Genomic DNA, 72,089 nt, shown 5'->3' with positions numbered 1-72,089 from the left:
TGTCCATAATCAGAGTAGAAAGATGGACACAACAACGGTTGTGACAATAGACTACTTAATATATATAATGATATGAGCCGCAATATATTATTCCTCCAGCAGAGGGAGTTCAGTGAATCCAGTGAGATGCTATGTGAATAGAAATCAGTTTCCCCAGGGAGCTAATATAAGGGGGTAAAGGAATATTTTGAAGGGGTTATAAGAGCCCAGGTCCCAGTTAGCAGATTTCAATCTGGCCAGGAAGAACAGCCAGCAAAGATCATGGGCCTGCCAGTGACCACAGCAGGCTGCCTGCAGCAGGAATCCCCAGCCTGCCAGTTTCCAAGATGGCCGCCGTGTGTATGGGGAGCTTTAATGCAGCCTGGTCAAAGCTCCCAGCCAGCTGCCCAGTGTCTTGGTGGGCTCTAGGAGGCTCAGGACAGGTCAGTGGCCACACTCCGGGGGTCAGGGTGAGGGGGGCGAAACAGCCGCGGACGAAGCGGGCACTTCCGCTTCGCCGCCCTGGATGTCCACGGCAGATCGCGGGAGTACGCGAGGTCCCGGCTTGCAGAGGTGTAGTAGGCGGCGAGGCTACGGAGCTCCGTCAGCGGCCGCCAGCTCCCGGAAAGGTGCCCCCCAATAGCGGACCCAGCGAGCAGGCTTGCAGGATGCCAAAGAGGGGGAGATACAAGGGCCAGCAGCAGTGGGAAACTTTACAATAGTGGACGCCGTGCAGAGCTCTTCCAGGGCACGTCCTCTTCCCCTGCTGGCCACCAGAGACCCCATGGCACATTTCCTAAACTGGGGTCTGGAGGAGGGGCATAGAGGGAAGAGCCAGTTCACACTGTTGAAAAGTCTTAAAGCGCCGAGGGCTCCTGCGGGACCATCTATACCCCATGGTACTAAAATGGACCCCAGCATCCTCTAGGACGTAAGATAAATGTTATTTAGCAGAGATATTCTATAGCCCCTCTGCTCTCCCCATTCACAAAGCTATTGGCGCACTGGTAGCATTAATGGTATTTGGTAATTGCTAAGCTCAGCTGTTAATAACTCCAGCATTATATAAGCATAAAGCGGGGCCCCAGCTAGACAGGCTGCCGGGGCCACTGTTAAAGGGAGAGGGAGAAGGGACCACCATGCAGCAGGTCACATTGTGTATATTGTGCTTTGTGTACACCTTCTCAGATCCAGCAGTGCAAGTGGGCGGGTATGTGTGGGTACGGCGTACCCATAAGAATTCAGCTGCTGGGCCGCCACTGTTCACCGCGCCGCTGCTGCATGAGGGGAGGAGAGCGCAGCGTGCGCCTCTCCTGCCCCTCAGTGTCTACCTTCAATTCACCGCTGGCCTGTGAGCCAATCAGAGCTCGCAGACCGGCAGCCAAGGCTCCCGATTGGCTGCCGGGCCGCGAGCTTTGATTGGCTCATGGATCAGCGCCTAATTGAAGGTAGTGACACCGACACCGCCGCTGGAGACTGATAGGCAGGAGAGGTGCACGCTGCGCTCTCCTCCCCTCACACACAGGTACAGAACAGCAGCAGCGGAAAAGTGGGGGGGGGGGGTAGGCATGTGTATCTGGCACTGTGGGGGCATTTCTGTATCTGGCACTGGGGGCATCTCTGGCACTGTGGGGATATTATTGTATCTGGCACTGGGGGACATGTGTATCTGGCACTAGGAGCATATATGTATCTGGCACTGGGGGCATATCTGGCACTGTGGGGGCATTTCTGTATCTGGCACTGTTAGGCATTTGTATATCTGGCACTGTGAGGCATTTGTATATCTGGCACTGTGGGGCAATGTGTATCTGGCACTATTGGGGGTCATATGTGTATCTGCCCCCCCCCCCCCCAAATGTGTATCACGCCCCCATTTTCATTGGCCATGCCCCATGTGGCATTTGGCCACACCCATTTTTGGTGCACACACAGAACCCGTAAGACATTTTTTAAACTTGCACCACTGCTCAGATCCTTGGTGTACTGTTGGTGTTTAATACAAAATAGCAGAACACACAATTGGCGTGAGAAATTTTATTTTACTAATAAAATATCTTCAGCTTTTTACAAATTATTATTACAACCGGAGTGTTACATTAAATAAAAATCATTGGAAATCAACTTACCATGAGATTTGCAAGACCCAAAGCACCGATATAAAATGAATGTCATACTCCAATTCCCCACCCCCCCCAATCCCCTTCCAGCCAATCACTCACCCCCATAAACAGCATGTCTGAAACTTCTAGAATGCGGTTAGATTCTCAAATATTCAAAAAGTATAAAGAACTGTACATAAAATGTACACAGGAGATAATCTACATATGTACATCATATATACAGAGGGTAAACACTGAAATGCTTCGGGTGTTTTATTGTACTTCCTGCTATAAGATCCTGATTCTCCTGCTCAGTGCGGAGTGGATCTCTGTATACAGAGGATATTGCTGCCTTAAACTTGTATCTTTCATACAGAATGATGAAGTAACAACATGCGCGTGGAAACTACAAGGAGCCTAAAATACTGATAAGTCTAACATTGAAACGGATTTGCCTGTTATTTAAATAGAATGTGTAATAATTCCGCTGTCGCACTGCGCTACAGCGCATAATGCTTTCCGGCGGAGAACGCACCGCCTTCCTCCCCTCACATTTACCTGTGTATACTTCCATAGGGGAGATATATGTTCCTAGCCACTGAGAGACAGATGGGAGACTGTCAAGTTCCTATATAATTATATTAACACACAAAGTGTCTTATGCGGTGCCACGTAATCAATACAAAAAATAAAAATTAACATTCAGAAAACATTGCTACAGTACATACAAGGTAAAATATACTCTCCACTCTGTGCAAGTGAAGCTACAAAAGGACTCTAATCACCAACTCACAAGTACATAAGTTGGAAAACTAACATGCACACATTTTATACACCAGAAAACGGGCAAAGAAAAAACATGTATTAATTTACAAATTATCTTACCAACTTGCACATATGAATTTTCAAAAGAAAAATAAAACTAAATAGTGAGGCGTTCCCTTTGGAGACTAAGTGGCTCAATCACAGCATTCCTTCGAATATCTTTACTTTCCCATGTTCCTAGGAGCTTTGTATTCAGATGTTACCTTACAGTTCTTCACTCATCATCAAATTATAGCTGGTGCGAAGATTCTGGTGACGGCGGATATTCCTGCGGATTTACCTTTAGACAGTCCTGCCTAAAGGTAAATCCGCAGGAATCGCCGACGTCAGCAGTATAAGTTAATGCAATACTGGTTACACGCAGATCTCTGGTTGAACAATTTGGTAATCTTTTTCATAACTGCGCAGACGGAGGTCAGACAACTAGGCGGCCTTAGGTTTATGCGCACACATATTAACACTACAGTCCGGTCATTTGTCCAAGTGACTGAGGGTCTGGATCTGCAAAGTTGGCCAAGCACACAGTCGGCCAAGCTTGCTTACAAATCCAGCCGTTCTGCAATCTGGCTCAGCGGCCGGATGCCAGTCTGTGGGCACATGAATAGGTCACTCTGAAGGGTAAATACTGAGTAATCCTGTACCTTGAGGGAAACAGGTAATGAAGCAGGTGCCACGGCTGTCCCTGACACGAGCACTGAGACAGTGCTGTGGCTGGAGGAGAAAGACTGGAACAGACTGATCTGCAAACAGTGAAACATACAGTATTCGGGTCTTATTACAGTAAAGAGAATGCAGCTAGAGCTGCAGATCGCACTGTAAAAGGGCAAATTCCAATGTGTGGGATAAAAGTCGAGGGGATTTAGAGTGTGAGATTTGGAGCAGAGTTGTTTGCATTGGAACATCCGAACTTGTAACTCTCAGTGTAAAAATAAAGCAAAATGCAAAAGCAACCAGTGATTTTATTCAGGAACGATTGCGTTTCCACTTTGTGCATTGCACAATGTTTGTCCAGGTGCAATTGTACACCCCTTATATATTTGGCCCTAACGCTAAATGAAGCCCATTGGGTTTTGCTTTTAAGATTTTATTCCATTAGATTTAAAAAACAAACAAAAAAATAACCTTTATATATTTGGTTTTATATTTTCTGGTAATACTCATGTAAATTAAAAACTTTCTCAAACTGACTAGGAACCCCTCTTCCAAGGCGATCTCTACTCATTATTCATTCTTACACACGCCCTTACAATATGCTGACGTAACGACGGGGATGGCGCAATGGATAGGCCATTTTCCGTCTCTTACTATGAAAAATTTGTTGAAGTATCTCGAACTATCCATCAGGCTGATACCTGCTGCATCCTACACTGAACTCTTTTTAAATGTGTGGCATAGAACATATCTATCGCCACACCGTAGACATCTAATGGGCTTGCTAGAAGACCCTTCATGCCCTAGATGTGGTATGCAACGAGCTGAGATATTTCATTGCCTCTGGGAGTGCCCTATAGTCCGGATATTCTGGGTCCAGATATGGAGATATGTTACCCAACACCTAGTTAATTATTTACCGCTTACCCCTGAATGGGCAATATTTGGTATGATGCCGGAAGGTACTAGGGTGGCACAGGGCGTTAAAAAATTGTTGACGATAATCTCCGCAGCTGCCAAAAAATTTATTTTACAGATGTGGATACAGCCCACTGCCCCGCCAATGTCACTTTTCCTAGGGAAGATCTTTCACATTTTCAGAATGGAATGGCTGGAGGCTTCCTTACAAAAGGAAAAGTTTACTAAATTTTTTTTCGAAACATGGGAAAGCTATATAGAAACCCTGTCCCACCCTTTGAGGGAACAGGTGTGGAAATGTTTCCACAACACTTTATGGTACGAAACTAGAGTTTATGAACAGGACCCCCCAATCTCACTTGTGGCCGGTTAGTTTATTATCATGCTTAATTCAGGGGGAAACATAAAACCTTGCCCTGGAAGAGAGTGGGTGTGGATGTGGGTGAGGGCACGGATCCGGGCTCATTTTGTCTGTTTTTTTTTTTTTATTATTTGAAAGACACCCTGTTGTGACTCATATATATGCATACTGGTCCTAACAGTGAATCACAATGCTACTTTGTATTTATTGTGTGATAAACCAATGTCTACGCTATAGATCTTTCTAAAGATATATTTTATTGTACTTTGATATACATCTTTGTTATGCTTCAATTGAAATAAAAAAGAATTTGAAAAAAAAAAACTTTCTCATAATAATCCCTTGTAGTTCCAAGGGGAAGTATACGGAGAGATATAACTGCAATTACAGCCATCACATATGCGGGCTAAGAGAACGCACGGCCATCTATTAAATGCAGTGTAATAATAAATAATAATAATAATAATAAAGCATTTTTGTCTAAAGGAATAAACTAGAGATAATGCTTATTCAATTTCAATCAACACATTCAAAACTCATTTCTTTTCATAGGCTCAATACTCATCCTATTGTCACCATTAAGACACTGCACAGATACGGTTTCAGGAGCCTGCAATGCCCCAGTTATGAAAGCTGATAAGATATGAGCCATTACTGGAACAACACAAACTGGTTGGACTGAAAAAATAGGAACCAACAGCAATATTATGTAAATAATAATGATGAGATGGGAAGACAATTAATTTCATCTTTATATATATATATATATATATATATATATATATATATATATATATATATATATATATATATATATTTTAACAAATGTCCTGACTGACCGACTTATCCACGTCTGGCCCAAATCCCTGGACCGAGAAACATGAAATTCGGGGAGTATATTCCTTCCATGACGCAAGCACCCGCTAAGTAGGGATTTTTCAAAATTTTACCCCTTTTCACCTCCTTAGGGGTCACATGTGTTTTTACAATTCCTCAGTATCTCTTAGGCCCGATTAGCGATCGCCTTGGTTTGGCTTACAAAAGGTTTCCCACACAAACAACTAAAAACGAATTCAGGATTTTGTCCTAATTAATCCCACAAAGGCAAATCTGGATTGGGGGGTGCCATTCCTACCCCCAAAAACGACAAGGCTACGGTCACTCTCACTCTCTAATTCAGTCATTCAAAGGGGCAGCAATGGGGCATAGGTCTGTGGACTCAGTGGTGCAAAAATAAGATTTTACTTACCGATAAATCTATTTCTCGGAGTCCGTAGTGGATGCTGGGGTTCCTGAAAGGACCATGGGGAATAGCGGCTCCGCAGGAGACAGGGCACAAAAAGTAAAGCTTTTCCAGATCAGGTGGTGTGCACTGGCTCCTCCCCCTATGACCCTCCTCCAGACTCCAGTTAGGTACTGTGCCCGGACGAGCGTACACAATAAGGGAGGATTTTTAATCCCGGGTAAGACTCATACCAGCCACACCAATCACACCGTACAACTTGTGATCTAAACCCAGTTAACAGTATGATAACAGCGGAGCCTCTGAAAGATGGCTTCCTTCAACAATAACCCGAATTAGTTAACAATAACTATGTACAATTATTGCAGATAATCCGCACTTGGGATGGGCGCCCAGCATCCACTACGGACTCCGAGAAATAGATTTATCGGTAAGTAAAATCTTATTTTCTCTATCGTCCTAGTGGATGCTGGGGTTCCTGAAAGGACCATGGGGATTATACCAAAGCTCCCAAACGGGCGGGAGAGTGCGGATGACTCTGCAGCACCGAATGAGAGAACTCCAGGTCCTCCTTAGCCAGAGTATCAAATTTGTAAAATTTTACAAACGTGTTCTCCCCTGACCACGTAGCTGCTCGGCAAAGTTGTAATGCCGAGACCCCTCGGGCAGCCGCCCAAGATGAGCCCACCTTCCTTGTGGAGTGGGCCTTTACAGATTTAGGCTGTGGCAGGCCTGCCACAGAATGTGCAAGTTGGATTGTGCTACAGATCCAACGAGCAATCGTCTGCTTAGACGCAGGAGCACCCATCTTGTTGGGTGCATACAATATAAACAACGAGTCAGATTTTCTGACTCCAGCTGTCCTTGCAATATATATTTTTAATGCTCTGACAACGTCCAGTAACTTGGAGTCCTCCAAGTCACTTGTAGCCGCAGGCACTACAATAGGCTGGTTCAGATGAAATGCTGACACCACCTTAGGGAGAAAATGCGGACGAGTCCGCAGTTCTGCCCTGTCCGAATGGAAAATCAGATATGGGCTTTTGTAAGATAAAGCTGCCAGTTCTGACACTCTCCTGGCCGAAGCCAGGGCTAGAAGCATGGTCACTTTCCATGTGAGATATTTCAAATCCACCTTCTTTAGTGGTTCAAACCAATGAGATTTTAGAAAGTCCAAAACCACATTGAGATCCCACGGTGCCACTGGAGGCACCACAGGAGGCTGTATATGTAGCACTCCCTTAACAAAGGTCTGGACTTCAGGGACTGAAGCCAATTCTTTTTGAAAGAAAATCGACAGGGCCGAAATTTGAACCTTAATAGATCCCAATTTGAGACCCATAGACAATCCTGATTGCAGGAAATGTAGGAATCGACCCAGTTGAAATTCCTCCGTCGGAGCACTCCGATCTTCGCACCACGCAACATATTTTCGCCAAATTCGGTGATAATGTTGCACGGTTACTTCCTTCCTTGCTTTAATCAAAGTAGGAATGACTTCTTCCGGCATGCCTTTTTCCTTTAGGATCCGGCGTTCAACCGCCATGCCGTCAAACGCAGCCGCGGTAAGTCTTGAAACAGACAGGGACCCTGCTGAAGCAAGTCCCTCCTTAGAGGTAGAGGCCACGGATCTTCCGTGATCATCTCTTGAAGTTCCGGGTACCAAGTCCTTCTTGGCCAATCCGGAACCACTAGTATCGTCCTTACGCCTCTTTGCCGTATAAATAAGAATTTACTTACCGATAATTCTATTTCTCGGAGTCCGTAGTGGATGCTGGGGTTCCTGAAAGGACCATGGGGAATAGCGGCTCCGCAGGAGACAGGGCACAAAAAAGTAAAGCTTTACTAGGTCAGGTGGTGTGCACTGGCTCCTCCCCCTATGACCCTCCTCCAGACTCCAGTTAGGTACTGTGCCCGGACGAGCATACACAATAAGGGAGGCATTTTGAATCCCGGGTAAGACTCATACCAGCCACACCAATCACACCGTACAACTTGTGATCTAAACCCAGTTAACAGTATGACAACAGAAAGGGCCTCTTAAAGATGGCTCCTTAACAATAACCCGAATTAGTTAACAATAACTATGTACAAGTATTGCAGATAATCCGCACTTGGGATGGGCGCCCAGCATCCACTACGGACTCCGAGAAATAGAATTATCGGTAAGTAAATTCTTATTTTCTCTATCGTCCTAAGTGGATGCTGGGGTTCCTGAAAGGACCATGGGGATTATACCAAAGCTCCCAAACGGGCGGGAGAGTGCGGATGACTCTGCAGCACCGAATGAGAGAACTCCAGGTCCTCCTTTGCCAGGGTATCAAATTTGTAAAATTTTACAAACGTGTTCTCCCCCGACCACGTAGCTGCTCGGCAGAGTTGTAATGCCGAGACCCCTCGGGCAGCCGCCCAAGATGAGCCCACCTTCCTTGTGGAGTGGGCTTTTACAGTTTTAGGCTGTGGCAGGCCTGCCACAGAATGTGCAAGTTGAATTGTGTTACAAATCCAACGAGCAATCGACTGCTTAGAAGCAGGTGCGCCCAACTTGTTGGGTGCATACAATATAAACAGCGAGTCAGATTTTCTGACTCCAGCCGTCCTTGCAATGTATATTTTTAAGGCTCTGACAACGTCCAACAACTTGGAGTCCTCCAAGTCGCTAGTGGCCGCAGGCACCACAATAGGTTGGTTCAGATGAAATGCTGATACCACTTTAGGGAGAAAATGCGGACGAGTCCGCAGTTCTGCCCTATCCGAATGGAAGATTAGATAAGGACTTTTATAAGATAAAGCCGCCAATTCAGATACTCTCCTGGCAGAGGCCAGGGCTAGTAACATAGTCACTTTCAATGTGAGATATTTCAAATCCACCTTTTTCAATGGTTCAAACCAATGGGATTTGAGGAAATCTAAAACTACATTTAGATCCCACGGTGCCACCGGAGGCACCACAGGAGGCTGTATATGCAGTACTCCCTTGACAAAAGTCTGGACCTCAGGGACAGAGGCCAATTCTTTTTGGAAGAATATTGACAGGGCCGAAATTTGAACCTTAATGGATCCCAATTTGAGACCCATAGATAATCCTGATTGCAGGAAATGTAGGAAACGACCCAGTTGGAATTCCTCCGTCGGAACCCTCCGATCCTCGCACCACGCTACATATTTTCGCCAAATGCGGTGATAATGTTTCACGGTGACTTCCTTCCGTGCCTTAATCAAGGTAGGAATGACTTCTTCTGGAATGCCTTTCCCTTTTAGGATCTGGCGTTCAACCGCCATGCCGTCAAACGCAGCCGCGGTAAGTCTTGAAAAAGACAGGGACCCTGCTGTAGCAGGTCCCTTCTCAGAGGTAGAGGCCACGGTTCGTTCGTGAGCATCTCTTGAAGTTCCGGATACCAAGTCCTTCTCGGCCAATCCGGAACCACTAGTATTGTTCTTACTCTTCTTTGCCGTATGATCTTCAATACCTTTGGTATGAGCGGCAGAGGAGGAAACACATACACTGACTGGTACACCCAAGGAGTTACCAGTGCGTCCACAGCTATTGCCTGTGGATCTCTTGACCTGGCGCAATATTTGTCCAGTTTCTTGTTGAGGCGAGACGCCATCATGTCTACAATTGGTCTTTCCCAACGGTCTATTAACATGTTGAAGACTTCTGGATGTAGACCCCACTCTCCCGGATGAAGATCGTGTCTGCTGAGGAAGTCTGCTTCCCAGTTGTCCACGCCCGGGATGAACACTGCTGACAGTGCTATCACGTGATTCTCCGCCCAGCGAAGAATCTTGGCAGCTTCTGCCATTGCACTCCTGCTTCTTGTGCCGCCCTGCCTGTTTACATGGGCGACCGCCGTGATGTTGTCCGACTGAATCAACACCGGCTTTCCTTGCAGGAGAAGTTCCGCCTGGCTTAGAGCATTGTAGATTGCTCTTAGTTCCAGAATGTTTATGTGAAGAGACTTTTCCAGACTCGTCCATACTCCCTGGAAGTTTCTTCCTTGTGTGACTGCTCCCCAGCCTCTCAGGCTGGCGTCCGTGGTCACCAGGATCCAATCCTGAATGCCGAATCTGCGGCCTTCTAATAGGTGAGCCTTCTGCAACCACCACAGAAGTGACACCCTTGTCTTTGGTGACAGGGTTATTCGCAGGTGCATCTGCAGATGCGACCCTGACCATTTGTCCAACAGATCCCTTTGGAATATTCTTGCATGGAATCTGCCGAATGGAATTGCTTCGTAAGAAGCCACCATTTTTCCCAGGACTCTTGTGCATTGATGTACTGACACTTTTCCTGGTTTTAGGAGGTTCCTGACCAGATCGGATAACTCCTTGGCTTTTTCCTCTGGAAGGAAAACCTTTTTCTGAACCGTGTCCAGAATCATTCCTAGGAACAGCAGACGAGTTGTCGGGATTAAATGGGATTTTGGAATATTCAGAATCCACCCGTGTTGTCTTAGCACCTCTTGAGATAGTGCTAAAGCTGTCTCCAGCTGTTCTCTGGACCTTGCCCTTATTAGGAGATCGTCCAAGTATGGGATAACTAATACGCCTTTTCTTCGAAGAAGAATCATCATCTCGGCCATTACCTTGGTAAAGAACCGAGGCGCCGTGGACAATCCGAACGGCAGCGTCTGAAACTGATAGTGACAGTTTTGAACAATGAACCTGAGGTACCCCTGGTGTGCGGGGTAAATCGGAACGTGTAGATACGCATCCTTGATGTCCAAGGATACCATAAAGTCCCCTTCTTCCAGGTTCGCTATCACTGCTCTGAGTGACTCCATCTTGAACTTGAACTTTTTTATGTAGAGGTTCAAGGACTTCAGATTTAGAATAGGCCTTACCGAGCCATCCGGCTTCGGTACCACAAATAGAGTGGAATAATACCCCTTTCCTTGTTGTAATAGGGGTACTTTGACTATCACCTGCTGAGCGTACAGCTTGTGAATGGCTTCCAACACCCTCTCCCTTTCGGAAGAGACGGTTGGTAAGGCAGACTTCAGGAAACGATGAGGAGGATCCGTCTCTAATTCCAACCTGTACCCCTGAGATATTATCTGCAGGATCCAGGGGTCTACCTGCGAGTGAGCCCACTGCGCGCTGTAATTTTTGAGACGGCCCCCCACTGTCCCCGAGTCCGCTTGAGAGGCCCCAGCGTCATGCTGAGGTTTTTGCAGGAGCCGGGGAGGGCTTCTGTTCCTGGGAAGGAGCTGCCTGTTGGTGTCTCTTCCCTCTTCCTCTGCCTCGTGGCAGGTACGACAAGCCCTTTGCTCTCTTATTTTTGTAGGAGCGAAAAGGCTGCGGTTGAAAGGTCGGTGCCTTTCTCTGTTGGGGAGTGACTTGAGGTAAAAAAGTGGATTTCCCGGCAGTAGCCGTGGCCACCAAGTCTGATAGACCAACTCCAAATAACTCCTCCCCTTTATACGGCAAAACCTCCATGTGACGTTTTGAATCCGCATCGCCTGTCCACTGTCGTGTCCATAAGGCTCTTCTGGCTGAAATGGACATAGCACTCACCCGAGATGCCAGTGTGCAAATATCCCTCTGTGCATCACGCATATAGATAAATGCATCCTTTATTTGTTCTAACGACAGTAAAACATTGTCCCTATCTAGGGTATCAATATTTTCAATCAGGGATTCTGACCAAACTACTCCAGCACTGCACATCCAGGCAGTTGCTATAGCTGGTCGTAGTATAACACCTGCATGTGTGTATATATTCTTTTGAATAACTTCCATCTTTCTATCTGATGGATCCTTAAGTGCGGCCGTCTCAGGAGAGGGTAACGCCACTTGTTTGGATAAGCGTGTGAGCGCCTTGTCCACCTTAGGGGGTGTTTCCCAGCGCGCCCTAACCTCTGGCGGGAAAGGGTATAATGCCAATAACTTTTTTGAAATTATCAACTTTTTATCAGGAGCAACCCACGCTTCATCACACACGTCATTTAATTCTTCTGATTCAGGAAAAACTGTTTGTAGTTTTTTCACACCATACATAATACCCTGTTTTACGGTATCTGTAGTATCAGCTAAATGTAACGTCTCCTTCATTGCCAAAATCATATAACGTGTGGCCCTACTGGAAAATACGTTTGAATTTCTACCGTCGTCACTGGAATCAGTGCCCGTGTCTGGGTCTGTGTCGACCGACTGAGGCAAAGGGCGTTTTACAGCCCCTGACGGTGTTTGAGGCGCCTGGACAGGCATTAATTGATTGTCCGGCCGCCTCATGTCCTCAACTGACTGTTTAAGGGAAGATAAACCATCACGTAATTCCACAAATAAAGGCATCCATTCTGGTGTCGACCCCCTGGGGGGTGACATCTGCATATTTGGCAATTGCTCCGCCTCCACACCAATATCGTCCTCATACATGTCGACACCACGTACCGACACACACCGCAAACTCACAGGGAATGCTCTAATGAAGACAGGACCCACTAGCCCTTTTGGGGAGACAGAGGGAGAGTCTGCCAGCACACACCACAAAGCGCTATATATACAAGGGATATCCTTATATTAAGTGCTCCCTTATAGCTGCTTTAATATATATATATATAGCCATTAATGTGCCCCCCCTCTCTGTTTTACCCTGTTTCTGTAGTGCAGTGCAGGGGAGAGACCTGGGAGCCGTTCTGACCAGCGGAGCTGTGACAGAAAATGGCGCCGTGTGCTGAGGAGATAGGCCCCGCCCCTTTTTCGGCGGGTTCTTCTCCCGCTATTTTTCCAGTCAGGCAGGGGTTAAATATCTCCATATAGCCCCTATGGGCTATATGTGAGGTATTTTTAGCCTTGTATAAGGTTTATATTTGCCTCTCAGAGCGCCCCCCCCCAGCGCTCTGCACCCTCAGTGACTGCCCAGTGAAGTGTGCTGAGAGGAAAATGGCGCACAGCTGCAGTGCTGTGCGCTACCTTATGAAGACTGAGGAGTCTTCAGCCGCCGGTTTCCGGACCTCTTCACGCTTCAGCATCTGCAAGGGGGTCGGCGGCGCGGCTCCGGGACCGGACTCCACGGCTGGGCCTGTGTTCGATCCCTCTGGAGCTAATGGTGTCCAGTAGCCAAGCAGCAAATCCACTCTGCATGCAGGTGAGTTTACTACTTTCCCCCTAAGTCCCACGTTGCAGTGATCCTGTTGCCAGCAGGACTCACTGTAAAGAAAAAAACCTAAACTAAACTTTCTCTAAGCAGCTCTTTAGGAGAGCCACCTAGATTGCACCCTTCTCGTTCGGGCACAAAATCTAACTGGAGTCTGGAGGAGGGTCATAGGGGGAGGAGCCAGTGCACACCACCTGACCTAGTAAAGCTTTACTTTTTTGTGCCCTGTCTCCTGCGGAGCCGCTATTCCCCATGGTCCTTTCAGGAACCCCAGCATCCACTTAGGACGATAGAGAAATTCTCAATACTTTTGGTATGAGAGGCAGAGGAGGAAACACATACACCGACTGGTACACCCAAGGCGTTACCAGCGCGTCCACAGCTATTGCCTGCGGATCTCTTGACCTGGCGCAATACCTGTCCAGTTTTTTGTTGAGGCGAGACGCCATCATGTCCACCATTGGTCTTTCCCAACGGGTTACCAGCAAGTGGAAGACTTCTGGATGAAGTCCCCACTCTCCCGGGTGAAGATCGTGTCTGCTGAGGAAGTCTGCTTCCCAGTTGTCCACTCCCGGGATGAACACTGCTGACAGTGCTATCACATGATTCTCTGCCCAGCGAAGAATCCTTGCAGCTTCTGCCATTGCACTCCTGCTTCTTGTGCCGCCCTGTCTGTTCACATGGGCGACTGCCGTGATGTTGTCCGACTGGATCAACACCGGTTTTCCCTGAAGCAGAGGTTCTGCCTGGCTTAGAGCATTGTATATTGCTCTTAGTTCCAGAATGTTTATGTGAAGAGACGTTTCCAGGCTCGTCCATACTCCCTGGAAGTTTCTTCCTTGTGTGACTGCTCCCCAGCCTCTCAGGCTGGCGTCCGTGGTCACCAGGATCCAATCCTGTATGCCGAATCTGCGGCCCTCCAATAGATGAGCACTCTGCAACCACCACAGAAGAGACACCCTTGTCCTTGGAGACAGGGTTATCCGCAGGTGCATCTGAAGATGCGACCCTGACCATTTGTCCAACAGATCCCTTTGGAAAATTCTTGCGTGGAATCTGCCGAATGGAATTGCTTCGTAAGAAGCCACCATTTTTCCCAGGACTCTTGTGCATTGATGTACAGACACCTTTCCTGGTTTTAGGAGGTTCCTGACAAGCTCGGATAACTCCTTGGCTTTTTCCTCCGGGAGAAAAACCTTTTTCTGAACCGTGTCCAGAATCATCCCTAGGAACAGCAGACGAGTTGTCGGCATTAACTGGGATTTTGGAATATTCAGAATCCACCCGTGCTGTTTTAGCACTTCTTGCGACAGTGCTAATCCCATCTCTAGCTGTTCTCCGGACCTTGCCCTTATTAGGAGATCGTCCAAGTATGGGATAATTAATATGCCTTTTCTTCGAAGAAGAATCATCATCTCGGCCATTACCTTTGTAAAGACCCGAGGTGCCGTGGACAATCCGAACGGCAGCGTCTGAAACGGATAGTGACAGTTTTGTACAACGAACCTGAGGTACCCCTGGTGTGAGGGGTAAATTGGAACGTGGAGATACGCATCCTTGATGTCCAAGGATACCATAAAGTCCCCCTCTTCCAGGTTCGCTATCACTGCTCTGAGTGACTCCATCTTGAACTTGAACTTCTTTATGTACAGGTTCAAGGACTTCAGATTTAGAATAGGCCTTACCGAGCCATCCGGCTTCGGTACCACAAAAAGAGTGGAATAATACCCCTTCCCTTGTTGTAGAAGAGGTACCTTGACTATCACCTGCTGAGAGTACAGCTTGTGAATGGCTTCCAAAACCGTCTCCCTTTCGGAGGGGGACGTTGGTAAAGCAGACTTCAGGAAACGGCGAGGTGGATCTGTCTCTAATTCCAACCTGTACCCCTGAGATATTATCTGCAGGATCCAGGGATCTACCTGCGAGTGAGCCCACTGCGCGCTGTAATTTTTGAGACGACCACCCACCGTCCCCGAGTCCGCTTGAGAAGCCCCAGCGTCATGCTGAGGCTTTTGTAGAAGCCGGGGAAGGCTTCTGTTCCTGGGAAGGAGCTGCCTGTTGCTGTCTCTTCCCTCGACCTCTGCCTCGTGGCAGATATGAATAGCCCTTTGCTCTCTTATTTTTAAAGGAACGAAAGGGCTGCGGTTGAAAAGTCGGTGCCTTTTTCTGTTGGGGAGTGACTTGAGGTAGAAAGGTGGATTTCCCGGCTGTAGCCGTGGCCACCAAATCTGATAGACCGACTCCAAATAACTCCTCCCCTTTATACGGCAAAACTTCCATATGTCGTTTTGAATCCGCATCGCCTGTCCACTGTCGCGTCCATAAAGCTCTTCTGGCCGAAATGGACATAGCACTTACCCGTGATGCCAGTGTGCAGATATCCCTCTGTGCATCACGCATATAAAGAAATGCATCCTTTATTTGTTCTAACGACAGTAAAATATTGTCCCTGTCCAGGGTATCAATATTTTCAATCAGGGACTCTGACCAAACTACCCCAGCACTGCACATCCAGGCAGTCGCTATAGCTGGTCGTAGTATAACACCTGCATGTGTGTATATACTTTTTTGGATATTTTCCATCCTCCTATCTGATGGATCTTTAAGTGCGGCCGTCTCAGGAGAGGGTAACGCCACTTGTTTAGATAAGCGTGTTAGCGCCTTGTCCACCCTAGGAGGTGTTTCCCAGCGCTCCCTAACCTCTGGCGGGAAAGGGTATAATGCCAATAATTTCTTTGAAATTATCAGCTTTTTATCAGGGGCAACCCACGCTTCATTACACACGTCATTTAATTCTTCTGATTCAGGAAAAACTATAGGTAGTTTTTTCACACCCCACATAATACCCTGTTTAGTGGTACCTGTAGTATCAGCTAAATGTAACGCCTCCTTCATTGCCAAAATCATATAACGTGTGGCCCTACTGGAAAATACGGTTGATTCGTCACCGTCACCACTGGAGTCAGTGCCTGCGTCTGGGTCTGTGTCGACCGACTGAGGCAAAGGGCGTTTCACAGCCCCTGACGGTGTTTGAGTCGCCTGGACAGGCACTAATTGATTGTCCGGCCGTCTCATGTCGTCAAACGACTGCTTTAGCGTGTTGACACTATCCCGTAGTTCCATAAATAAAGGCATCCATTCTGGTGTCGACTCCCTAGGGGGTGACATCCTCATATTTGGCAATTGCTCCGCCTCCACACCAATATCGTCCTCATACATGTCGACACACACGTACCGACACAGCAGACACACAGGGAATGCTCCTAACGAAGACAGGACCCACTAGCCCTTTGGGGAGACAGAGGGAGAGTTTGCCAGCACACACCAAAAGCGCTATATATAACAGGGATAGCCTTATAATAAGTGCTCCCTTATAGCTGCTTTATATATATCAAAATATCGCCATAAATTTGCCCCCCCTCTCTGTTTTACCCTGTTTCTGTAGTGCAGTGCAGGAGAGAGACCTGGGAGCCGTCCTGACCAGCGGAGCTGTGAGAGGAAATGGCGCCGTGTGCTGAGGAGATAGGCCCCGCCCCTTTTCCGGCGGGCTCGTCTCCCGCTATTTAGTGAATCCAGGCAGGGGTTAAATATCTCCATATAGCCTCTGGGGGCTATATGTGAGGTATTTTTAGCCTTTATATAGGTTACATTTGCCTCCCAGGGCGCCCACCCCCAGCGCCCTGCACCCTCAGTGACTGCGTGTGAAGTGTGCTGAGAGGAAAATGGCGCACAGCTGCAGTGCTGTGCGCTACCTTTAGAAGACTGCAGGAGTCTTCAGCCGCCGATTCTGGACCTCTTCTGACTTCAGCATCTGCAAGGGGGCCGGCGGCGCGGCTCCGGTGACCATCCAGGCTGTACCTGTGATCGTCCCTCTGGAGCTGATGTCCAGTAGCCAAGAAGCCAATCCATCCTGCACGCAGGTGAGTTCACTTCTTCTCCCCTCAGTCCCTCGTTGCAGTGATCCTGTTGCCAGCAGGACTCACTGTAAAATAAAAAACCTAAGCTAAACTTTTTCTAAGCAGCTCTTTAGGAGAGCCACCTAGATTGCACCCTTCTCGGCCGGGCACAAAAATCTAACTGGAGTCTGGAGGAGGGTCATAGGGGGAGGAGCCAGTGCACACCACCTGATCTGGAAAAGCTTTACTTTTTGTGCCCTGTCTCGTGCGGAGCCGCTATTCCCCATGGTCCTTTCAGGAACCCCAGCATCCACTAGGACGATAGAGAAAGGATGAAAGGGTTACTCAACACCCTCAACTCTCCTGGCCTTCCAGCCCACAAGCTTCTCTTCAAGTGGGGGTTCCAATGATGTTGCAGAACCTCAACCCGCCCAGTTACACCAGGCAGGGAGTGAAGGCCCTCCACAGGAACATCCTCCAGGCCACAGTGTTCACCAGTTGTGTTCGGGGGGAGTATGTGTTCATAACCCGCATACCACTCATATCAAAGCACCCTTTCGAGTTCAAGAGTCTACAGTCCCTTCAATGACCATCAGGTCCCAGGGAACGGACTTGATGGTTATTGAAGGTGGCAAGGATTGACTTGACGGAGGACTGCTTCTTGCATGGACAGTTCTATGTGGCCTGCTCTAGAGTGAGCTCATCCAGCACCCTGGTGATCCTAGCGGCATCCGGTTGATAGGTCCACACTTAACCGATAGTCAGCAGGTACTAAAAGGTTAACATGTAAAAGGTAGACACTGCTTAAGGTCGACAGGTTCAAAAGGTTGACACATAGTCATCAAGTTTTTGTTTTGTTTTTCAACCTTTACCATCAACGTGGCCTACGATTGGGAATAGTAACCTGTGCAGCGTGCAGCTGAGCGAGGCACCTTGCACAAAGAGTGGCAAGCAAAGGCAGTACACTAATTGGGGTCACGTGGTTAAACACAGAAAATGACACCAACAAAAGTTTCAACCAATGACATGTCGACCTACTGACTGTCTAGGAGTTTCCTGTAGATCTAATGAAACATACCACTTCTAGCACCTGGAGGTAGAACCACCAATGTGGTTTAAAGAGACCCTTAAGCAGAAAAAAAAAAAAAAAAAAAAGTTTACATATGTGTCTTATAACCCACCTTCAATTCATTCATTAAAAAAATATCTTACATTTATTTAATCTTGACACTACCATGCTCCTGTACCCCAGGCATAAAATGAACTAAGCATATAAGTTAAGATGGGATGAAGGAAATGGACACTGTAAATATTGAAGGTCTACCCTGGTGAGACCGGGCAACGTCATCTAGTGTTTTCATAAACATGTCCATTATAAAAGGTAATTATTATAGAATTTTCAAATCTCCAACTTTAAAAAAACCTTCAGGAAATATACATTATATGTACAGTATTACATAAGTGACGGGGCTACATTCCACAGAAAGTCACCCAGGGGCAACGTTACACTGCCGAACTGGAGTCATGCCCCAATATATGGCTTATGTTGTGTGCCGGACGATTTGACGTCTTAGAAGAGTCTGAAGCTGCTGAGTGAGATATGGAGAGGAGGGGTGACATGGCTGAGCCATCGGCGGGGAGAGCCGTGGCAATCTCCGGAAAGAGGGACGTTAAGTTGAAGTTTGAGAGGTGAGAGGGGTTAGCCATGTGCATTGGAGGCATTTCAGGGAGAAGAGGGAAGGTGGTTTGGGAAAAGCCTACAGGCCGTGGCGGAGACAGTATGGAGCCAAACCTGTTGTTCAGTCCGGAGCTGTTGGGCTTTTCTGTGCTGGGGTTAGGGAAGATCTGGTTGGGAAAATAGGGTATGGCGAGATCGTTGGACAGACTCGGGTGAGCTGGTGAGTACGGTGGGTAAAAAGAGGGCAATGTGTTCTGTGGATCTACAGGGATAAGTGCGGCTGTCCGTGTGGCAGGCGTCTGTGTGACTGGGGGAATGAAAGATGCGTTCGCATTAATGGGTGGGTTCATCGGACCCTCGGGTATGAACGGAAAGCCAAAATTCTGGGCCAGCGTGTGCTGGTCAGGGGCTGTATTGTCAGTGGCCACTTGAGGGCTGTCCGGCATGAAGCGAACAAGACCGGCCCTTTTCTCAGCACCTGGCTGCTGGCGGCCAAGTATCATGCTACTAGGACCAGCTAGAGGAAGGTGAGGCAAAGCAGAGTCAAACATATTGCCATGTCTTTGGTTCCCAGATCTGTTCCTTTCCGGCTGGCGGGCTTTGGAATCAGGATCCTCCTGCAAAGGATGCCGTGAGCGCTGGGCTACCGGGGGATTGGCATGCCTCATGGTTTGACGCTGATCAATATTTACATGGGGAACAGACTGATGAGGAAGAGGCGGATGGACCACGCCATGCATGTTAATGGAGACTTGTATGTTCAGTTGGTTCTTTGCACCTTGACCATCAGCTGGCCGCACAGAATTGGACTTCTGCATGGAACTGTGAGGGCTGGTGTTCCGTCCCTGGATGTCTGCAGAGGAAGAGCTGGAGAAGGGAATATTTAAAGAATTATTCCTTGATGTCACTTGTCCCATGACCAAGTCGCAGCTTTCCCTGTTCTGTCCTTCGTTCTCTCGCCGGAGGTGCAGGGTATCGCGCGCTGGCGGGCAGCTAAACTCCAGGCTGGAGGAAGAATTAAACTGTGGCCTCTGGTGACCAGATATGGACCTCTGATTTGCCTGCTCTCCGATATGTGGGGCAAATAAGCTCTGCATAAAGCTCTGGTGGCATGAATTCTCATCTCGAATCGGAAGCGTATTTGCCAGGGGCACTTCCTGCGCCACCTGGTATTGCAGGTGCTTCTGCCGATCCATGGCAGAGTTCGGATTCTGGCTAATCCTGTAGCTTTGGGACTGCAACCCCCTCATGCTGGATGTAGCACCCCCATCGTTGTTTCTCGACGTCTGGATGTCAAAGTTAGATGGCTGCTGCTGATTCAAGCCACCTAACTTAAAGGTTTGGCAGTCCGGGAGCCTCTGTGGGTCCATATTGACTACATGTTCTACAGACATGCGCCCCTGAATGTTATGAGCTGGTATCACTTTATTCCTAGAAATGTCCAAATACTTTCTCATTTCCAGTTGCTCAGACACCCTTGAAGTCTGGATGGACACGCCCAGCCTCTGCTCGGAGTTGGAAGTACTCTTACCTATAAGTGCCTCTGCGGAGTAACTGGAAACTCTGTTTCTCTCCTGCCTGTGTGGCGCACAAGTCATGTTCGCCGGCCGAGGAACAATGCTGGCCTGGGAAACCATCTGCTGCTCTAAACTCCTGGAGGTCATAAGCCTTTGGATTTGGTTGTGGCTCGGCAAGTGCTCCGAAGACACAACAGGCCCTTGGGACCGGCTGCCGATTTCCTGCTGATGTTGATGACGGATATCTTGACTCACGTGGCTTTGCGAGTGGGCACCGTGAAGGCCGCGGGAAGGTGTATTGTTCTCGCATGTCTTTTCTGGCTGGCCAGACCCAAAATGAGGAGGAAGCTGCTGCTGTTGCTGCATTTGCTGGCGGTGGGGCTGGGCACTCTTCTGGCGGTTTTGCTCAGAAAGGTGCTTCTGTTGCAGAGACAACCTTGCCGCCTGGGACCCTTGCACATTGGTGCGCTTCTTTTGCATTTGAACCTCTTGCTGCATCATTCTTTGCTGCTGAATGTTGTGGGACTGAGCGCGAAGAGAGCTGTCAACTAGCGGCAGCTGTTGTTGCTGCTGATACATGAGATGCTGGTCACGCATGTGCCCGGCCTGCTGCGGCGGCTTTAGATAGGGGTTGCTGTTATGAAGCTGTTGCTGCTGATGCAAAGACTGAAGGTGCTGGTTTCCCATCTGACCGTGCTCGGAGATGGAAGGCTGAGAACTGCAGCGAATGTCCGTCTGTCTCATATTTGAATTTACAAAGTTGTTTGAGGGGAACAGATTGGAAATTCCTTCCCTGTGGCCTTGGATACTCCCAGACACAGACGAAGAGTCGGAAGAGACGTGACCGCCTAAAATGTCATTCTGCTCTGCAACGTTGTCCGAAGGCTGCAACCTTTCAAGCCGGACTGGTGCGTGACACTGCTTTTGCCTCTTGGCTGTGGATAGTAGCCCGTCCACGTGAGCGGTGCGTTTGTTGGACTCTTTCCTTCCTTCCACTTGTTGTTTTAGAAGGGAATCTGCGGCCTGGGTCACCTGCATATCAGCGGAGTTCATAGAATGTAGGTGCTCGTGAGTGTATTCAGATAAGGCAGATGTCACATCTGTTTGGCTTTCATAAGTGCTGGAGGTCACGGAAGGATTCGTGGACATAGGGAGAGGTATGTGCTCAGACGTCTGACACATGCTTGCACAGTTCAAAACGGAGTGAGTAATTCCGCCTTGGTGTAATAAGTTATTTATACTCAAACTGGTCACACTCTGGGACTGAGACGCCGAAATCTGTAGAGAGAGACTGGTGGGATTTACTCCTAAGGGGCAAGTAGATTTGTCTACCAAGCGATCAGCACAAGCGTGAGCCTTCGTACCCAGAGTATTGAAAGAAGCGGACGTAGGAGGAACATGAGAAATATTTTCCTTGGCTGAATGTGGCTTTAACGGCAATGGACAGTTGGTAGGTGATGCTTCTGCTTCTACATTCCTGGGAACAGCATCTCCAACGTTCGCCTGCGTCCTTGATCTTCCCTTTGAAAGACTTTCCTGGTCGAACAGAGCTTTTGCAGCCACTGCAACAATATCATTCTGCTCGGAAAACCCACACGCATTTAATGGTGGCACCAATGAAACACCACTGGCCATGTCCGCTCTGCTGGTGTCTGGCAACATTGAGGCCACAGAGAAATTACGGCTACTTACTGAACTATTGGACAGGGGAGAGTCTGTCTGACGACTGGCGGCACATGAGCCACTTTCTTGCTCAGAGATACTGCTCGGATTTTGGGCAGCTTGGACAATTGAGGAGCTTGGCTTGGTCGGTTCAGAAGAGGCAGACTCCTTTGACTTGATGTCTCTGTATGACATCCCATGACTGTCGAGATCCTTGGTGGTGGCTTTTCCAGGTGGGTATTTCCCATTTGGATCTTCAGTTAAAATCTGTACGTCCAATAAGTCGGTGGCAGTCAAACTTGCAGTGTCTCCTTCGGTGAGGCAAGATCTGGAAGCCGTGGCAGTTTCGGAATTTCCATCTGTGGTTAATCCAATCTCATCTTGAGGAACCACAACAACCAGAGACTCTTCAACAGACTGGTGGTTGAAATGAGCAGTGCCGGATCCAATATTAGCTTTAAAACATTCTGGGGCCACTGTTGGCGGTCTCTGCTCATCATGTGCTATAGAGACTTCATCGGTAACAAGATCTCTAGAACCGTCTGAGGGTAATGGCTCCTCATGCACGGACTCCAGCAAAACATTGGCTTCTAAGCTTGCTGATGAAGTGCTCGCTTCTTGAGTTTTGTCTCGCTCTACAACTGCTTGCGAACAACCGGCTGATGCATCAGATTCTTCCTGTACTGGAACGAGAGAGGTTGGTAATATAGATGCACTTTCCACAGGTCTTTGATTTGTATTGCTGGATTGCTCTTTCGGAACTTCTAGGCACGGCAAATCTGATTTAGTTGCGGCAGTGGAATCTTTCTTTACAGAAGCTCCTTTCTTAACTGCCGCCTTCTTGACTGCCTTTTTTGGCTTTGTGCTGGGTGCTGTCCCACCAATAGGTTTCACAGATGAAGGCTTTGCCAGGAGAGAAGGAACGGGCAAAACGGATGGCGTCTCAGCGGTGGCGGGTGGCACACTGGGACCAGCCACTGAAACACAGCTCACAGGTATGTTGCTAGTGGTTAAAGCAGATGCAGCAGGGGGATTAAGCGTAAACTGCAGGCAACTTTGTCCAGCAATATGAGATATGTTCTGGCTCAGATTGGCCAACGCGCCAAAAGTGTTGAGGGCTACATTTGTGTTGGGATCTTCGCTGGTAGTCGGCTGGATAATTTGCATAGGCATGGCGTTTGAGGCGCCGGCTGCAGGGGTCATGGGTTGTAGTGCGAACAACTGTCCATTTAACGAAATTGTTGGTGGCTGTTGGTTTGATATGGCTGTAGACACGGGCACCTGTTGGGCTGTGCTCGCAAGCTGTACAGTTGTAGGTCTGGGCAAGATGTGAACAAGGTGTTTTCCGCCGTGCGTCTGTTGGACCATCGCACTTTGCACAGGGTTTGTTGGGCAAGCTGCAGGGTTGGCGGCATTAATCGGCATCACCACTGACGGAGAAGGCTGAGCAGACACAAGAGGGACAGGGTTCTGGTTAGTTGCTGCTTGGATGAAAACAATTTGCTGCCCCATTGCTGGTTTAGGAACAGGAGGGCAGGGAGCAGGTGCAGGAGGTTGGAGGAATATAATGTTCTGATTGGCTGGGGCTGAATTTATTGCAGCCCCGAAAGGCTGACCCACTTGAATGACTTGCACAGGAGGATTGAGCGGAAGAATACTGGTTGTGCTTTGCAGCTGTGGCTGGGTAATGAGTGACTGGACTGGAACGGGCTGGTAAGAAGACATTTTCACAATTACCTTTTCCACAGGATTGACTTGCGTTATCGTGCTGGTCACGTTAACGCAAGCGGTTACCTGCCGGTTACTCAAGATATCTTTGGAGACCGCCGGCTGCTCAGTCGATGGTGTAGGAATAATGGTGGATGATATCCGACTTAACGGCTGCACAGTGTTCCCTGCCAGTTGCAGAGTCGTCCATGTGGTTTGAGTATTTTCATCTGATGGAATTCCTGTTAAGCTGACGCCACTTTTCAGTTTATTTAACCTACTAGGAACGGACCACCTGGTCTCCAGAGAAAGGGCAGACGGCAGCGGCCCAGCAGAACCCGCCTCATCTGCTACAGAGGAACTGGTTTCTCTAGAATTGACAGGAACTCTTGGGCTTGTATCAACGTCAACACCAGGAAAAACTCCCTTGACTACATCTTTCACCGTTTCAACACAACCAGCAGCTCCAGGCATCTTCTCCTGAACCAAATTAGGAGGACTGTTCAGATTTATCGCTGGTGCGTTGGGCTGGGTTACAGGCAATGGAAGATTGTTGCAGGTGGAAGCAGCAGATTTGGTCAAAACGTCCAGGAGTTTCCTACCGGAACAATCCACATTATTTTCTTGCGTTACATGGTTGGAAGGAGAGTTGGGTGGGCCAGCTGAGGCAGCCAGAGAAGAAAGAGGAGACGTAGAGCTAGGTGGTAAGTGGATGGTCTGTTGGTTGGTGGGGGCTACTGTGGTCACAGGAAGACTCAGTTCTATGTGCTGACTTGACGTGGATGCAGACGCCGAGTTTTGCTGCAAAGCTTTGTCCAGTGGAATCACACCAGAAATTGTGATCGGCGTAACCAGGTTACAAGTCCTCTGAACTGGCACAACATTGGCCGTTTGCTTCTGAAGGTTATGACCCACGTTGAACGTGATTCCGTGCACAGCGGTACCCTGGTTAGCAGAGCTCAGCTGGTTGCCGTTAAGGCAGAGAGGAAGCTTCTGGACCTGGTCATTGGGGACTATTAGCGAAGCCTTCGTGCTCCTGGCATTTCCTTTCCAATGCAGCGTTGGATCGTCGTAAAGGCAGATGCCGTTGCTCTTCAGAAGCTCGATGTAACGGCCATTTTCCCTCTGGATCTCGGACAACTCTCTTCTCAGCTTCTTAATCTCACAGGCTGTAAAACAACATAAACGGGAAAGGAAAATTAAGTCATCAAAGAACACAAAAACTCATTCAGCGCTGCGCTCGGAGCAGGGGGAATAAGTTGTAAACTTTGGACACGCAAGAACTTGCAGAGTCCACAAAAACTAAGGGATTGAGCAAAGCCTGGGGTCTCTTGTACAGGCACGTCTAGTACAGCAACCAATCATATATATGAAATGAACTGAACGCAGGAGGCTAGGAACTGGTGACATTACCGAGTGCCTCGCGCCTCAGTGAGGACACTACTTCCCAGCCAAAAGATAAGCTACCCATCAGCTTGGCTTACAGAACGGCTGCCAGAATACTGGTTCCTGCTCACAAAACTGGAAAATGACCACCAGCTATATACGGCTAACAGAATTGGGTGTGACAAGTTGGAAGAAAAGGGTATTGGGGGTTATGTAAAAACTCAATTAACTTGTGTCAATGTATTCAGATATAGGGGGAAGTGTATCAAATCTTCTATAGTAACCAATCGGATTCTAGTTATTTTATACAATGTACTAGATAAAGGACAGCTGGAATTCAACTGGTTGCTGTGGGCTACACCTTGCCCCTTCCTCTTTAAAATATTTGATGGACCTCCCCCTCGGTAGCAATGGGCTGTGCTTCATGGGAAGCAGTCTTTACAGTTGGGAAGTTACTTAGTGTGGGCACATAAGATCAAATGTATAGATCTCTAAAAACACAAGGAAAACCAAGAATGGAAACGTTTACGTTGCTAATCCCCGGTGAGCTATATTTCAATTGTACCGGTGTACGGAGACTCTTTACAAATAAGGTAATAAAGTATACGTCTCTGTATCACAAGACACAAGGTCGGAGCTGGAAAACTCCGAGCACCCAGGAAGTCCAGGCGTCTGAAACGTTCTACAGTAAATGGATGCGCATTTTCCCTGGCTCGTAAGCAGATCCCTCCTGGCGCTTGAGTTCTGCATTACTCTGCACTCTGCTACACCACCTGAGCCCGGGCCAGCCCTCACCTTGCTCCTGGTCTCCACCATTCAGCAGCAGCTCGTCGTTCTGTCGCTTGAGTTCCGTGATGTACTTGAAGGCTTGGTCCAGAATCATATTTTTGCTCTGGAGGAAATCACAAAGGACAGTGAGATGCAGAGTCACATCTGTAATAAGCATCTGAAGGTTACCGAGCAAAATACGTCCATCAGGGACGGTAGCTCAGTGGTTAAATGCACCAGCTGCTAAGGCACTTGGGATTGCTGGAGATTCATCTAGGTGTGACAATTTATTTTAGCTACAAATTAGACTGTAAGATCAATAAGATGAAAACACCAATGGTGAAGTATCCTGTGTAAATGCTATTAATAAGATGACCTATTGCCTAACAGTGTTATCAGTACCCCAAGGATTTTATACCAAAACCCTAAAAATTATTTCAATGTACAGAATCCTTCACGTATGTTACAGAAAGTTATGCGATTATCTTTAATTCCAGTGTGGGTCACAGGTATCTCTGGCGGCTAGTATAGAAAGCAGAGCCCATTCCAGTGACAATAATGCAGAATCCTCTCTGGGCGCTAGTATACAAAGCAGAGCCCATTCTGGTGACAATAATGCAGAATCCCTTCTGGGCGCTAGTATACAAAGCATAAACTACAATGGTGACAATAATACAGAATCCCCTCTGGTCGCTAGTATACAAAGCAGAGCCCATTCTGGTGACAAAAATACAGAATCTCCTCTGGCAGCTAGTATATAAAGCAGTGCCCATTCCGGTGACAATAATATAGAACCCTCTCTGGTGGCTAGTATACAAAGCAGGACCCATTCTGGTGACAATACTACAGAATCCTCTCTGGCGGCTAGTATATAAAGCAGGGCCCATTCAGGTGTCAATAATACAGAATCCCCTCTGGTGGCTAGTATACAAAGTAGGACCCATTCCAGTGACAATAATACAGAATTCTCTCTGGTGGCTAGTATACAAAGCATAAACTACAATGGTGATAATACAGAATCCTCTCTTGTGGCTAGTATACAAAGCATAAACTAGTGGTATTAATACAGAATCCTCTCTTGTGGCTAGTATACAAAGCAGAGCCCATTGCGGTGACAACAACACAGAATCTCCTCTAGTCGCTAGTATACAAAGCAGAACACATGCTGGTGACAATAAGACAGAATCCTATCTAGTGGCTAGTATACAAAGCATAAACTACAATGGTGACAATAATACAGAACTCTCTCTGGGCTCTGCTTTGATTACTAGCCACCATTCTAGTGGCAACTGTACCATACAAACTCTCAAAATGGAGACTACAATATAAAACTGTGGCTAGTACATAGAGTAGGTCTCCAGTCGCTGGTGGACAGTGCAGAGCAGACCACAAAGACAAGAGGAAAGAGTTTGCACAATGCCCTCAGTTGGCTTCCAATAACAATGATCATTATTGGGAGGGGTGCATCGGACCATGATCCTGGGCTGCCTCCACCAGCTTGTAGCCCCATTCCAAGTGCTGCACTATTTAGATCAGCGGTGGCCAACCTGTGGCTCTTGAGCCTCATGTGGCTCTTTCTTTATTCAAATGTGGCTCCCAACACTCTAAATCATGTGACCACAACAGATACAGAAACCGCTGCACTCCAGCCAGAAACGCAGCAGCACTACAAACTGAAAACTGAAGGAGCCAGATACTAGAGGTGAGACACCCACCAGCAAACAGAGGACACATTAGGGACTGCTGCAATGGCACGACTTGGTGGGGGGGCTGTAGTGATACATGAGGGTGTGCTAGAGTGACACATGGCAGAGCTGGCTGGAGAGACATAGGAGGGTCCTGGCAGGAGTGATGTGGGAGGGTGCTGGAAGTAGTGACACATGGTGGAGCTGGCTGGAGTGACACATGGGGGAGCTGGCTGGAGTGATATAGGAGGGTGGTAGCAGGAGTGACACATGGGAGAGCTGGCTGGAGTGACAGCAGGGTTTTGGCTGGAGTGACACATGGGAGAGCTGGCTGGAGTGACATAGGAGGATGGTAGCAGGAGTGACACATGGGGGAGCTGGCTGGAGTGACAGCAGGGTTTTGGCTGGAGTGACACATGGGAGAGCTGGCTGGAGTGACACAGCAGGGTCTTGGAAGAAGTGACACATGGGAGAGCTGGCTGGAGAGACACAGGAGGGTCCTGGCAGGAGTGACGCGGGGGAGCTGGCTGGAGTGATAGGAGGGTGCTGGAAGTAATGACACATGGGGAGCTGGCTGGAGTGACACATGGGAGAGCTGGCTGGAGTGACATAGGAGGGTGGTAGCAGGAGTGACACATGGGAGAGCTGGCTGGAGTGACAGCAGGGTTTTGGCTGGAGTGACACATGGGAGAGCTGGCTGGAGTGACATAGGAGGATGGTAGCAGGAGTGACACATGGGGGAGCTGGCTGGAGTGACAGCAGGGTTTTGGCTGGAGTGACACATGGGAGAGCTGGCTGGAGTGACACAGCAGGGTCTTGGAAGAAGTGACACATGGGAGAGCTGGCTGGAGAGACACAGGAGGGTCCTGGCAGGAGTGACGCGGGGGAGCTGGCTGGAGTGATAGGAGGGTGCTGGAAGTAATGACACATGGGGAGCTGGCTGGAGTGACACATGGGAGAGCTGGCTGGAGTGACATAGGAGGGTGGTAGCAGGAGTGTCACATGGGGAGCTGGCTGGAGTGACATAGGAGGGTGGTAGCAGGAGTGACACAGGGGAGCTGGCTGGAGTGACATAGGAGGGTGGTAGCAGGAGTGACACATGGGAGAGCTGGCTGGAGTGACAGAGGAGGGTGATAGCAGGAGTGACACATGGAGGAGCTGGCTGGAGTGACATAGGAGGGTGGTAGCAGGAGTGACACATGGGGAGCTGGCTGGAGTGACATAGGAGGGTGCTAGCAGGAGTGACACAGGAGGGTGCTAGCAGGAGTGACACGGTGGAGCTAGCAGGAGTGATACGGTGGAGCTAGCAGGAGTGACACGGTGGAGCTGGCTGGAGTGACATAGTAGGGTGCTAGAAGTAGTGACACGGTGGAGCTAGCAGGAGTGACACGGTGGAGCTGGCTGGAGTGACATAGTAGGGTGCTAGCAGGAGTGACACGGTGGAGCTAGCAGGAGTGACACGGTGGAGCTAGCAGGAGTGACACGGTGGAGCTGGCTGGAGTGACATAGTAGGGTGCTAGAAGTAGTGACACGGTGGAGCTAGCAGGAGTGACACGGTGGAGCTGGCTGGAGTGACATAGTAGGGTGCTAGCAGGAGTGACACGGTGGAGCTAGCAGGAGTGACACGGTGGAGCTGGCTGGAGTGACACATGGGGGTGCTAGCAGGAGTGACACAGGGGAGCTGGCTGGAGTGACAGGAGGGTGTTGGCTGGAGTGACACATGGGGTACCTGGCTGGAGTGACACAGCAGGGTCTTGACAGTAGTGACACACGGGAGACCTGGCTGGAGTGACATAGGAGGGTGCTAGCAGGAGTGACACATGGAAGAGCTGGCTGGAGTGACAGGAGGGAGCTGGCTGGAGTGACACATGGAAGAGCTAGCAGGAGTGACACAGGGGAGCTGGCTGGAGTGACAGGAGGTTGCTAGCAGGAATGAAATGTGGGGGAGCTGGCTAGAGTGACACAGCAGGGTCTTGACAGTAGTGACACATGGGGGAGCTGGCTGGAGTGACACGAGGGAGACCTGGCTGGAGTGACACAGCAGGGTCTTCACAGTAGTGACACATGGGGGAGCTGGCTGGAGTGACACGAGGGAGCTGGCTGGAATGACATAGAAGTGTTCTAGCAGGAGTAAAACATGGGGGAGCTGGCTGGAGTGACAGGAAGGTGCTGGCTGGAGTGACACATGGGGGAGCTGAAGTTTATTAAGTAAATCTGGCATTTTCAATTATTTTTTGTGAAAGTGGCTTTTTCAGTGGATCTGGCTTTAAAAAAATTTATTTTATGTTGTTCTGGGTTTTTCAATGTATTTTATACCAGGGGTGTGGTCTAGCAGGCACAAGGCCACATTCCATTTTTGCATGTGTGCCATCGGCTCGATGTCGGCTCTTTGACGTACCTAACAAGGTTTTTTGGCTCTTTGTCACTGACTGGTTGGCCACCCCTGATTTAGATCAATGCAAAGGACAGACTAGCGAAGCACCTTACCTCTTTTACCAGCACCTACTTGTTCAGCACCAGCAATGCAAAGCCTGAAGCAGAAAAACCTCCAACCACTACTGCCCCAGGAGACGGCCAGCTGGTGTGATTGGTGTGCACACAAGATAGCAAACATCTCTGAACCCTGCCACCAAGCTCTCTGCTCCATACAAGTGCTCCCCCCCGGGCATGTACGCCAGCGTGTGGCTAAGGGAAGGAAGTGGCTGCTGTTTGACCACACCGGCTGGGACCATTAACATGCTCACAGTTCGGGCATTGGGGTTGTGGTCTATTTGTTTTTTGTTCATTAGAAGATAACCAAAACAATAGAACAAAAAGAAAATAAAAAAATGAAAACGGTCGCAAATCTATCCGGTAAAACAGTAAAAGTACCTGCTTTAGCGCTGGCGAGCATGGGATGAGGTCACCGATCCGATTTATGCCAGAATTTATCTTCTTTTTTCTATGTCTCTCCACTAAAAACACAAGGGAAGAACGGACGTCAATTGGCAGAGAAAAAAAACACATTGTGATAACGAATAAGGCAGCTCCTGAGCCCATTGTACAATTAATGGCTCCTTCGTCCCAGTCTGTATCAGACATCAGAACTCTGCACATGGACACGGCAGCGGCGTATCCTGAGACGGCGAGGGGAATTACACTATCTTATAAGAAATGGGCCCTTTTATGGACAGCTTGGAGTCCAACACTCAGGGGGTGAGTGTAAAAGTTTTTGAACTCACAGGCGGGTTATCTTTATTGGACAGCTGGATCCTTCAGCCCGAACAGGTCTGATAAAGTGGTCAGCATTCCTATTCCAGTATCGAGGAACATTCGGATAATTGCCGGCAGCTTAGGCAGACTCACTGCACCTAGATGGTTATTATTTTTCATTCTATTAAATTTTGATCTACATTTATGTTTATTTTTGGGGAGACTTTATAGAATGACTGATTAATGTTCTTATTGTACTGACAATTGCATCCTCTGCGGTTTTCTGTAAAAGTTTATTTGCAAAATGCAAAAAAATGGTTATAACAAAACAAACAGAAAAAAAAAGAAAAAGCTAATGGTAAAAACTACAACAATCTTACAAGAAAAAAAAAAATGTCTTACCCTCATTGTGACTCTCTCGGTTTTTCTTCCTAGGATAAGGAATAAACCATATTATAATACTATACGTAACATGAATAGTATAACCTAAGTAACAGTCTAAGGGGCCAGATGTACTAAGCCTTGAAAAGTGATGAAGTAGACAGAGCTAAAGGGGTCTATTCATGAAGCAGTGAAAAGTGAAGTGTGGAGAAGTGAGCAAGCGGAGAAGTTGCCCATGGCAACTTCTCCTAAGTCTCACTTCTCCACTCTTTTCGCTGCTTCATGAATAGACCCCAAAATACCAGCCAATTAGCTCCTATCTGCCATGTTACAGGCTCTGTTTGAATAATGACAGTTAGGAGCTGGTTGGTTGGTAGTTTATCACTCTCCACTTTATCACTTTTCAAGGCTTAGTACATCTGGACCTTAGGATTACAACATGGCTATTTACACACATACTGGCCCATTCTTGAGAAACAAATGCCACCGTCATTATTTTGAGCATTTGGCTAAAGATTCTATAATGCTAATGTCATGTGATCATTCTGAGCCAATGTACGGACAGCTGGCAGCTTAATGAGGTCACGCTGTATCATCAGCTCAGTCTCCTCGGCCAGTACATAGGCTGTTCACTCTCGCATTATTGCTCATGAATATTCGTAGCAGCCCAGAATTATTTATGAACATTTAGCGTCAGCATAATTCGTTGCACTTTACAATTGGGAACAAACCATAATAAAACGAGTCCGGGTAATAACAGACAGAGAGGTAGGAAGGCCCTGCTCGAAGGCTTGCACTCTACAGGGAAATAGCCATGTGATACACAAAGATAGGTGCTACCTACAGTATTGCAGAGGACCTTGGTGGGCTGTGTGATCCAGTCACACACCGATGTTGGCCTGGGATCAGGGAGATGTAAAGATGAAGAAAGATAAACTACTGTACCGTATCTAAAATTGTTTGTGGACTGTATAGAGGGGATGTAATACTCCTCTCACACCACCGCAATAACCCAGGTCACAGCAAAATAACCCGAGCCCGGTAACCCGGGAATCCATTCTAGGCAGCGAGCAGGTTGGACTCGGGAAGGATCGATATAAGGGCCAGTGTGAACGGCTGACCAGGTCATCTGACCCGAGTCCCGTTTACAGCCTAGGGAGGGACGGATCCCCGGCACCTGGTTATGATGTCATTTTCAAGTGCTGGCAGAACAGAAACACTCCACCTGTGTGTAATGTAACTGGGTCTGACCAGGGTTGGAGTTGCGGTGTTATTAGGGTCTGTCCTGGGTCTGACTTGGGTTGGAACAGTGTTCCAAATCCCGGGTCAGACGGACCAGACATTTTTGGTATGAAAGCGGTATAATTGGATAAAATAGCTTATGGAGGTTATGTTGGTGGTTCCGGAATTTGGTTAGCTGCCTGATGAGGCGAGTTATCAGGGAATGCTTGCAGGCTTGGAGACTAGAGGAAAGTCTTATTATGCGTGGGAGGGCATTCCACAGAGTGGGAGCAGTCCCGTAACCCTGAATGGGAACAGGTAGTGAGTGTGGATGAGAGACGCAGATGTTGTGCAGAACGGAGAGAGGTTAGTTATGTGCTGCCTGGTGAGAGTTTCTCTCATGTGTAGCTCTGTGTAGGAGACACCACCTGGCCTTGAGAATATACGCCACATAACGAACAGGTTGTGAGGTGAGATGGATAATAAGTTGGCTGCATGACCAAAGCTACCATAGATTATGTTATAAAGTGCAATAATATGAGCAATATTTTCAGGTATAGCCGAGCACTATGCTCTTTATTTCTGTACATACTGTAAGCCACAGCCAACATAAACGCTACTTTCAAACAAATCAGAACCAGTGACATCACTGAGAGTGCAGCCTATCCAGTCACTAGGAACCAGTAACATCACTGAGAGTGCAACCTATCCAGTCACTAGGAACTAGTGACATCACTGAGAGTGCAGCCTATCCAGTCACTAGGAACCAGTGACATCACTGAGAGTGCAGCCTATCCAGTCACTAAGAGCCAGTGACATAACTGAGAGTGCAGCCTATCCAGTCACTAGGAACCAGTGACATCACTGAGAGTGCAGCCTACCCAGTCACTAAGAGTCAGTGACATAACTGAGAGTGCAGCCTATCCAGTCACTAGGAACCAGTGACATCACTGAGAGTGCAGCCTATCCAGTCACTAGGAGCCGGTGACATCACTGAGAGTGCAGCCTATCCAGTCACTAGGAGCCGGTGACATCACTGAGAGTGCAGCCTATCCAGTCACTAGGAGCCAGTGACATCACTGAGTGCAGCCTATCCAGTCCCTAGGAACCAGTGACATCACTGAGAGTGCAGCCTATCCAGTCACTAGGAGCCAGTGACATCACTGAGAGTGCAGCCTATACAGTCACTAGGAACCAGTGATATCCCTGAGAGTGCAGCCTATCCAGTCCCTAGGAACCAGTGACATCACTGAGAGTGCAGCCTATCCAGTCACTAGGAGCCAGTGACATCACTGAGAGTGCAGCCTATACAGTCACTAGGAGCCAGTGACATCACTGAGAGTGCAGCCTATACCGTCACTAGGAACCAGTGACATCCCTGAGAGTGCAGCCTATCCAGTCACTAGGAACCAGTGACATCACTGAGAGTGCAGCCTATCCAGTCACTAGGAACCAGTGACATCACTGAGAGTGCAGTCTATCCAGTCACTAGGAACCAGTGACATCACTGAGAATGCAACCTATCCAGTCACTAGGAACCAGTGACATCACTGAGAGTGCAGCCTATCCAGTTACTAGGAGCCAATAACATTACTGCATAATGGTATAGACAGACATTCTGTGACTGAACCAGGAATATTTCAAACATTTTTACTGAGGTTGCGACAGGAATGCTAGTGACATATTCCATGTAGTAAGTGAGCCAGTTCATATGAATAACAGGTGAGAGATGGAGGACCTGAATGATTCAACTGCTGGGTACACACCTGGCTGACTTATCCACCGACCCACAGATCCACGGACCTGTAAGCTCTACACACTTACCAATGGTCTGAGGTGGATTCCTAAAATACAGAGCCATTCCTGCAATATGTCACTGAGCTACATCAAATACCCCCCTTCCGCAAGACTCTGTCCCCCTCTAGTGGCTGTTCTTATTACTGTATCTCTGGCCTGTGTTAGGTGTCCGCTGGACTCTGCCCCCTCTAGTAGCTGCTCTCATTATTGTATATCCGGCCTTTGGGGGTCAATAAGATCAGATCGCACGCTAGGTTTTTTTTGCAGCGCAGCAATCAGGTCAGAATTGCGCATGCACCGCAATGCGCAGGTGTGTCGCACAGGTACAAAGCGGATCGCTGCTGTGCAATGGGTTTTACGTAGAATCTATTCGCACAGCCGATCGCAAGGAGATTGACAGGAAGAGGGCGTTTGTGGGTGGCAACTGACCATTTTCTGGGAGTGTTTGGAAAAACGCAGGCGTGTCCAAGCGTTTGCAGGGCTGGTGTCTGACGTCAATTCCGTGCCCGGACAGGCTGATGTGATCGCAGCGGCTGAGTAAGTTCTGGGCTACTCAGAAATGGCACAAAGTGTTTTTTGTACCGCTCCGCTGTACATGCGTTTGCACACTTGCTCGGCTAAAATACACTCCCCGGTGGGCGGCGCCTATGCGAACGCTGGACTGCAAAAAAAACACTAGCGAGTGATCAGGTCTGAATTAGGCCCTATGTTAAGTGGGTATGTGAGCGGCCGCAAATCTTCAACGGTGACGGCAGAGGACCTTCAGAGGATTGTTCTGGGGGGGTTTCTCTGCATTTTGTGCTTTGTTTTGTATTAATGGAGGACGAGCTCTCTAGGACCCTGGACAGGTTCTTCTCAGGGTCCAAGCAATCTAGGAGCTCTATCTATATTGGGGGGGGTTCACCAACACTTAACTGTTAAGTGCCCTACAAAGCTTTAGTCGGATACGAGGTGCGCTGTGTCCGCTTACCTATGCTTGGTCTTGTCAGGACTTCCACTCTGAGTCATCTCCGGCATGCTTACATGCAGCGGCTGGCCACTGGGGGACAAGCAGAGGGAGACGGGTATTATACATACAAATACTTTCACTCCAGCAATACGATAAAGGAGGCTACGTCCTGCAGAGGTCACCAGCTACCCAGCCAGATTTATTCTCTCCATTAACAAGTAACGGATCTCCTGGTAACAAACAACGCTGGAGAAGCCCAGACAGGTAGCTGCTACCGTCATATATCCTGCAAGCCAGAGCGTAATGCGATACACGGGGGCTGAACTTAAATACGATGAGTTCAGCTCCATCCCCTAACTGAACAAGGCTACCCTCCTCTCCACCTGCCCCGTGCACAGTGCCCGCCCTCTTTACCCGTTATCCCGTCATCTCCCACTTCCCTCCAATCATTGTGCTCACGATGCACCTTACGTGTTATGACTCCAGGATATTTATTTTACTTTATTGTACTTCATTTACCATACACTTACCTACTGCTATGACCCCCCCTAACTACGCAACGCTGCCAACATCAGACCGGCTCCCAGCGCACTGGACAAGTTTTATGTTTTATGACAATGTTCCAGTTTTTCCGTTGATAAAGACCCCAACAAATTCCTACAGAGACCACGTTCCTCACTCCTATGGACCTCTCTACGTGTGGCCTCTATTACACGTCAAGGTACCGGAAGCATCTAACCATTTGTGGGATACAAGTATATGATCCATCCTACAAACGTGCCCCGAAAACCCCAATTCCCCATGTATCACAGATATGAGCCTCTCCTCACCTCCAACCTTAGGCCTGAGCGTATGGGGGTCTCACTCTGCTTTCACCAGCCCCATCTCTGCTCCTCCAGCAGATCTCCGGCCAGACAACGGGTCTTCTCATCCCTCATTCTACTGAAGCCTAAAGAGAGAGTTCTGAAGGGTTAGTAATGGGATGAAGACACCGGGTCACATAGAGACAGTGTCAGGCATTTGTTCCGAGACCTCCTGCTAATGATATAAGAAGCGATGCGTAAACGTGGGGTCACTGCTCGTGTCTCTGCCTTTTAATCTCCGTTCTCGTCCTAAGACACACAGCGACGCTAGTCACAAATGGCGGCTTACTATTGGCTGACCAATACGCTCTATTTGCTATAATGTTCAAGGACCCTCAGGCTCGCTTGGTGTTGCCGATGGGGTTTCCGGACCACAAAACAATTTATCGGCCAACCAGCTGGGCTCTACACCAGGAGCGAATGCCCTACAGGAGGCACAGTAAGTCCCTGCATCCCATAGCCAATAGAAACGCGGTTCACTTATCATCAAAGAAACCATATTATTTCTAACCAACTGGAAGTGCAAACAAATCCGGAGGGTGATTACAACTCATCACTAAGGTCACAGATTGGTGGGAATATTTTGGTTTGCATCCGGGCTAGTTGTACCTGAAGAATGGAGGGCGGAGTTACAGTTAAAGGGGCAGTACTGGTTAAAGACCGGCTGTGACATGAGTTTACCTTCTGTTAGCGCCAGCTACATGCTGCCCGTGTTAGTGGCCCTCAGGGTAGCCTGTCATAATAACTGTATGAACGCAGGTAGAGGCCACAGGAAGTGCATTACTATATGGTAACATTCTGGAATAAATATCCACAAATATTTTTTTTTTTTTTAAATCTATTCAGGATAATCTTGGAGAGAGATAAAGGGCCTAATTCAGATCTGGTCGCACGCAGGCGTTTTTTTTTGCACTGCTGCGACCAGGTAATTGGTGCCTACAGGGGAGGGGGTAATCGCTGTGCAGGGGAGCGATCGGGTGTACAGTGAGCTGCACAAACAAAAGTTTGTGCAGTTTCGGTACAGCTCAGGACTTACTCAGCTGCTGCAACGATCCGGGCCGGTGCCGACATCAGGAATACTCCTCCCGAACGCCCGGGCACGCCTGCGTTTTTCCGGACACTCCCTGGAAACGGTGAGTTGCCGCCCACGAACGCCTTCTGCCTGTCAATCTTCTTGCGATCGCTTTCTTCGTTAGTTCCGTCGCTGCCCGGCATCCCTGTCGCCGGCGGCCGACGCACTGCGATTTATACGCATGCGCTGTTCAGACCCGATCGCACGGCTGTGAAAAAAGGCAGTGTGCGATCAGGTCTGAATGACCCCCAAAGTACCAACCAATCTGATTCCAGAAGCTCACTGGCAGGAACTTCACACCTGAGACGAAGCAGCGACCAATGCCCAACTCCCTCACAGAAATATATACGTTATGGTAAGAACTTACAGTTGATAACGGTATTTCTCCTAAATCCACAGGATAACAATGGGATATGATGGAGCGACAGCGGATTGGCACCAAACGATCATGAGCTTTCAGTCCTCCCAGGATGCAACGGGCTCGTCCATAAATCCCCGCCCACTGGCTCAGGCAAATCAGTTGTATTCCAAAGCATTTAGGCAGGAGCATTATGTAGAGCCCTATTCAGGCGAAAAGAATACACATGCACACCCTTCCGTACAAGAAGGAAGAGGTTTAGGGAGTAGAAAGATCTTCAAATCAGGCGCGTCAGGGTGGGATCCCTGTGGAACGTGTGGACATAGGAGAAATACCGTTATCAACGGTAAGTTCTTACCATAATGTATATTTCTCCAGCAGGGTCCACAGGTTAGCCACAGGATAACATTGGGACTTCCCAAAGCAATTTTTAGTGGTGGGGACACTCCTGATTAGACAGGAGAACCTATCGCCCGAATTCAGCGTCACGAGAGGCAAAAGTATCCAAGGAGTAATGTCTAATGAATGTGTTAATGGAAGACCATGTGGCTGCCTTACATATCTGTTCTGCTGAAGCACCATGTTGTGCTGCCCATGAAGGACCTACCTTACGAGTAGAGTGAGCAGAGACATTATCCAGAACAGGGAGATCAGCACGAGAACATGCTTCTGAAATCGTCATTTGAAGCCATCTTGCCAGCGTCCGTTTAGTAGCAGGCCATCCTCTCTTGTGAAATCCGTGGAGAATGAAGAAAGAATCTGTCTTTCTGATGGCACTGGTGCGATCCACGTAGATCCTTAATGCCCGGACTACGTCCAGCGACGCATCTCCCGCAGAAAGTCCCGACACCTGAAAAGCCGGGACTACAATTTCTTCGTTAAGGTGGAATTTAGAAACCACCTTCGGAAGATACTCAGACCTAGTTCTTAGAACTGCTTTATCTGATAAAAAAAGTCAGAAAAGGAGAACGACAAGACAGCGCTCCTAAATCGGACACTCTTCTAGCTGATGCCATAGTCAGTAGAAAGAGAACTTTAGCTGTCAACCATTTAAGATCCACTTTATTAAGTGGTTCAAATGGAGCAACCTGAAGGGCTTTCAGGACTACATTTAAGTCCCAAGGCACTGTAGGAGGAACAAAGGGAGGCTGAATGCGCAGCATACCCTGGAAAAAAGTATGCACATCCTGTAAATTGGCAATTTTCTTTTGGAACCATACAGTCAATGCTGATACTAGTACTCTCACGGAAGCCACCTTCAAACCTTTATCCATTCCTGCCTGAAGGAAATCTAAGACTCTAGAAATTTGGAAAGATTTCGGGTCCATACTTCTTTCACTGCACCAATGAATATAGGCCTGCTATATTCGGTGATAAACACGAGCTGAGGAGGGTTTCCTTGCTCTGAGCATTGTTTGAACTAGCTGTTGTGAGAATCCTCTTGACTTCAGGACAGAGGTTTCAAGAGCCAAACAGTCAACGATAGTCAATCCAGATGCCTGTGGTAACAAGGACCCTGCATTAGTAGATCTGGACGTTGAGGGAGCAGAAGTGGAGCATCCATCGACATTCTCTGCAGATCTGTGTACCAATGCCTTCTGGGCCAAGCCGGAGCTATTAGAATTACGGCACCCTTTGCTTGCTTTATCATCCTCACCACCCTGGTAACAGGATGATTGGAGGAAACAGATACGCCAGATGAAACTCCCATTTCACTGACAGGGCGTACACAATGATCGCTCCGGGATCCTTTGTTCTTGACCCGTACATGGTTACTTTATTGTTCAGACGGGACGCCATGACATCTATCTCTGGCAAACCCCACTTGTCTACTAGAGTCGGAAAGATTTCCTGATGTAGAGCCCATTCGCTTGCTTGAATGGCGTGTCGACTGAGAAAGTCCGCTTCGCAGTTTAGGACTCCCAGAACGAATACTGCGGACAAGGCTGGAAGATGGAGTTCTGCCCATTCTAGTATGTGACTTACCTCCTTCATTGCTGTTTGACTGCGCGTTCCTCCTTGATGGTTGAGGTACGCCCCCACCGTTACATTGTCCGAGCAGATCTGGACTGGTCTTCCCTGAAGAGTGTCCTTTGCCTGAATCAATGCCATGTATATGGCCCAAAGTTCTAACAGATTTATTGACAGGCAACTTTCTTCTGCGGTCCATTGTCCCTGGAACCATAATCTCCCGGACACTGCTCCTCAGCCCTGAAGACTGGCATCTGTTGTCAGGATCTCCCAATCTGATATCCAAAAGGGTCTCCCTTTGTTTAGATGGGATGTTTGTAGCCACTAGGCTAATGACTTTCTTACCTTGTGTGAAAGTACCATAGTCTGTTTCTTTACTGTCTGATGTATTCCATTCCATCTGGCCAGAATCAGACGCTGCAAGAGGTCTTGAGTGGAATTGTGCATACTCCACCATGTTGAATGTTGACACCATCAAACCCATCAGGCGCATTGCTGCGTGGATTGATGTTGTTTGACTGTGTAACAACTCCTGAGTCCTTGACTGTACCTTGGCAAAAATATTTTCTGCAGACTTGAGTCCAGTACAGCCTCCAAGGGAGTCATCCATTGTCACGAAACTAGGGACGATTTTGCCCAATTTATGAGCCACCCATGCCTCTGCAGACATGTTATTGTCTGTTGGAGATGGCACAGGAGCAATTCATGCGACTGTGCCAGGACTAAAAGGTCGTCGAGGTATGGAAAAATTCTTATCCCCTGCTTGCGAAGATAAGCTGCCATAACCACCATAATCTTGGTAAACACTCTGGGTGCCGTGGCTAACCCAAAAGGTAATGCCTGGAACTGAAAATGTTGCTGGAGGATAGCGAACCTGAGATAGCACTGATGGGACAGTGCTATAGGAACATGTAGGTAAGCATCCTGAATATCCAGGGATACCATATAATCCCCTGGTTCCATGGCCAAAACTGTGGAGCGTAACGTCTCCATGTGAAACCGAGGCACCCAAATGTATTTGTTCAGCGTTTTGAGATTGAGAATTGTCCGGAATGACCCATTTGGCTTCTGAACCAAAAACAGTTTGGAGTAAAACCCCTGCCCACGTTGTGCAGGGGGTACTGGAATGATTACTCCTGACTGAAGCAATTTCTGAACTGCTTCTTGCAAAGCCCTGGCCTTCGTCTCTACCCGAGATGGGCTGGTGCAGAAGAACCTTCGAGGAGGATGCTTCTTGAAGGGAAAACATAACCCAGAGATACCACTTCTTGCACCCATGCATCTGTTGTAGACTGCTGCCATATCTGTGCAAACTGAAGAAGTCGGCCCCCTACCATGGAGGCCCGCACCATCAAACTGATGGCTTATTCTCTGGTTTTGAGGCTGGCGTTCTGGTAACCCATTGCTTTTTCGCCTTACCAAATTTATTGTATTGGGGCTGCTTACGATCACTTTTTCCTTTTGCTCTTCCTTGTGAACCAAAGGTCTGTAAGCTGGTCTGACCCTGGAAACTCAGTCTTAACTCTTTTGAGTCCTTTAAAATACAGGTGCCTTGGTTTTTAACACAGGCTCTGCTGAATCCTCTAAGGATAGAATGGCCTTTATTTCTCTAATTAGCTCAGCTATATCCACTGAGCTGAGACCTTCTACTTGTTCTTCGTATGCCGAAGTAGAGTATATAAAGCTTTCATCGTCCGATGAATCATCCTGTGTAGCCTATGAAGTTGACGGTTTACTTACTCTTGGTTTATCAGCTTGTCTTTTAGGAGAAGCTGGTGAGGGAAATGATATACCGTAAGTAGGGAGCTGCATGTATGGGTTATTAGTATACCCCATTCCTGGTAGTGAAGCTGTAGGAATTACCCGTTCAGCTATACTGGACACGGTCTGTGCAAACATAGCCCAAGGTGGATCTATCTGTACCTGACGTTGAACTGCCTTGTAATCTGCCGAAACGCAAAACAATTTGCACATAAACCATCCTGTACCAGATCCTGAGAGGATAATACCGTTTTGCAAGACAAACATGATATGAGTGTTGCTGTAAGTGTACCCGTCACCTTTGCCGCTCTTAGACATGATAAATAATCAGCACTTTCACAGTGTACTACACAATTTGTGACTGTAATCACTTTAACCTTCTAAAGTGATATCAATCTGACCCTACCCATGCATTAGCATTGAGGACCAGAGGAAACAACTGACAAACATATACTAAAGTCAGCAATCACACTAGCAGTTAGTCACAGGTTATATATTAGTCAAATGAGCACATAATCAACTACAAACACATTTTAAAGTATGTAGGCGTACATATTACTGAATTCTGTTTTATACAGATCTTAAAGTATTCAGATGCAATGCGAAGAAAACCACAGTAATGTACACAGACTCATATGCAATAGGCACTTAAATTTAACTATTCATACTGACAAAAGTAGATGGAAATTTAGTGCTCTATAACCCGTACTCAGAGTGGGATACAGGGAGACTCACCTCACTTCCAAGATCGATCAATACGTTAGCGAACGCTGAGTGGATCCAGACGCTACTAGTGTACACTGCCGCTCCGGAAACTTTTAAGTGGACACAGATGCACTGTGCATACAGACGTACTGTTCATACAGACGCCTGTGCTGCGACCGGGTCTCCTTGCGGTAGCGCTTAGTGAACACAGACGCAGTGAGGTAACAGTTCATGGCGGTAGACTCGCGGAAACTGGTCACGAACTGGGGAGAGGGGCGACCAGGAGAGCGTCTAACTCCCTCCTGCTGACATCAACCCTAGGGATCGCAGCCTCATACTAATCCTGGTGCCTTATGATCCCAAAGGCCTAGCACTGGAGCACCCGTGGTGGTGGCGCATCAGCTACTGTTTGGTAGTCTCCTCCCAATACAGTGCGGCTGTGTCCGTATTCCGACTACATGGAACCGATACCTTACCTTCTCCCCGTGCTCCGGCGACAGCCTGGTAACGTCTTTTAGTATATCCGACACAGATGCCCGTGGGACAGCACTGTATGCATGGGTAAGCATTGTTGCAACCCGGCGGAGAGTTGTGGAAGCGACTCTTTCCAATATGCGTATAAGAAGCTGTTAAGAAAGATCGCGCAAAACATAGTAAGACTATAAAATAAGAATTTACTCACCGGTAATTCTATTTCTCGTAGTCCGTAGTGGATGCTGGGAACTCCGAAAGGACCATGGGGAATAGCGGGCTCCGAAGGAGGCTGGGTACTCTAGAAAGATTTATGACTACCTGGTGTGCACTGGCTCCTCCCACTATGACCCTCCTCCAAGCCTCAGTTAGGATACTGTGCCCGGACGAGCTGACATAATAAGGAAGGATTTTGAATCCCGGGTAAGACTCATACCAGCCACACCAATCACACCGTACAACTCGTGATACTATATCCAGTTTGACAGTATGAAAAACACTGAGCCTCTCAACAGATGGCTCAACAATAACCCGATTTAGTTAACAATAACTATGTACAAGTATTGCAGATAAACCGCACTTGGGATGGGCGCCCAGCATCCACTACGGACTACGAGAAATAGAATTACCGGTGAGTAAATTATTATTTTCTCTGACGTCCTAGTGGATGCTGGGAACTCCGAAAAGGACCATGGGGATTATACCAAAGCTCCCAAACGGGCGGGAGAGTGCGGATGACTCTGCAGCACCGAATGAGAGAACTCCAGGTCCTCCTCAGCCAGGGTATCAAATTTGTAGAATTTTGCAAACGTGTTTGCCCCTGACCAAGTAGCTACTCGGCAAAGTTGTAAAGCCGAGACCCCTCGGGCAGCCGCCCAAGATGAGCCCACCTTCCTTGTGGAATGGGCATTGACAGATTTTGGCTGTGGCAGGCCTGCCACAGAATGTGCAAGCTGAATTGTACTACAACTCCAACGAGCAATAGTCTGCTTAGAAGCAGGAGCACCCATCTTGTTGGGTGCATACAGAACAAACAGCGAGTCAGACTTTCTGACTCTAGCCGTCCTGGAAACCTATATTTTCAGGGCCCTGACAACGTCTAACAACTTGGAGTCCTCCAAGTCCCTAGTAGCCGCAGGCACCACAATAGGCTGGTTCAGGTGAAAACGCTGACACCACCTTAGGGAGAAACTTGGGACGAGTCCTCAATTCTGCCCTATCCATATGGAAAATCAGATAAGGGCTTTTACAAGATAAAGCCGCCAATTCTGATCCTCGCCTGGCCGAAGCCAAGGCCAATAACATGACCACTTTCCACGTGAGATATTTCAGATCCACGGTTTTTAGTGGCTCAAACCAATGTGAATTTAAGAAACTCAGCACCACGTTGAGATCCCAAGGTGCCACAGGAGGCACAAACGGGGGCTGAATATGCAGCACTCCTTTTACAAATGTCTGAACTTCAGGTACTGAAGCTAGTTCTTTTTGAAAGAAAATCAACAGAGCCGAGATCTGTACCTTAATGAAGCCTAGTTTTAGGCCCATATTCACTCCTGCTTGCAGGAAATGCATAAATCAACCTAGTTGAAATTCCTCTGTTGGGGCCTTTTCGGCCTCACCATGCAACATATTTCCGCCATATGTGGTGATAATGATTTGCCGTAACACCGTTCCTGGCTTTAATAAGCGTAGAAATGACTTCCTCCGGAATGTCCTTTTCCTTCAGGAACCGGCGTTCAACCGCCATGCCGTCAAACGTAGTCGCAGCAAGTTTAGGAACAGACAGGGCCCCTGCTGCCGCAGGTCCTGTCTGAGCGGCAGAGGCCATGGGTCCTCTGATATAATTTCTTGAAGTTCTGGGTACCAAGCTCTTCTTGGCCAATCCGGAACCACGAGTATCGTTCTTACTCCTCGCCTTCTTATTATTCTCAGTACCTTTGGTATGAGAGGCAGAGGGGGGAACACATAAACCGACTGGTACACCCACGGTGTTACCAGAGCGTCCACAACTATCGCCTGAGGGTCCCTTGACCTGGCGCAATATCTTTTATAGCTTTTTGTTGAGGCGGGATGCCATCATGTCCACCTGTGGCCTTTCCCAAAGGTGTACAATCCTTTGGAAGACTTCTGGATGAAGTCCCCACTCTCCCGGGTGGAGGTCGTGTCTGCTGAGAAGATCTGCTTCCCAGTTGTCCACTCCGGGAATGAACACTGCTGACAGTGCTAACACATGATTTTCCGCCCATCGGAGAATCCTTGTGGCTTCTGCCATCGCCATCCTGCTTCTTGTGTCGCCCTGTTGGTTTACATGGGCGACCGCCGTGATGTTGTCTGATTGGATCAGTACCGGCTGGTTTTGAAGCAGAGGCCTTGCCTGACCCAGGGCATTGTAACTGGCCCTCAGTTCCAGAATATTTATGTGTAGAGAAGTCACCTAACTTGACCAAAGTCCTTGGAAGTTTCTTCCCTGTGTGACTGCCCCCAGCCTCAAAGGCTGGCCTCCATGGTCACTAGGACCTAGTCCAGTATGTCGAACCTGCGGCCCTCCTTAAGATGGGCACTCTGCAGCCACCATTGTAGAGATAACCCTGTCTCCAAGGACCAGGGTATCAGCCGATGCATTTGAAGATGCGATCCGGACCACTTGTCCAACAGGTCCCACTGAAAAGTTCTTGCATGGAACCTGCTGAATGGGATTGCTTCGTAGGAAGCTACCATTTTTCCCAGGACTCGCGTGCAATGATGCACCGATACCTGTTTTGGCTTCAGGAGGTCTCTGACTAGAGATGACAGCTCCTTGGCTTTCTCCTCCCGGAGAAACACTTATTTCTGGTCTGTGTCCAGAACCATCCCCAGGAACAGTAGACGTGTCATAGGAACCAGCTGTGACTTTGGACTGTTTAGAATCCAACCCTGCTGTTGTAGCACTTTCCAAAATAGTGCTACCCCGACTAGCAACTACTCCTTGGACCTCGCCCTTATAAGGATATTGTCCAAGTACGGGATAATTAAAACTCCCTTTTTTCGAAGGAGTATCATCATTTCGGCCATTACCCTGGTAAACACCCTCGGTGCCTTGTACAGTCCCAACGGCAGTGTCTGGACTTGGTAATAGTAATCCTGTACCACAAATCTGAGGTACTCCTGGCGAGGATGGTAAATGGGGACATGCAGGTAAGCATCCTTGATGTCCCGGGATACCATGTAATCCCCCTCGTCCAGGCTTGCAATAACCGCCCTGAGCGATTCCATCTTGAACTTGAATTTTTTTATGTATGTGTTCAAGGATTTTAATATAAAATGGGTCACACCGAACCATGCGGTTTCGGTACCCCAACCCGTGTAGAATAGTTACCCCGTCCTTGTTGAAGTAGGGGCACTTGAGTATTACCTGCTGGGAATACTGCTTATTAATTGCCTCTAGTACAGCCTCCCTGCCTGAGGGAGTTGTCGGCAAGCCATATTCTAGGAAACGGCTGGGGGGAGATATCTCGAATTCCAGCTTGTACCCCTGAAATACTACTTGAAAGATACAGGGATCCACCTGTGAGCGAGCCCACTGATCGCTGAAATTTTTTTGAAACGGCCCCCCACCTTACCTGGCTACACCTGTGGAGCCCCCGCGTCATGCTGTGGACTCAGAGGAAGCGAGAGAAGAATTTTGATTCTGGGAGCAGGCTGACTGGTGCAGCTTTTTCCCTCTTCCCTTGTCTCTGTACAGAAGGGAAAACGCCTTTGACCCGCTTGCTTTTCTGAAGCCGAAAGGACTGTACCTGATAATACAGTGCTTTCTTAGTCTGTGAGGAAACCTGAGGTAAAAATATTTCTTCCCAGCTGTGGCTGTGGATACGAGGTCCCAGAGACCATCCCCAAATAATTCCTCACCCTTATAAGGCAGAATCTCTATGCGCCTTTTAAAGTCAGCATCACCTGTCCAGTGACAGGTCTCTAATACCCTCCTGACAGAATGGACATTACATTCATTTTGGATGCCAGACGGCAAAATATCCCTCTGTGCATCCCTCATATACAAGACGACGTCTTTAATATGTTCTCATGTTTGACAGGGTCACCAACCACGCTGCAGCAGCACGATCTGCAGGTCTCAGTCTAGTACCTGAGTGTGTAAATACAGACTTCAGGATAGCGTCCTGCTTTTTATCAACAGGTACCTTCAAAGTGGCCGTTCCTAAAACGGCAGTGCCACCTTTTTTGACAACCGTGTGAGCGCCTTATCCACCCTAGGGGATATCTCCCAGCGTAATTTATCCTCTGGCGGGAAAGGGTACGCCATCAGTAACTTTTTAGAAATTACCAGTTTCTTATCGGGGGAACACACGCTTTTCACACACTTCATTCATTCATCTGATGGGGGAACAAAACACTGCCTGCTTTTTCTCCCCAAACATAAAACCCATTTTTAAAAGTACTTAGGTTAATGTCAGAAATGTGTAACACATTTTTTATTGCCGGGATCAAGTCACGGATGTTCCTAGTGGATTGTGTATATGTCTTAACTTTGTCGACACTGGAGTCAGACTCCGTGTCGACATCTGTGTCTGCCATCTGAGTGAGCAGGCGTTTTTGAGCCCCTGATGGCCTTTGAGACGCCTGGGCAGGCGCGGGCTGAGAAGCCGGCTGTCCCACAGCTGTTACGTCATCCACCCTTTTATGTAAGGAGTTGACACTGTCGGTTAATACCTTTCACCTAACCATCCACTCTGGTGTCGGCCCCACAGGGGGCGACATCACATTTATCGGCATCTGCTCCGTCACCATATAAGTCTCCTCATCAAACTTGTCGACACAGCCGTACCGACACACCGCACACACACAGGGAATGCTCTGACTGAGGACAGGACCCCACAAAGCCCTTTGGGGAGACAGAGAGAGAGTATGCCAGCACACACCAGAGCGCTATATAATGTGGGGATTAACACTAACAGAGTGAATTTTCCCGAATAGCTGCTTGTATATACAATATTGCGCCTAAATTTAGTGCCCCCCCTCTCTTTTTAACCCTTTGAGCCTGAAAACTATAGGGGAGAGCCTGGGGAGCTTTCTTCCAGCTGCACTGTGAAGAGAAAATGGCGCCAGTGTGCTGAGGGAGATAGCTCCGCCCCTTTTTCGCGGACTTTTCTCACGCTTTTTTATGGATTCTGGCAGGGGTATTTATCACATATATAGCCTCTGGGGCTATATATTGTGATTGTTTTGCCAGCCAAGGTGTTTTTATTGCTTCTCAGGGCGCCCCCCCCCCAGGCCCTGCACCCTCAGTGACCGGAGTGTGAAGTGTGTATGAGGAGCAATGGCGCACAGCTGCAGTGCTGTGCGCTACCTTGGTGAAGACAGAAGTCTTCATGCCGCCGATTTTCCGGACCTCTTCTTGCTTCTGGCTCTGTAAGGGGGACGGCGGCGCGGCTCCGGGACCGAACATCAAGGCTGGGCCTGCGGTCGATCCCTCTGGAGCTAATGGTGTCCAGTAGCCTAAGAAGCCCAATCCGGCTGCAAGCAAGCGAGTTCGCTTCTTCTCCCCTTAGTCCCTCGCTGCAGTGAGCCTGTTGCCAGCAGGTCTCACTGAAAATAAAAAACCTAAGTCTATACTTTCTTTCTAAGGGCTCAGGAGAGCCCCTAGTGTGCATCCAACCTCGGCCGGGCACGAAATCTAACTGAGGCTTGGAGGAGGGTCATAGTGGGAGGAGCCAGTGCACACCAGGTAGTCTGAAATCTTTCTAGAGTGCCCAGCCTCCTTCGGAGCCCGCTATTCCCCATGGTCCTTTCGGAGTTCCCAGCATCCACTAGGACGTCAGAGAAAAATAAAAAGAATGTCTCGCTTAAAAGGGAGCACCTCCAGGGTCTTCTTAGAGCCCAGATCCACTAACCAGGACCTCAGCCAGAGAATCCGGCAAGCCAAAATGAACGTAGTAGAAGTCTTGGCTGCCAGAATACCGGCATCAGAAGCCGACTCTTTAATATAATGAGAAGCTGTGACAATATACGAGAGACATTGTCTAGCATGATCAGAAGCGTTGGAAGGCAGCTCAGCTTCCAACTCCTGAGCCCACGCTTCAATAGCCTCTGCAGCCCAAGTCGCTGCAATGGTGGGCCGATGCGCAGCATCTGCAAGGGTGTAAATCGCCTTTAAACAACCCTCCACACGCTTATCCGTCGGTTCTTTCAGAGAAGTGACGGTAGTGACAGGCAGAGCTGAGGATGCTACCAGCCGCACCACCTGCGAATCCACTGGCGGGGGTGTCTCCCAATTTTTACTTGGCTCTTCAGCGAGGGGATAGCGTGCCAGCATCTTCTAGTGAGGCGTGAATTTCTTTCCTGGATTTTCCCAGGATTCCTGACGTATGTCAACTAAATGGTCAGAATGAGGTAAAACTTGTTTCACCACTTTCTGACATTTAAACCTGTCCGGTTTCTTAGGGGCAGTCTCAGGCTCTGGGTCATCAGTAATTTGAAGAATTATCCTGATAGCCTCCAACAAGTCAGGAACATCCACCTGTGAAACAGATTCCCCATCAGAATGATCAGTATCAGTGTCTGTGGGGTCAGTATATACGCCGTCCTCATCAGACGAGGTGTCTGGGACGTTGGTGGATTGTGAGGAAGTAATGGCCCGCTTAGAGGACTCCTTGGTCTTAGGCGGGCGAGGGTTAGATTTGTGTTTAGTCAATGATTGGTTCAATTGCTGATTGGACAGTTGATCTGCCCATGGCGGATTAACTGCAGGGACCATAAGCGGTTGCACCGGCACAGGAGGTCCCATAAGGGGCATAAGTCTAGTTACCAGCGTATTCAATAACGTGGAGAAAGTAGCCCAAGGTGGGTCATTTTGAACCCCCGTTGCCACAGTTCCACTGAGAGGAAGGGAACCCCCAGAACCAGAACCCTCTGCTGATATTTTTTACTGAAACATGTCTGCAGCGTCATATCCACGCAATGCGGGATCAGCCCCAGCTTCGTTGCCCTTTGCAGTCAACATATCTGAAAGCTCAATTTAAGGCAACACAGTACAATATCAGCAGCACAATACCTGACAAGAACCTCCTGTGCAGTGTATCAGCACAAACAGGGAATTCTAGATGTATATGGTGACTAAAAATCACAGAGAAAAATACACAGTAAGTATATCCTGTGAACTACCTATATTAAATAATAAACCGGACGCACTTAGCCCCCTCAGGTTACACAATAGCAATCTGAGTGAGATACACGAAATGGAAGCCAAACAGCAGCTATATGCACACACAGTCACATTGTACAATGCAGAAATTATGACATGCAATAAAACTGCACTGGACTAGCAATACAAAGTAGTACTATGTATAGCTATACACTCAATAGATATAACAATGCACAGTAAAGACTGGATGTATATCACAGGGTACTTGTACTATATAAACCTGACTAAATGCACTTTTTCTTAACTAACACTGTCAACAGACATGTAGAATACTAAAGTGTCCTGTAAAATGCACAGCGCTGACATGCAGGCGGCTTTACAGAGGACGATTTGCCCAAACAGTCCCAGGATCAGCTCAGCTTGACCTAATGGCGCCCAAACGCTGACAGGGAGTGAGGGAGAGAGTGACATGCAGCTCCAGGGCGGGAACATTTACTCTAAATGGCGCCCTGGGGGAGGGGCTACAGGTCAAAGGCTTATCCCCCTGCTGGACTTCACCACCGGGTACTGTGGGCTTAAATAAACTGTTTTATGAGAGAAAACCGACCTGTGCCCATGCCCTGGTGGTCTAGTGGGGTCCCTGTACTGCCACAGTGTCCACACCAGCGCGCGCGGCCCGCCTCCACCCAGCCGCGCAGGATTGCGATTTCCAGCGGGTCCTGCCTGGGGGACCCACTTACCTCATCCCTGAGTGCAGCCACGCGATCCAGGAGAGCTGTGGTGGTGTGTGTGGCTGACTGATGAAAACCAGAGCCTCTGCTGTAAGTACCCGGCAACCAGGGCACGGGAGTGTACAGCGCCGCTGGGGGAGGTGATGGAGCTGCAGTAGGAGATGTCTGTCTGACATCTAACACAGACAGTGCCTCTGCTGCTGCCCTTGAAGTCTTCAATATTCACTTATAAAAGCTCTTCTAAGGGCTGCTGGAGCAGCCCTGCCTGTAGTATGTAGTATGCACTGCATGGCACCAACTACAAAACTGAGCTCCTGTGCACGGAGGCGGGGTTATAGAGGAGGCGGCGCTATGCATTCTGGGAACAGTCAAAGCTTTTAGCCTGTTGGTGCCTTGGATCAAGATCTACTGTACCCCGCAGCAGAAATAGTACATACATATGTGGAGTACACACAGATATGCAGCAACACACATGATATAGATATACAGTACACACACACACACACACACATGTATACTGTAACATATACATGAGATACAGAAGCAAAGTACACATACAGACAGTATGCAGATATAGATGCACAGTACACACACACATACAGAGAATACGCAGATATAGATGCACAGTACACACACATACAGACAGTACAGATATAGATGCACAGTACACATACAGACAATACAGATATAGATGCACAGTATATATACAGACCGTACACATATATAGATGCACAGTACACACACAGACAGTACACATATATAGATGCACAGTACACATACAGACAGTACACAGATATAGATGCACAGTATATATACAGACCGTACACATATATAGATGCACAGTACACACACAGACAGTACACATATATAGATGCACAGTACACATACAGACAGTACACATATATAGATGCACAGTACACATACAGACAGTACAGATATATAGATGCACAGTACACATACAGACAGTACAGATATATAGATGCACAGTACACATACAGATAGTACAGATATATAGATGCACAGTACACATACAGACAGTACAGATATATAGATGCACAGTACACATACAGACAGTACACATATATAGATGCACAGTACACATACAGACAGTACACATATATAGATGCACAGTACACATACAGACAGTACACATATATAGATGCACAGTACACATACAGACAGTACACATATATAGATGCACAGTACACATACAGACAGTACAGATATATAGATGCACAGTACACATACAGACAGTACAGATATATAGATGCACAGTACACATACAGACAGTACAGATATATAGATGCACAGTACACATACAGACAGTACAGATATATAGATGCACAGTACACATACAGACAGTACAGATATATAGATGCACAGTACACATACAGACAGTACAGATATATAGATGCACAGTACACATACAGACAGTACAGATATATAGATGCACAGTACACATACAGACAGTACAGATATATAGATGCACAGTACACATACAGACAGTACAGATATATAGATGCACAGTACACATACAGACAGTACAGATATATAGATGCACAGTACACATACAGACAGTACAGATATATAGATGCACAGTACACATACAGACAGTACAGATATATAGATGCACAGTACACATACAGACAGTACAGATATATAGATGCACAGTACACATACAGACAGTACAGATATATAGATGCACAGTACACATACAGACAGTACAGATATATAGATGCACAGTACACATACAGACAGTACAGATATATAGATGCACAGTACACATACAGACAGTACAGATATATAGATGCACAGTACACATACAGACAGTACAGATATATAGATGCACAGTACACATACAGACAGTACAGATATATAGATGCACAGTACACATACAGACAGTACAGATATATAGATGCACAGTACACATACAGACAGTACAGATATATAGATGCACAGTACACATACAGACAGTACAGATATATAGATGCACAGTACACATACAGACAGTACAGATATATAGATGCACAGTACACATACAGACAGTACAGATATATAGATGCACAGTACACATACAGACAGTACAGATATATAGATGCACAGTACACATACAGACAGTACAGATATATAGATGCACAGTACACATACAGACAGTACAGATATATAGATGCACAGTACACATACAGACAGTACAGATATATAGATGCACAGTACACATACAGACAGTACAGATATAGGTGCACAGTACACATACAGACAGTACAGATATAGGTGCACAGTACACACGTATAGATGCACAGAACACACACGTACAGACAGTATAGATATAAATGCACAGTACACATACAGACAGTATAGATATAAATGCACAGTACACATACAGACAGTATAGATATAAATGCACAGTACACACAGTACAAATATAGATGCACAGTACACACACACACACAGACAGTACAGATATAGGTGCACAGTACTCACACATACAGTACACAGATATAGATGCACAGTACACACATAAAGACAGTACAGATATAGATGCACAGTACACACACACATACAGACAGTACAGATATAGATGCACAGTACACAGGTATAGATGCACAATACTCATACAGACAATACACAGATATAGACAGTACACATATATAGATGCACAGTATACATACAGACAGTACACATATATAAATGCACAGTACACACACAGTACAGATATAGATGCACAGATCACAGATATAGATGCACAGTACACACACACACACACACACACACACACACACACACACAGTACAGATATAGATGCACAGTACACACACATACAGTACACAGATATAGATGTACAGTACACAGGTATAGACGCACAGTACACACACAGAGACAGTACAGATATAGATGCACAGTACACACACATACATACATACATACAGTACAGATATAGATGCACAGTACACACACAGTACAGCTATAGATGCACAGTACACAGGTATAGATGCAAAGTACACACACACACACACACACACAGACAGACAGTACACAGGTATAGATGCACAGTACACACACATATAGTACACAGGTATAGATGCACAGTACACATACACACCCATACAGACAGTACACAGGTATAGATGCACAGTACACACACATTCAGTACACAGGTATAGATGCACAGTACACACACATATAGTACACACACATACTGTACACAGATATAGATGCACAGTACACACACATACAGTACACAGATATAGATATACAGTACACACACACATACTATATAGATGCAGTGTACACACTGACCTCCTTCCATCCGGGTCTGCAGCCAGACAGACTGAGTCTCTTCCGCCTGCTGCAGCCTCTTCCTGGTTACCCCCAGCGCGCTTGCGCGTCCTCTCTGGGCTCTGCGCCGGTCAGCAGGCGTGTGGGGGGAAGATCGGCGGGACGGATCAGTGAGATCCACAGTTGATTGGCTAGTCCTGAGTGTGGGGCAGCCCACATAGCGGTGACGCGGCGGGTCCTAGTGCGCTCCGGATCCATCACTACACCTGGCACCGGCTATTGAGGATGTGCCATGCATGCTCACCAGGTGACCTACCCTCCACCACCACATTTACCCACTTACCTGCGGCTGGCAAAATGTTACACCGGGAATACAGACGTGCTGCGAGCACTTACTGGCACATCACTGAGGCATGAGGCACTCTGTGCCTCAGTGGTGTCTTTAGTTCAAAGGGAGTACGCAGACCCTCCAACGTGACCCGCCCCACTAGGTACAAAAATGCTCTGTTCCTGGACTTCCCTCTTAATTTATGATTTCCATCACCTGTGTTGAACTCGTTAAATGATAAGAAAGCTGTTTCTTCACAGGTGATGGCAATAATAAAGTAAGAGGGAAGTCCAGAAACAGAGCATTTTGTACCTAGTGGGGCGGGTCATGTTGGAGGGTATGGAGTACATATAATCTGGTGTAATCCGTGGGCAGGTGTTGAGGACAACATTTAGGCAGTGTGTTTCCAGCTCCTAGTATATCTATCTATCTATCTATCTATATATATATATATATATATCTATATATATATATATATATATAATAATTTTGGGGGCGCATCAGTCATACTTGCCTACCTGACCCTCTCCATGAGGGAGAAAATGCTCTGTTCCTGGACTTTCCTGGTAATGTATGATTGCCATCACCTGTGGTGAAACACCTTTCTTATCAATTACCCAGCTCACCACAGGTGATGGCAATCATACATTACCAGGAAAGTCCAGGAACAGAGCATTTTCTCCCTCATGGAGAGGGTCAGGTAGGCAAGTATGGCGCATCTTATCAAATTCACTAGTAATCTTGAGGGAGCATGGGCCAGATGCCTCGTGCCTCAACAGTGCCGCTATTTCCAATTTCTCTGACGTCCTAGTGGATGCTGGGAACTCCGTAAGGACCATGGGGAATAAACGGCTCCGCAGGAGACTGGGCACATCTAAAGAAAGATTTAGGACTATCTGGTGTGCACTGGCTCCTCCCCCTATGACCCTCCTCCAAGCCCCAGTTAGATTTCTGTGCCCGGCTGAGCTGGATGCACACTAGGGGCTCTCCTGAGCTCCTAGAAAGAAAGTATAATTTAGGTTTTTTATTTTACAGTGAGACCTGCTGGCAACAGGCTCACTGCACCGAGGGACTAAGGGGAGAAGAAGCGAACCTACCTAAGTGGTGGTAGCTTGGGCTTCTTAGGCTACTGGACACCATTAGCTCCAGAGGGATCGCACACAGGACCCGACCTCGTCGTCCGTTCCCGGAGCCGCGCCGCCGTCCCCCTTACAGAGCCAGAAGCAAGAAGGTCCGGAAAATCGGCGGCTGAAGACTTCTGTCTTCTCCAAGGTAGCGCACAGCACTGCAGCTGTGCGCCATTGCTCCTCATGCACACCACACACTTCGGTCACTGATGGGTGCAGGGCGCTGGGGGGGGGCGCCCTGAGCAGCAATAAATAACACCTTGGCTGGCAAACTGACACCATATATAGCCCCAGAGGCTATATAGGTGTATATTAACCCCTGCCAGAAATATTAAAATAGCGGGAGAAAGCCTGCCGAAAAAGGGGCGGAGCCATCTCCCTCAGCACACTGGCGCCATTTTCCCTCACAGCTTCGCTGGAAGGATCGCTCCCTGGCTCTCCCCTGCAGTCCTGCACTACAGAAAGGGTAAAAAAGAGAGGGGGGGCACAAATTTAGGCGCAGTATAATATATATATGCAGCTATATGGGGAAAACACTCTTTATAGGTGATATCCCTGTGGTATATAGCGCTCTGGTGTGTGCTGGCATACTCTCCCTCTGTCTCCCCAAAGGGCTTTGTGGGGTCCTGTCCTCTGTCAGAGCATTCCCTGTGTGTGTGCTGTGTGTCGGTACCGCTGTGTCGACATGTATGATGAGGAAAATGATGTGGAGGCAGAGCAAATGCCTGTAAATGTGTTGTCACCCCCTGAGGGGTCGACACCTGTGTGGATGGACTTATGGAAGGAATTACGTGACAGTGTCAGCTCCTTACATAAAAGGTTTGACGACATAGGACAGCCGGCTACTCAGCTTGTGACTGTTCCAGCGTCTCAAATGTCATCAGGGGCTTTAAAACGCCCGCTACCTCAGATGACAGACACAGATGTCGACACTGATACCGACTCCAGTGTCGACGACGATGAGACTAGTGTACCCTCCAATAGGTCCACCCGTTACATGATTGAGACAATGAAAAATGTATTACACATTTCTGATAGTACCCCAGGTACCACAAAAAAGGGTATTATGTTCGGTGAGAAAAAATTACCAGTAGTTTTTCCTGCATCTGAGGAATTAAATGAGGTGTGTGAGGAAGCCTGGACTTCCCCCGATTAGAAATTGATAATTTCTAAACTGTTATTGGCAGCGTACCCTTTCCCGCCAGAGGATAGGTCACGTTGGGAAACATCCCCTAGGGTAGATAAACGTGTAAGCGCTTTATCAAAACAGGTGGCACTACCGTCTCCGGATACGGCCGCCCTAAAGGATCCTGCTGATAGAAGGCAGGAAGCTACCCTAAAAGCTATATATACACACACGGGCATTATATTGCGACCAGCGATTGCATCAGCATGGATGTGCAGTGCTGCTGCTGCGTGGTCAGATTCCCTGTCGGATAATATTGATACCCTGGATAGGGACAATATTTTGCTGAGGGGTGGAACTGTTGGGGATGGTCTTTCAGACCTCGTTTCCACAGCTACGGCTAGGAAATCGACATTTTGCCACAGGCTACCCCACAGCAAAAGAAAGCACCGTATTATCAAGTACAGTCCTTTCGGCCACATAAACACAAGAGGGCTCAAAGCGCATCCTTTCTGCCGAGAGGCAAAGGTAGAGGGAAAAAGCTGCAGCATACAGCCAGTTCCCAAGAGCAAAAGTCCTCCCCCGCGTCCGGTAAGTCCACAGCATGACGCTGAGGCTTCACAGGCGGACCCGGGTACGGTGGGGGCCCGTCTCAGAAATTTCAGCACACAGTGGGCTCTCTCACAGGTGGATCCCTGGATCCTTCAAGTAGTATCTCAAGGGTACAGGCTGGAATTCGAGACGTCCCCCCCCCTTTCCCCCGCCGTTTTCTAAAATCTGCCTTACCAGCAACTCCCTCTGTCAAGGAGGCAGTGTTGGTGGCTATCCAGAAACTGTATTCACAGCAAGTGATTGTCAAGGTACCCCTCCTTCAGCAAGGAAAGGGTTACTATTCCACAATGTTTGTGGTACCGAAACCGGACGGTTCGGTGAGGCCCATCTTAAATTTAAAATCCTTGAACACTTATATCAAAAGGTTCAAGTTCAAGATGGAATCGCTCAGGGCGGTTATTGCGAGCCTGGACGAGGGGGATTACATAGTCTCCCTGGACATCAAGGATGCGTACCTACATGTCCCCATTTACCCCCCTCACCAGGAGTACCTCAGATTTGTGGTACAGGACTGTCACTATCAGTTCCAGACGCTGCCGTTTGGGTTATCCACGGCACCGAGGGTCTTTACCAAGGTAATGGCCGAAATGATGATACTCCTTCGCAAGAAGGGAGTTTTAATTATCCCGTACTTGGACGATCTCCTGATAAAGGCGAGGTCCAAGGAACAGTTGGTAGTGGGAGTAGCACTTTCTCGGGAAGTGCTACAACAGCACGGCTGGATTCTCAATATTCCAAAGTCACAGCTGGTCCCGACGACACGTCTTCTGTTCCTGGGAATGATTCTGGACACAGACCAGAAAAAAGTGTTTCTTCCAGTGGAAAAAGCAGAGGAGTTGTCATCTCTAGTCAAAGACCTCCTAAAACCGGGACAGGTGTCGGTACATCAATGCACACGAGTCCTGGGAAAAATGGTAGCTTCGTACGAAGCAATTCCATTCGGAAGGTTCCACGCAAGGACTTTCCAGTGGGACCTGTTGGACAAATGGTCCGGGTCCCATCTCCAGATGCAACAGCGGATAACCCTGTCGGCAAGGACCAGGGTGTCGCTGCTGTGGTGGCTGCAGAGGGCTCATCTACTAGAGGGCCGCAGATTCGGAATACAGGACTGGGTCCTGGTGACCACGGATGCCAGCCTTCGGGGCTGGGGGGCAGTCACACAGGGAAGAAATTTCCAAGGACTGTGGTCAAATCAGGAGATTTCGCTTCACATAAATATTCTGGAGCTAAGGGCCATTTACAATGCCCTAAGCCACGCAAGGCCCCTGTTTCAGAACCAGCCGGTACTGATCCAATCAGACAACATCACGGCGGTCGCCCATGTAAACAGACAGGGCGGCACAAGAAGCAGGAGGGCAATGGCAGAAGCCACAAGGATTCTCCGATGGGCGGAAAATCATGTGTTGGCACTGACAGCAGTGTTCATTCCGGGAGTGGACAACTGGGAAGCAGACTTCCTCAGCAGGCACGACCTCCACCCGGGAGAATGGGGACTTCATCCAGAAGTCTTCCAAATACTGGTAAACCGGTGGGAAAGACCACAGGTGGAATTGCGCCAGGTCAAGGGACCCTCAGGCGATCGTTGTGGACGCTCTAGTAACACCGTGGGTGTACCAGTCGGTTTATGTGTTTCCTCCTCTGCCTCTCATTCCCAAGGTAATACGAAGGCGAGGAGTGAAAACTATACTCGTGGTTCCGGATTGGCCAAGAAGAGCTTGGTACCCGGAACTTCAAGAGATGCTTTCAGAGGACCCTTGGCCTCTGCCGCTCAGACAGGACCTGCTGCATCAGGGGCCCTGTCTGTTCCAAGACTTACCGCGGCTGCGTTTGACGGCATGGCGGTTGAACACCGGATCCTGAAGGAAAAGGGCATTCCGGAGGAAGTCATCCCTACCCTGATCAAAGCCAGGAAGGATGTCACCGCAAAACATTATCACCGCATTGGCGAAAATATGTTGCTTGGTGTGAGGCCAGGAAGGCCCCAACGGAGGAATTTTAACTGGGGCGATTCCTGCATTTCCTACAAGCAGGGGTGACGTTGGGCCTCAAATTGGGGTCCATTAAGGTCCAGATTTCGGCCCTGTCGATTTTCTTCCAGAAAGAACTGGCTTCCCTGCCTGAAGTTCAGACTTTTGTCAAGGGAGTTCTGCATATTCAGCCTCCTTTTGTGCCCCCAGTGGCACCTTGGGATCTCAATGTGGTTTTGGAGTTCCTGAAATCACATTGGTTTGAACCACTTAAGACTGTGGATGTGAAATATCTCACGTGGAAAGTGGTCATGCTGTTGGCCTTGGCTTCGGCCAGGCGTGTGTCAGAATTGGCGGCTTTGTCCTATAAAAGCCCTTATCTGATTTTCCATATGGATAGGGCAGAATTGAGGACTCGTCCTCAGTTTCTCCCGAAGGTGGTATCAGCGTTTCACTTGAACCAGCCTATTGTGGTGCCTGCGGCTGCTGGGAACTTGGAGGATTCCAAGTTACTGGACGTAGTCAGGGCCCTGAAAATTTATGTTTCCAGGACGGCTGGAGTCAGGAAAACTGACTCGCTGTTTATCCGGTATGCACCCAACAAACTGGGTGCTCCTGCTTCTAAGCAGACTATCGCGCGCTGGATTTGTAGCACTATTTAGCTGGCGCATTCTGCGGTGGGACTACCGCAGCCTAAATCTGTAAAAGCCCATTCCACAAGGAAGGTGGGCTCATCTTGGGCGGCTGCCCGAGGGGTCTCGGCTTTACAACTTTGCCGAGCAGCTACTTGGTCAGGGGCAAACACGTTTGCAAAATTCTACAAATTTGATACCCTGGCTGAGGAGGACCTGGAGTTCTCTCATTCGGTGCTGCAGAGTCATCCGCACTCTCCCGCCCATTTGGAAGCTTTGGTATAATCCCCATGGTCCTTACGGAGTTCCCAGCATCCACTAGGACGTCAGAGAAAATAAGAATTTACTTACCGATAATTCTATTCATTATTTATTTATTTATTTATTAATTATTATTATTTATTATTAGGTTATTTATTAACCTTTTCAGGGACAAATCCATTTTATAAAAATATATTTATTATTTTTTTAACAGCATCGTCTGTAAACAGATTTTAATATTGGCTATATTGACTGATTTTTGTTATATATAGTTAAAAAAAAAAAAGTTATGCAATTCAAAATAAGTTTTACATAATAGTAAACGTACACATATGCTAGAATACCTGAAGGGTACCCCAAATAAGTCAATATAGTAAATGGTGTATTTATGGCATAAAGCAGAGGTTCTCAAACTCTGTCCTCGGGGGCCCACACAGTGCATGTTTTGCAGGTCTCCTCACAGAATCGCAAGTGAAATAATTAGCTCCACCTGTGGACCTTTTAAAATGTGTTAGTGAGTAATTAATACACCTGTGGACCTGCTGGGTTACCTGCAAAACATGCACTGTGTGGGCCCCCGAGGACCGAGTTTGAGAACCTCTGGCATAAAGTGTGTTCTGCATACGTTCAGTTCCTTCAGATTTGTCGGACTATGGGGCTTATTCAGGTTTGTTAGCAGTTGGGCAAAACCATGTGCAGTGCAGGTGGGGCAGATATAACATGTGCAGAGAGAGTTAAATTTGGGTGGGTTATATTGTTTCTGTGCAGGGTAAATACTGGCTGCTTTATTGTTGCACTGCAATTTAGATTTCAGTTTGAATACACCCCACCCAAATCTAGCTCTCTCTGCACGTTACATCTGCCCCCCCTGCAGTGCAGCAAGGTTTTTCCCAAATGCTAACTTTTTTTGTTTTGCTAACAAACCTGAATAAGGCCCTATGGCAGGTGCAGATTATCCTTCAAGTATGGCCTCTCTCTTGTCTGAGTGGCTTTGTACGCAGCTGCTTTCAGCGATACGCCCGTGACACCCCCAAGAGGTGCAACCTCTATGTGCGTCTTTTAGCCACACCCCTGTTACCTGCAGTGCTGCATGGTTTTGCCTATTAGTGTGCTTTTTTGGTTTGCTAAGAAAGCTGAATAAAGGCCCTATATTAGAATGTGACAGAAATGACACCAGGAGTGAGCCGCGTAAACCCTGAATCAGTCCCCACAGTACAATTGCTCCTAAATCCAAGGGCTGTGCCATACATTTCCAGATGTGCAGTGCACAGGCAAGGCCGGTTCTTGCCTTTTTGGCGCCCCCGGGCAGGAAATAGGGGCGTAGCTTCATACAGGGGGCATGGTCAGTTACGCGCCCTGTACAGTAGAGTAGCGCCGCTGAAAAAGAAAAAAAAATGAATACTTACTATCCCCGCTGCAGACCTCCGCCGGTGCCGCTCCTCTCCTCGGATCTGGCATAGACAGACACTAGAGGTCAATTATGACCCCTAGCGTCTGTGTCAGTTCCACAATGCTGTGCGGTGCGCGATGACATCACGCACCGCACAGCAAAGGTTCTCTCCACAAAGGGAAACTAGACGCGTAGCGTCTAGTTCCCTTCACAGCGGGGGACAGAGCGGGCAGCGAGGGGCACAGCAGTAGCGGATCTTGAAATGATGCGGCGCCCACCGGATGGCGCCGCCCCGGGCAAAAGTCCTGCTTGCCCGTGGCAAGATCCGCTACTGTGCACAGGTAGACTAGACACAATCTGAGTGGTTGTGAACTGTAATCTCTGACTAAAGTTCTTGTGAAATGTCCAGGCTGCTTCACCAAGTGGTTTGAGTGCATGTAACATTGCAGAGACTCCTCTGACAAATACTTAAAAAAAAAAAAAATGTAAATGTTCACTTTGTAAATAAAATACTTTTTTTTGCATCTGGAAGCGTATTATACACCCCTTGTATAGTCAGACACTTTGGAAAAGCATCATACAGAGGAAGAACAGATGTATAGGACTAGGAACGAGCTGCAGGTAAAAATAGGATTTTATATACCTACCCGTACATCCTTTTCTCGTAGTCCGTAGAGGATGCTGAGGTCCACATTAGTACCATGGAGTATAGACGGGTCCACTAGGAGCCATGGGCACTTTAAGAGTTTAATAGTGTAGGCTGGCTCCTCCCACTATGCCCCTCCTACCAGATTCAGTCTAGAAACTGTGCTCAAGGAGATGGACATACTTCGAGAGAAGGAAATACACAGATAGTGGTGAGATTCACACCAGCTCAAACTTAACAAAAGGAGAGCCAAGCTAACCAACTTGAAACGATTCAGCAATGACTGAACTACCAATACTTAACAAAGTAACAATGCAGGAATACGAAGCACTGGGCGGTCACCCAGCATCCTCTATGGACTACGAGAAAAGGATTTACCGGTAGGTATATAAAATCCTATTTTCTCTTACGTCCTAGAGGATGCTGGGGTTCCATTTAGTACCATGGGGATGTACTAAAGCTCCCAGTACGGGAGGGAGAGTGCTGAGGTTCCTGCAGAACAGATTGACCAAACTTAAGGTCCTCAGCGGCCAAAGTATCGAACTTGTAGAACTTAGCAAACGTGTTCGACCCTGACCAAGTAGCTGCTCGGCAAAGCTGAAGAGCCGAGACACCCCGAGCAGCCGCCCAGGAAGAACCCACTTTACGAGTAGAGTGGGCCTTAACAGATTTTGGACACGGCAAGCCTGCCGTAGAATAAGCATGCTGGATAGTGAACCTGATCCAGTGAGAAATTGTCTGCTTAGAAGCAGGACACCCAACCTTGTTGAGATCATAAAGGACAAATAGTGCGTCCGACTTCCTGTGACGAGAAGTTCTCTTCACATATATTTTCAAAGCCCGCACAACATCCAAGGACTTTGAGGAAATTGAGGTGTCAGTAGCCACTGGCACCACAATAGGTTGGTTGATATGAAAGGCCGACACAACCTTTGGAATAAATTTCTAACGCGTTCTGGGCTCCGCTCTATCCTCATGGAAAATCAAGTAGGGGCTCTTGTGTGACAATGCCCCCAATTCTGACACACGTCTTGCAGATGCCAATGCCAACAGTATGACCGCCTTCCAAGTAAGAAACTTTATGTCCACCTCCTGTAAAGGTTCAAACCAATCCGATTGCACGAACTGCAGCACCACATTAAGATCTCAGGTGCCGTAGGAGGCACAAAGGGTGGTTGGATGTGCAGAACTCCTTATAAGAATGTCTATACCTCAGAGAGAGCAGCCAATTGTTTCTGGAAGATAATGGACAAGGCCGAAATCTGAACCTTTATGGATCCCAAGCATAGGCCCACTTCCACATCTGCTTGCAGATAGCATAGGCCCACATCCACACCTGCTTGCAGAAAGAGGAGAAACCGAACCAGTTGAAACTCCACCGTAGGAAACTTCTTGATTTCACACCAAGACACATACTTTTTCCAAATTCGATGTTAATGCTTAGACGTTACTCCCTTCATAGCTTGTATCAGAGTAGGAATGACTTTGTTCGGAATGCCCTTCCGAGCTAAGAGCTGGCGTTCAACCTCCATGCCGTCAAAAGTAGCCATGGTAAGTCTTGATAGGCGAACGGCCCCCTGTAGCAGAAGGTCCTCGCGAAGAGGAAGAGGCCTCGGATCCTCCAACAGTAAATCCGTGTACCAAGCCCTTCTTGGCCAGTCCGGAGCAATGAGGATCGCCTGAACTCTTGTTCTTTTTATTAGTTTGAGAATCCTTGGGATGAGTGGAAGCGGAGGGAACACATACACTGACTGGAACACCCACGGGGTTACCAGGGCATCTACAGCCACTGCTTGTGTGTCTCTTGACCTGGAACAGGACCTCTGAAGCTTCTTGTTGAGGCGAGAGGCCATCATGTCTATCTGAGGCACACGCCATCGGCTTATTACCTCTGCAAATACCTCCGGGTTGAGGCCCCATTCTCCTGGATGGAGATCGTGTCTGCTGAGGAAGTCTGCTTCCCAGTTGCCCACTCCCGGGATGAAGATCGGCGACAGCGCCACCGCGTGCCTTTCTGCCCAGAGGAGGATTCTTGTTACCTCTGACATTGCAGCTCTGGTCTTTGTTCTGCCCTATCTGTTTATGTAGGACACTGCCGTGACATTGTCCGACTGAACCTGAATAGCCTGATCTTGCAGAAGGGCATATGGTCCTGAGTTCCAGAATGTTTATTGGAAGGATGGATTCCAGACTTGACCACTTTCCCTAGAAGCTTTCCTCTTGGGTGACTGCTCCCCAACCTCTGAAACTTGCATCCGTGGCTAGAAGGATCCAATTCTGAATCCCGAACCTGTGGCCCTCGAGTAGGTGAGAAGTTTGCAGCCACCAGAGGAGTGAAATTCTGGCTTTTGGCGACAGGCGTATCCACTGGTGCATGTGAAGATGTGATCCCGACCACTTGTCCAGGAGAACCAGCTGGATGAACCTGGCATGGAATCTTCCGTACTGCAGAGCCTCCTAGTTGGCTACCATCTTTCCCAGAAGGCGAATGCACTGATAAACCGATACCCGGGCTGGCTTCAGGACATCTCGGACCATTGATTGGATCACCAACGCTTTCTCCACCGGTAGAAACACCTTCTGCACTTCCGTGTCGAGAATCATCCCCAGGAAGGGCAGTCTCCTTGTCGGCTCCAAATGTGACTTTGGAAGGTTCAGGATCCATCCATGAGCTTGGAGTTACAGCCTCTCCGTGGAAGATGTTTTTATCAGTAGATCGTCCAGATATGGAATTATGTTCACTCCTTGCATGCGGAGGAGGAGCATCATCTCTGCCATGACCTTGATGAACACCCTCGGCACCGTGGAGAGGCCAAATGGCATTGTCTGGAACGGATAGTGACAGTCCTGCAGGATAAATCTGAGATAAGTGTGGTGAGGCGGCCAGATCGGAATGTGAAGACACGCATCCTTGATATCCAGGGAAACTAGGAATTTCCCTTCCTCCAGACCTGAGATCACCACTCTCAGAGACTCCATCTTGAATTTGAATACCCTCAAGTAGGGGTTCAATTACTTTAGGTTCAATATTGGTCTTACCGAACCGTCCGGTTTCGGTACCACAAACAGGCTTGAGTAGCTGGTAAGCCTGATTTGAAGAATCTGTGAGGTGGGAGTTCCTGAAATTCCAGTCTGTAGCCCTGGGCAAAAATATCTTTTACCCAGGGGTCTAGGCATGATGACGCCCAGAAGTGAATGAAATTTTTTAGTCTCGCCCCCACCTGCCCAATCTCCAGGCTGGGAGGTCCACCGCCATGCTGAAGATTTTGAGGAAGCAGAACCTGGTTTCTGTTCCTGGGAACCTGTTGGTGCAGGTTTCCTGGATTTTCCCTGACCTCCTCTAAAGAAGGAGGTCAGGGAAAGGCCTGCAGTCCAAAAGGCCTGCAGTGTAGGCGTAGGATAAGATTTCCTAGCTGATGCAGCTGCGGAGGGAAGAAAGGTCGACTTATCTGCAGTTGCCGTGGATATCCACGCATCCAGTGCGTCCCCAAACAGGGCCTGACCTGTGAAGGATAGGCTCTACACACTTTTCTTTGATTCTGCATCCGCAGTCCATTAGCATAGCCAGAGTCCTCTGCGTGCCGAGACTGCCATGGATGTAGCCCTTGCATTAAGCAGGCCAATGTCCTTCATAGCCTCCACCATGAAACCTGCAGAATCCTGTATGTGACGTAAAAACAAGTCAATGTCACTCCTATCCATAGTATCTAAGTCAGTGATGGCTATCCTTGACACTCCAGCTGTTGTTGAACTACACATCCCAGCATGCCCTGCTACAGTTTTGCTATTTGGCCATGCTAAAACTGATGCAGGGCATGCTGGGATGTGTAGTTCAACAACAGCTGGAGTGTCAAGGTTAGCCATCACTGATCTAAGTCCTCTAGTAATGTGCCTGACCACTTTACTATGGCTCTAGAAATCCACGCCCAAGCAATAGTGGCTCTCAAAGCCACACTGATAGTAGTGTATAGTGATTTGAGCGTAGTCTCAATCTTACGATGAGCTGGCTCTTTTAAGGAGGTTGAGCCAGGGACAGGTAAAACAACCTTTCTGACAACCGAGATACAGAAGCGTCCACTATAGGTGGGTTTTCCCACTTCTTTCTGTCCTCAGGGAAAGGGAAAGCAATGAGAATTATTTTAGGGATCTGGAGTTTTTTTCTCTGGGTTTTCCCAGGATTTTTCAAACAAGGAGTTTAACTCCTTAGAAGCAGGGACGGTAAGCGAGGATTTCTTATTTATGGTAAAATAAATAAGAATTTACTTACCGATAATTCTATTTCTCATAGTCCGTAGTGGATGCTGGGACTCCGTCAGGACCATGGGGAATAGCGGGCTCCGCAGGAGACAGGGCACATCTAAATAAAGCTTTTAGGATCACATGGTGCGTACTGGCTCCTCCCCCTATGACCCTCCTCCAAGCCTCAGTTAGGTACTGTGCCCGGACGAGCGTACACAATAAGGAAGGATCTTGAATCCCGGGTAAGACTCATACCAGCCACACCAATCACACCGTACAACTTGTGATCTGAACCCAGTTAACAGTATGATAACAAAAAACGAAGTAGCCTCTGAAAAGATGGCTCACAACAATAGTAATAACCCGATCTTTGTAACAATAACTATGTACAAGTATTGCAGACAATCCGCACTTGGGATGGGCGCCCAGCATCCACTACGGACTATGAGAAATAGAATTATCGGTAAGTAAATTCTTATTTTCTCTAACGTCCTAGTGGATGCTGGGACTCCGTCAGGACCATGGGGATTATACCAAAGCTCCCAAACGGGCGGGAGAGTGCGGATGACTCTGCAGCACCGAATGAGAGAACTCCAGGTCCTCCTTAGCCAGAGTATCAAATTTGTAAAATTTTACAAACGTGTTCTCCCCTGACCACGTAGCTGCTCGGCAAAGTTGTAATGCCGAGACCCCTCGGGCAGCCGCCCAAGATGAGCCCACTTTCCTTGTGGAGTGGGCCTTTACAGATTTAGGCTGTGGCAGGCCTGCCACAGAATGTGCAAGTTGGATTGTGCTACAGATCCAACGTGCAATCGTCTGTTTAGACGCAGGAGCACCCATCTTGTTGGGTGCATACAATATAAACAACGAGTCAGATTTTCTGACTCCAGCTGTCCTTGAAATATATATTTTTAATGCTCTGACAACGTCCAGTAACTTGGAGTCCTCCAAGTTGCTAGTAGCCGCAGGCACCACAATAGGCTGGTTCAAGTGAAAAGCCGAAACCACCTTAGGGAGAAAATGAGGACGTGTCCGCAGTTCTGCCCTGTCCGAATGGAAAATCAGATATGGGCTTTTGTATGATAAAGCCGCCAACTCTGAAACTCTCCTGGCTGAAGCCAGGGCCAATAGCATGGTTACCTTCCATGTAAGGTATTTTAAATCTACCGATTTTAGAGGCTCAAACCAATGAGATTTGAGAAAATTCAAAACTACGTTCAAATCCCACGGTGCCACTGGAGGCACTATTGGGGGTTGTATATGTAGTACACCTTTGACAAAAGTTTGTACTTCAGGCACTGATGCCAATTCCTTCTGGAAGAAGATTGATAAGGCCGAAATTTGAACTTTAATGGACCCCAATTTTAGGCCCATAGACAATCCTGCTTGCAGGAAATGTAAGAATCGACCCAATTGAAATTCTTCCGTTGGAGCCTTCTTGGCCTCACACCACGCAACATATTTTCGCCAAATGCGGTGATAATGTTGTACAGTCACTTCCTTTCTAGCCTTAATCAAGGTAGGAATAACTTCCTCTGGAATGCCCTTTTCTTTTAAAATCCGGCGTTCAACCGCCATGCCGTCAAACGCAGACGCGGTAAGTCTTGGAACATACAAGGTCCCTGCTGAAGCAGATCCCTTCTTAGAGGTAGAGGCCACGGATCCTCCGTGAGCATCTCTTGAAGTTCCGGATACCAAGTTCTTCTTGGCCAGTCCGGAGCCACCAGTATTGTTCTTACTCCTCTTTTCCGTATAATTCTCAGTACCTTTGGTATGAGAGGCAGAGGAGGGAACACATACACTGACTGGTACACCCACGGTGTTACCAGAGCGTCCACAGCTATTGCCTGAGGGTCTCTTGACCTGGCGCAATATCTGTCCAATTTTTTGTTGAGGCGAGACGCCATCATGTCCACCTTTGGTCTTTCCCAACGGTTCACAATCATGTGGAAGACTTCTGGATGAAGTCCCCACTCTCCCGGGTGAAGGTCGTGTCTGCTGAGGAAGTCTGCTTCCCAGTTGTCCACTCCCGGGATGAACACTGCTGACAGTGCTATGACATGATTCTCCGCCCAGCGCAGAATCCTTGCAGCTTCTGTCATTGCTCTTCTGCTTCTCGTGCCGCCTTGTCGGTTTACGTGGGCGACTGCCGTGATGTTGTCCGACTGGATCAACACCGGCTGACCCTGAAGCAGCGATTTTGCCAGGCTTAGAGCATTGTAGATCGCTCTTAGCTCCAGTATATTTATGTGAAGGGACGTCTCCAGGTTTGACCACACGCCCTGGAAGTTTCTTCCCTGTGTGACTGCTCCCCAGCCTCGTAGGCTGGCATCCGTAGTCACCAGGACCCAGTCCTGTATGCCGAATCTGCGGCCCTCTAACAGATGGGCACTCTGCAACCACCACAGGAGAGACAACCTTGTTCTTGGTGACAGTGTTATCCGCTGATGCATGTGCAGATGCGATCCGGACCATTTGTCCAGCAGATCCCACTGAAATGTCCGTGCATGGAATCTGCCGAATGGAATCGCTTCGTAAGAAGCCACCATCTTTCCCAGGACTCTTGTGCATTGATGTACTGACACAGTTCCTGGTTTTAGGAGGTTCCTGACAAGTTCGGATAACTCCCTTGCTTTCTCCTCCGGGAGAAACACCTTTTTCTGAACCGTGTCCAGAATCATTCCCAGGAACAGCAGACGAGTTGTCGGGGTCAATTGAGATTTTGGAAGATTCAGAATCCACCCGTGTTGCTGAAGCACTACCTGGGTTAGTGCTACACCGACTTCCAGCTGTTCTCTGGACTTTGCCCTTATCAGGAGATCGTCCAAGTAAGGGATAATTAATACGCCTTTTCTTCGTAGAAGAACCATCATTTCGGTCATTACCTTGGTAAAGACCCGAGGGGCCGTGGACAAACCAAACGGCAGCGTTTGAAACTGATAATGACAGTCTTGTATCACGAACCTGAGATACCCTTGGTGTGAGGGGTAAATTGGGACATGCAGATAAGCATCTTTTATGTCCAGGGACACCATGAAGTCCCCTTCTTCCAGATTCGCTATCACTGCTCTGAGTGACTCCATCTTGAACTTGAATTTCTGTATGTACAGGTTCAAGGATTTCAGGTTTAGAATAGGTCTTACCGAACCGTCCGGCTTCGGTACCACAAATAGTGTGGAATAATACCCCTTTCCCTGTTGTAGGAGGGGTACCTTGACTATCACCTGCTGAGAATACAGCTTGTGAATGGCTTCCAAAACCGACGTCCTTTCTGAGGGAGACGTTGGTAAAGCAGACTTTAGGAACCGGCGAGGGGGAGACCTTTCGAACTCCAACATGTAACCCTGAGATATTATCTGCAGGATCCATGGGTCCACTTGTGAGCGAGCCCACTGATTGCTGAAAATCTTGAGTCGACCCCCCACCGCTCCTGAGTCCGCTTGTAAAGCCCCAGCGTCATGCTGATGGCTTTGTAGAACCCGGGGCGGGCTTCTGGTCCTGGGCAGGGGCTGCTTGCTGCCCTCTCTTACCCTTTCCTCTGCCTCGCGGCAGATAAGACTGTCCTTTTGGTCGCTTGTTTTTATAGGAGCGAAAGGACTGCGGCTGAAAAGACGGTGTCTTTTTCTGTTGGGAGGGGGTCTGAGGTAAAAAAGTGGATTTGCCGGCAGTTGCCGTGGCCACCAGGTCCGAAAGACCGACCCCAAATAATTCCTCTCCTTTATATGGCAATACTTCCATATGCCTTTTGGAATCCGCATCACCTGACCACTGTCGCGTCCATAAACTTCTTCTGGCAGATATGGACATCGCGCTTACTCTTGATGCTAGAGTACAAATATCCCTCTGAGCATCTCGCATATAAAGAAAAGCATCCTTTAATTGCTCTAGAGTCAATAAAATACTGTCCCTATCCAGGGTATCAATATTTTCAGTCAGAGAATCCAACCACACTACCCCAGCACTGCACATCCAGGCTGAGGCTACTGCCTGTCGCAGTATAACACCAGTATGTGTGTATATACTCTTCAGTGTAGTTTCCAGCCTCCTATCTGCTGGATCCTTGAGGGCGGCCGTATCAGGAGACGGCAACGCCACTTGCTTTGATAAACGTGTGAGCGCCTTATCCACCCTAGGGGGTGTTTCCCAGCGCGCCCTAACCTCTGGTGGGAAAGGGTATAATGCCAATAACTTCTTGGAAATTAGCAGTTTTCTATCTGGGTTAACCCACGCTTCGTCACACACGTCATTCAATTCCTCTGATTCTGGAAAAGCTACAGGTAGTTTTTTCACCCCCCACATAATACCCCTTTTTGAGGTACCAGCAGTATCAGAGATCTGCAAAGCCTCCTTCATTGCCGTGATCATATAACGTGTGGCCCTATTGGAAAATACGTTTGTTTCTTCACCGTCGACACTAGATTCATCTGTGTCGGTACCCGTGTCGACTGACTGAGGTAAGGGACGTTTTACAGCCCCTGACGGTGTCTGAGACGCCTGAGCCGGTACTAACTGGTTTTCCGGCCGTCTCATTTCGTCAACTGACTTTTGTAATGTGCTAACATTATCACGTAATTCCATAACTAAAGCCATCCATTCCGGTGTCGACTCCCTAGGGGGTGACATCACCATTACCGGCAATTGCTCTGCCTCCACACCAACATCGTCCTCATACATGTCGACACACACGTACCGACACACAGCAGCCACACAGGGAATGCTCTAATCGAAGACAGGACCCTCTTAGCCCTTTGGGGAGACAGAGGGAGAGTTTGCCAGCACACACCAAAAGCGCTATAAATGTATATAAACAACCCTAGAAGGTGTTGTTTTTGATATAAGCGCTTTTAATATATCAATATCGCCAAATTATGCCCCCCTTCTCTTTGTTACCCTGTTTCTGTAGTGCAGTGCAGGGGAGAGTCCTGGGAGCCTTCCTCACCAGCGGAGCTGAGCAGGAAAATGGCGCTGAGTGCTGAGGAGAATAAGCTCCGCCCCTTTTTCGGCGGGCTTTTCTCCCGGGTTTTAAGAAAACTGGCCTGGGTTAAATACATACATATAGCCTTAATGGCTATATGTGATGTATTTATTTTGCCACTAAAGGTATTTAATATTGCTGCCCAGGGCGCCCCCAGCAGCGCCCTGCACCCTCCGTGACTGAATCAGTGAGACGTGTAGCAACAATGGCGCACAGCTGCAGTGCTGTGCGCTACCTTCATGAAGACTGAGGAGTCTTCTGCCGCCTGCTTTCCGGACCTCCGTCTTCAGCGTCTGTAAGGGGGATCGGCGGCGCGGCTCCGGGACGAACCCCAGGAGGACCTGTGTTCCGACTCCCTCTGGAGCTAAGTGTCCAGTAGCCTAAGACTCCAATCCATCCTGCACGCAGGTGAGTTGGAAATCTCTCCCCTAAGTCCCTCGATGCAGTGATCCTGTTGCCAGCAGGATTCACTGAGATTTAAACCTAAAAAAACTTTTTCTAAGCAGCTCTTTAGGAGAGCCACCTAGATTGCACCCTTCTCGGACGGGCACAAAAACCTAACTGAGGCTTGGAGGAGGGTCATAGGGGGAGGAGCCAGTACGCACCATGTGATCCTAAAAGCTTTATTTAGATGTGCCCTGTCTCCTGCGGAGCCCGCTATTCCCCATGGTCCTGACGGAGTCCCAGCATCCACTAGGACGTTAGAGAAAGTTTCCTCTTCCTGCTCAGGTACCTTCTCAGTAATATACAAAACATCCCTAATGGCTTCAATCATTAATTGCACCCCTTTAGCAAGGGATGCATCACTCCCCCCGCATATTCCCCTCACCGTCACCTGTATCAGAGTTAGTATCAGCTTGCATTATTTGGGCAAGTGTACGTTTCTGTGGGTATGGGGGGGGGGGGGTCTTAGACGAAGCAGTGGGAGCTGAATACATCATATCCTCCACAGATTTTTTTGAACAACTGCGTTTCCTTCTCAGTATGTGACATCATTGTTGAAATCTGGGACATCATTCCCCTTAAAGAATCCACCCATGGGGGTTCGGATCCAGAAGGCTGAGGAAGTATATTGCAGTCTTGAGTACATGGAATAGACTCCTCAGGAGAAGATAAACACTCTGCAGCACAGGACACAGAGGCCCTCATTCCGAGTTGTTCGCTCGCAAGCTGCTTTTAGCAGCATTGCACACGCTAAGCCGCCGCCTACTGGGAGTGAATCTTAGCTTAGCAAAATTGCAAACGAAAGATTCTCAAAATTGCGAATAGAAATTTCTTTGCAGTTTCTGAGTAGCTCCAGACCTACTCCTACACTGCGATCAGTTCAGTCAGTTTCGTTCCTGGTTTGACGTCACAAACACACCCAGCGTTCGCCCAGACACTCCCCCGTTTCTCCAGCCACTCCCGCATTTTTCCCAGAAACGGC

The 72,089-nt window shown here is 48.1% G+C and overlaps 1 protein-coding gene across 1 annotated transcript; it reads right to left on the bottom strand.

Annotated features, from left to right (window-relative positions):
• Window positions 1–17,315: 17,315 nt before the first annotated feature.
• USF3 (upstream transcription factor family member 3) lies at window positions 17,316–53,480 on the bottom strand. Its single transcript, XM_063956801.1, has 7 exons — window positions 53,382–53,480; window positions 35,851–35,969; window positions 35,042–35,110; window positions 31,075–31,103; window positions 30,352–30,434; window positions 25,823–25,919; window positions 17,316–24,810 (listed from the first exon to the last, which is right to left on the bottom strand). The coding sequence occupies exons 3-7, from the start codon at window positions 35,086–35,088 to the stop codon at window positions 18,581–18,583; spliced, it is 6,486 nt and encodes a 2,161-aa protein (XP_063812871.1). The 5' UTR covers window positions 35,089–35,110; window positions 35,851–35,969; window positions 53,382–53,480; the 3' UTR covers window positions 17,316–18,580.
• Between the last annotated feature and the right edge of the window lie 18,609 nt (window positions 53,481–72,089).

Source organism: Pseudophryne corroboree, chromosome 2 (assembly GCF_028390025.1).
Source record: "Pseudophryne corroboree isolate aPseCor3 chromosome 2, aPseCor3.hap2, whole genome shotgun sequence".
NCBI classification, from domain to species: domain Eukaryota; kingdom Metazoa; phylum Chordata; class Amphibia; order Anura; family Myobatrachidae; genus Pseudophryne; species Pseudophryne corroboree.
Note: the sequence above shows the minus strand (reverse complement) of the source record. Positions and strands in the feature narration are given on the sequence as shown.

Coding starts and splice junctions, on each gene's coding strand:
- USF3 (XM_063956801.1), bottom strand. CDS start 35,088: ATGCCGGAGATGACTCAGAGTGGAAGTCCTGACAAGACCAAGCATAG. Junction 31,104..35,041: donor CCTGACAAGACCAAGCATAG/GTAAGCGGACAC, acceptor TCCTTATCCTAG/GAAGAAAAACCGAGAGAGTC. Junction 25,920..30,351: donor GCTCGCCAGCGCTAAAGCAG/GTACTTTTACTG, acceptor GATTTCCTCCAG/AGCAAAAATATGATTCTGGA.